General features: G+C 39.7%; 1 long non-coding RNA gene across 2 annotated transcripts; it reads right to left on the reverse strand.

The window, feature by feature from the left end:
• Nucleotides 1-10,878: 10,878 nt before the first annotated feature.
• Nucleotides 10,879-38,487, reverse strand: LOC124231441 (uncharacterized). Of its 2 annotated transcripts, none has more exons than XR_006886523.1 (5): nucleotides 38,299-38,487; nucleotides 34,309-34,429; nucleotides 34,086-34,212; nucleotides 32,824-32,986; nucleotides 10,879-12,535 (listed from the first exon to the last, which is right to left on the reverse strand). It is a non-coding gene; the product is annotated as an uncharacterized LOC124231441 (long non-coding RNA). The 2 variants fall into 2 exon arrangements; XR_006886522.1 differs by lacking the exon at nucleotides 10,879-12,535 and adding an exon at nucleotides 32,490-32,574.
• Between the last annotated feature and the right edge of the window lie 33,602 nt (nucleotides 38,488-72,089).

Consider the following 72,089-nt stretch of genomic DNA (forward strand, 5'->3'; position numbering starts at 1 on the left):
CTGTAGCATTAGGACAGCACTATCCCAGATTAGTAACTAGACTGTCAGAACTGGATCTTAAAGTCCTCTAGTCCAATACTCTCATCTGACTGATGAGAAACTAACTCCCAGAGAGGGAGCAGCTTTGCCAAGGGTATGAGACATTCTTGCGCCCTCATTCAAAATTGTCTCATCTCATTTCTTACTGCATCCTCTTTGTGCAGGCTTAAGCCAGCTTCATGGTGTGCACCCAGACACTTTCCTTCACTCCGGGGCTACTCATACTTCTTATTTCCTATCCGAGGTCTTTTCTGATGCCATGGCAAGGGAAGTTCACACTAACTTACTCTGCATTCATGTGTGTAACAACCAGAAGTGGGGCCGTGCTTGAGCAACAGAGGATGCAAACCAATGGGCAAGTGCTTCCACCTTTCATCCTCCAGGAGATAGTTCTAAACTATTTCATAAAGTTGCACAGAATCATGCATGAGTTGCTTGCAGTGGCGGCCGACTTGATAACATTTTCTTATGGCAGCTTCCCCTTCCTCTCTTTCATTCCCTTGTGCTGCATTCCCTGGAATGAAATTCCCAAATGAACTGTCTCAAGCTCTGCTTTTAGGGGAGCTCAGATTAAGACAACGGGTTTCAAACACTTTCTATTTGAAAGAGTTGAGAAAAATGGCTGGTCCTGCTAATCCTTAGTTCAGAGTCCCTAAAGGTACATACATGTGTCTATCCTTGCAATCCTAGGAAAAATCTTGAACTCAAACTGAGCATCAAACAAGTACCATTTGGATTAGAGCCATTTCTGAAATGACCAAATAAGAAACTGCAAAAATTCTTAAACACAGCTAGAAGGTAGGCAGATTTTTTAATTTCTTCCAAGTAATGTCAATCACACTCTGTTGTTTCCTTAGCATAGGCTGGTCCCTAAGAGATGACACCTCAAACACTAAAGGGTTGGAATATCTTATTGTTGTCAGTTTGATATCTCAGTTGTTTTCCAAAATGAAGGACACTTTCTTCCAAAGTGAGTTGTGTGCTGACTATGGAATGCAAGGTAATTTTAGGTAGTAAATGGACAAACACACTTTAACAGTCATGTATCTATTTTTTAATGTATTAATAAAATATGGCTAGGTTATCTACGCTATAATTTCATGGATACCATTACATAAGATGAAGGTTAAGTTTTTCTGCTTAAAAAGTAAATTAATATAAATAAAGTGTTAGTTCAATCATGACGAGCTTAATATGAAAATATAGCAAAAATTCTCATGATAAAAGTCATGACAGAAGTTTAATGAATATTTAAGTGGTTTAATGGCTTAATAAGAGGGTTTAATAGATATCTAAGAAATAAATATTTTAAGTGGTTTAATAAATATTTTTTTAATTCAACTCATCTTAATTCAGAGAATGTGACACAACACTCACACACATATGCATTTATGCTGCAAAAGCTCTGTTCCCTCTTCTGCTTATCAATTACTTTGCAACAAATCACCCCAAAATTTAGCAGCTAAAGTATTATGCCTACAGATTCTGTGGTTAGGAATTTGGACAAAGCACAGCAAGGCTAGTTTTTCTCTGCAGCGGGGTGCATGGAGATGGGAAGGAGGGGAAGCTGGGAGCTGTGACTATCTGTCTAAAAGTTCATTCACTCACGTGACTCTCAGTCAATGCTTGTTGTCAGCCAGGATACCTATGAGTGGCCTGTCATGTGACCAGGACTTCTCCAGCATAGTGGCTGGTTCCAAGAGTGACAATCCCAAAAGAGAGCATTAGGCAGAAGCTTTATAGTTTTTTATGACCTAGGTTCCAAGGTCACACAAGATCACTTTCGCCACACTCTATGTCTCAAGGCACCACAAGGTCCATGTCCGAGGGAAAGTGAAATAGATTCCACCTCTTGGTGAGGGAGTGGCAAAATTCTGGACAAGAATATGGGACTGAAAACATCATTTCGGCCATGAGGTGAAAATTTCTGCTTTTCCTAAGTTGCCGGGGTGCCAGATGGAAATCCCTGAGAGGGACTTAGTGAACGCTCAGAAAATCTGCATTTCATGGTCTATATTATCAGAAATGTTCAACGTAGACAGACAGCTCATCATCCCCCGTGAATTCCTCATGAAGGGGATTCTTCCAAGAATCAGTACCGATGTGCTGCCCTCAATAGCTTCCTGTAACTGTGCAATTTGATGAGTCTTTGGCTTGAGATGCAGCCACTTACCTGCAGGCCTACGTCCCAAATGCAACAAATCTGGCTAAAGACAGTTCTCAGTACTTTCAAGTAGCTCCAGACACTCAATAGCATATTTTTCTTTTGGTTTTGTGCCTCATTAAACACCATAAAACTCCAGGATCTATGGGGAATACGTGTATTCAGGGACTTCTACAACAGATGAAGTAGGGAGGCATATGGGAGCCCCAGAAGTTACTTGAAACTATGGGAACTCTACCAATCTAAGTCAGCTCTTTAAAGACTACACTGTCTTATATTTTAGATGGAATTGTTTTATACTCTGTTGTGGATTGTAAATTATGAAGGTGGAATTAACATTGGAAGAAAATCCAATTCTGGTAGTAATGCTGAGAAGAGTGAATTGTTCCCACCTACTAGACTGCCTTCCTTTTTCTGCCTCAAGTTTGTATTCAAAGGGTTGGCTTCCTAAGGATGTCTCTTACTGTTAAGGAATTCCCATTATTTAGGGCAAGAGTGAAACGGAGCACAAAACATCTTTTGTGTTTTAAGATAATGTGTCTTTCCCTGCAGGCAACTTAGCCACAGGCCAAGAAGGTGACAGCTCAAGGTAAAGGGTCAGTCTTCTTAGACTAATCATAGAACATTGCTCAGTCCTTGCTTTTCTGACCATGGTTATCTTTGCTATCAAACTGTGAGGTGAACCTAAAGCCAGCAATTGCTTTTGCTAAATAACAAAGGAACTTCTTGTAGGAGAAGAATCAACTGGGCCTGATACCCAATTTCATCTTTCACGTCATCCCTTAACTTCAGTATCCTTTTCCCTTCTTCATAGCAACAGAGCCACCAACTGCTCTTTCTTTGCCCAGAAACCCACTGTGAGCTCCACAGTAAAAATGACTGTGGTTCTGAAGCTTTCAGATTTAGATGTTATTCTAAAAGAGGTACAAAAAAAGCTAAAATGTTGCCCAAAAAAATGAGCATAAGAGAAAAAAATTTAAGAATAACTAGGAAGAGCTAAAGGGAGTGATTAATATGCAATATGAGGGACTATATTAAGTATTATATGTAATTTAAGAATAACAGCACTCCTGGGGCTGGCCCAGTGGTGTAGCGGTTAAGTGCACACGTTCCATTTTGGCGGCCTGGCGTTCACTGGTTCAGATCCTGGGTGTGGACATGGCATCGTGTGGCAAGCTATGCTGTGGTAGGCGTCCCACACATAAAGTAGAGGAACATGGGCATGGATGTTAGCTCAGGGCCAGTCTTCCTCCAAAAAAAAAAAAAAAAGCATAATAGCAGTTCTGAATTTAGTGCTGTCCCAGAATCTGGAGCTATAATTCAGAAGATGGGCATGGTAACAGAAATTAATAAGAATCAATCTAAAATGAAAGAGAGAAAATGATTGAAATGTGTGGATGTCTTCAGAAATAATCAATTTTTGAAGAGATGTCTTTTAAATGGTTTTTTTCAGACTAAATTTTCTTCTACATCTGAATATTCAGGCAAAATGATAATTTTCATTAGAGAGTCCAACTAATATAAATGTGTCAAGGGTAATATAATCTATGTGGAAGGGTAGAAACCTGAAGGGCCTCTGATCAGCCAAACCGATGATCTCATTGTCCAGTAGGTAAATACTTCTTTTTCAGACATTCAGACATAATGAACATACCATTCAGATCATCCAGCTCTTAAACTAGACTCTTCAAATAGGATTCTGATATTAATTTGGTTTTCCAATTGGCCTAACCTTCTAGGAAGAAAATGCACTAAGTATCCAGCACAAATAAACTAATCCAATTTCAATGTCAATTAAATTTCCACTCTAGTTTATACATCAGACTCTTGAAAGTTTGGCTAATTTGACTCAGTCCTCCAGAGCCTGCTAACCCTGGGGGAACTTACAAAACCAAAAGGCCTAGCAGGCAAAGCTGAGGAGCAGATCCCGGTCTTCTGGTGATTCTAATTAAAGTGTAGATCCCAGGTCCAATCTGGATAGCTGATCTATCTCCCTCAATGACTAAATCATGTCACCTGCAACAGATAGAGGTACACGTTTCACTCACAGACCATTTTCTAACGTTATCCAGTGAATTCCTCCTTCTCCAAGTACTTTTAGCAAATAGAATTCTTTTTTAAGTGGAATGGTTTAAGTGTAGCAGAGGTTGGACTGACTAAATGACCTTTATGCAAAGTGCCTTCCAGTTTTTTAATCATTCATTGTTGCATATCTAAATATTACACTGTATCAATTGAAATTATTTTTTGCATCTCCCATTGCATTTTCTATTGTTGCATATTTTAAGTATCTTCCTCTTTAGTTATTTACATCGTATATTAGAAGTCCCACAATCTCCCACTTACATACAAATTTAATGCTAAATTCAAAGGTCAATTTACCAAAGAAATTGTATGCCATGGTGAGCTGCCAGGAAAAAATATACCATAATTTCAGGTTCATTTAAGCGAAGACACGGTTTAAATAATTCATCAGAAACATTATTGCTCATTGCAAAACAGTTCTTTAAATGGATCTCCATTTATGTTCCTCATTTATTAACCCTTCTTAAGTTATCAAATTCAAGGAGCATGTCAAAAGTTCCACAAGTGCTTTCCAGAACTTTCCCACTGACTCACCGCCTGACCTTAGGCTGTTCATTGACACTCCCTAGGCATGTTTCATGATCATCTGTAAAACAGTGTTAATGGGATCTGCCTCCCCGGGGAGCTGCAAGACCTGAGTTATGGTTTGCAAAATGCTTTGTGATTCATACATAAAAGGCACTACAAGAAAGCAAACTGTCATTGAGCATTACAAACAGTTTTCATCCCAATTATTTTAAAGTAAGGAAAGATGAATAATCTCGGCTCCCAAAAGATATTAAAGGGGCATAATGTTCCAGAGAATTGTCAAAACTAAGGTGGGCAATTGCTGATTTCCAGTTTCGTTTCTAGGAATGGGAAGTGTCATTCACAGATAAGTGCAGGGAGAGGGAAAACAGAGAGACATAAACTCTTGGCTCTGGGATCTGGCAATAAGAGAGTTTGCCACTTTCAGATTACCCACTGGAATCCAGCCCAAGAGAACTGTAGATGAGAAAGCTTCCTAATCTTCAGCCATCCACCCAAATCTGATGTTGACCTTACACTTCCTAAAGTCGGAGCAATGATTTCCACATCTTAGGGGTAAGAAAATGAAGAGTTAATCCTTATAGGTTTATTCTTATACTGGAGGACATTAAAACTGAAAAACTAAATTCTAAATTGTACAAAGTGATGGTGAGGCATCTATGCTGTAAATTTCCTACACACATCTGAGGAGGAGGCTATGGGGAAAGACATTATACATAGCTTGTAAAGTTACAATGGTTGGCACCAACTAATAATTCCATTTAGCTGTATTGTACTTATTTTCACCTTTAAATTATGACCGCATAGGGAAGAAGTGCATTTTTTCCTATTATCATTTGGTGGATTTCCATATTAAAAAGGCTCCTGGGCACTCTTGGCACTGAAAATATCATAATAATAATTAAAATGATTAACATTCACCCTCTTCCAATTAAGAGAGAGCCTTAACTGCAGTGATCCAGTGGTGAATGTCAATGTCTTGGCTATAGTAGACACAGTGGGACTAGAAGTTAGCAACGAGCAAAGAATGAAAAAGAGAAAAAAAAATTAAAGGCAACCATTACAATGATTAAAAAGAAAAAAATTAAAGAAAGAGTGGCCAATAAACTCAGCATAACCAAGGGACTTCTGGAGATATGCTAAAAATTCCATTTTCTCAATAGCCTTGTTAGATTTCCATTACAGAAAACCCGATTTTCCAGTAATTTGTGTAATTTAGATTAAGGAAGCAAAAACCATTGCCTGCCTAAATTATCTCATAGTTTCCTGTGAAGTTACATATAAAAACTAGGCTGTATGACTTAACTAGCTGTGTGACTTGGGCAAAGTATTAACCTCCCTAACCCGCTTTCCTTATCTGTAAAAGGAAATAATAACAGGGTCTACCACATAGAGTTTGTGTGAGGGTCACATAAGGTAATTCCTGGGACATTTGGATATTCAGTAAATAATTGTTCTCCATTCCCTTTCTCTTTTATTGAAGTCAAGGCTTTGTAGGGGTCTGACTTTTCCCAAATAAAAATTTTAGTTTGTTTAAAATTATAGCAGATTCTTAATCGCATATAGCTTTTTAGTTATTTGTATATGGACAGTCATCCCTCAGTATCCACAGGGGATTGGTTCTAGGACCCTCCAGATACCAAAATCCAAGGATGCTTAGGCGTAGTATTTGCATATAACCCGTGCACATCCTCCTGTATACTTTGTCATCTTTAGATTACTTATAATACATAATACAATGTAATTGCTATGGAAATAGTTGTTATACTGTATCGTTTAGGGAATAATGACAATAAAAAAGTCCATCCATGTTCAGTACAGACTCAACCATAGCAGACCTTTCCATCTGCGGTTGGTCGAATTTGTGGATAGCCGTATGCATATAGCATGCAATTAATGAAATATAGCGCCCAACTGACTTGAAATACTTAACAGTTTCAGTTGCATACTTCTAGATAACAAATAGGGCCCAAGATTCCAACACAAATCCTCGAATTCCATACTAACTATAATTAAAACGCATTGGATCTCTTAATCTTTATAACTATGGCCAAGGACAGCTCACTAGCCTGCCACTAGTCACTATGGTGACAGGGTAAAGGTGGTCCTCCTAAGCTTTAGGAACTAAAGTTCTGAAAGAGGATTCCTGGTGTGGTGGATAATATTTGACTTGGGGATTTTCAACTTTGTCCAAAGTAATGCTAATGACAGTGGAGAACACATGTTTCTAAGAAATATTGGTAGAAACCATTAGGGGGTAGTCTAAAGCAGCCCACAGCCAATGCAAAGATTTTTTAAAGACTCATGTTTTGTCTTAATATAGTAGCAGAACCATTATCATCCTAACAGCCAGCAGCTAATTTTTCTTAAAGAACTGTCTTATTTAGAAAACTGCTTTCAGGGCCAGCCCTGTGGGGTAGTGATTAAAGTTGCATGTGCTCCACTTCAGCATCCCGGGTACGCAGGTTTGGATCCCCAGCACGGACCTGCTCAACTCATCAGCCATGCTGTGGAGGTATCCCATATCTAAAATAGAGGATGATTGGCGCAGATGTTAGCTCAGGGTGAATCTTCCTCACAAAAAAAAAAAGAAGAAGAAAACTGCTTTCATGAGCTCCTTGGGCTAGAAGATGAGATTCTCAGAGCACCCTTGTCAGCAGAAGCCAAGGCAACAGACAGCTCTGCCACCAGCGCAAGAGGAATTGCCGGGCAGGAAAGAGGGAAGGTATAGAGGAAAAGGAGAGAGAAGCCACAGAGAGCGCAGGTGGGAGAAAGAAATGAGCCCATCCAGTACTGTAAGGCTGAGCCATCACACTGAAAAAGGACGCAGAAATTTCTCCAAAGGTGGTGATGCGAAGGAAATTTCAAAATAGATCTGTTTTTGGATCTGAAATTGCCCAAGTTCTTGCTACATAAAGTCTTCTACTCCCCTCTCCTCCCCCCTGATATCTATGGATGCTTCATACTAGTGAGGGGCGTGTGTGTGTGTGTGTGTGTGTGTGTGTGTGTTGAAGGGTCTGATTTTCACATTTGTTCAACTCAGTGTTGACCTAATTAGCATGCATTAGATAGATCCCCAAAACAATTCCTGGAAATAGGAACCAAGAGTCAGGGGTGAAATGAGACTACAAATCATAGGAATACATCAAGATCTTATAGCTTTCAATTTCCACAAGGTCAAAATGAACTGATCAGAGTCTGACACCAAGCAGATGTCTGAATTTCTAATACTTGGATTACTAGAGAAGCTGACTTTGCTTATTGATGATATTCATTAATTTTTTGGTGAATTATCTGCTTGCATCTATGCCCAATTTCCTATTAAGGCATTTCTATTTCTTATTCATTCATAACAGCCCTTTACATATTAATCGCACGAGCCCTTTGACAGAGTTTTCCATTTTTTTTCCTCTTTACCTCTTATATTTTAATTTGGATCATTGTATTGCTGATACACACTTGTGAACTATTTTTTATAGTTTCCACCTTTGTTATTATGCTTAAACAGGCTTACTTCACAGCAAAGTGTTCATCCGTATTTTCTAATAGTTTTGTAGTAAATTTCTTTTTGGCATGCAACTCTATAATTTAACTTGCTATAAATTTATTTAGAATGTTAATATTATATTTGTAATTGAGATTGATTTTTTAATTTTCTTCTTTGTGCTTTCATAATTAGATTTGGGTAACACTAGTTTGTAAAATAATGTCAGCTATTTGTATGACATAACAGAGTTCAGAGAGCGTGACAGTGGGCTATGTTCTTACTGTCCCTTAACAGAGTAACACAGCTCACCAGTTCAGTGTTGTGGGCCCAAGCATTTTTGGAAAGTAATTTTTTTTTTTTTTTGAGGAAGATTAGCCTGAGGTAACTACTGCCTATCCTCCTCTTTTTGCTGAGGAAGACTGGCCCTGAGCTAACTTCCATGCCTATCTTCCTCTACTTTATACGTGGGACGCCTACCACAGCATGGCTTTTGCCAAGCCGTGCCATGTCCACTCCCAGGATCCGAACCAGGAAAGCCCGGGCTGCAGAGAAGCCAGAACGTGGGAACTTAACCACTGAGCCACCAGGTCGGCCCTGGAAAGTAAATTTTGATAAACATTTTCAATATGTAGCCTGATTATTTGTTCTCATGCTCAGACTTTTCTCTTTTTTCTTCTTATTGAATCCTTTTTTATAATTTATATTCTCTCCTATTCATTCACTTTTCTGAGATTTTAAAATTATTTAGGATAGAGTTATAAATAATATTTGCCTATAATTTCTAATCTCTCAATATCTTTCATTCCCTTTTTTATTTAGGCCTATTTCCCTATTTTATTTAGTTTTGTGTTCTCTAACTTCCTTAATTTTTACTCTTTGCATAACTTCTCCATTCTCCCTTGTAAGTTATATTTTTTATTCTTTATCTAATTTTTTAGTTATATACTAGGTATCTTTTATTTTTATTCTTTGTTATAGGAAAAACAGCTCGACATGTATCTAATAAATCATCTGAGTTCATTATATTATTCTGATACGTATTTAGCAGTTATTTACTTCCTACTTCATCTGTCAAATACTGAGAAAAAAGATATTAGAGTCTTCTATTGTATTTTTAAATTTTTCTTGAATGTCCATTTCTTTCTTATATAATTTGATTTTTTTCAATTTGGAGCATAAAATCTTACTACACACAAAAAAATTATGGCCCCTCTTTGTCTTATTTAATGATTTCTCAGTGAATCCTAATTGTTTAATATTTTACTGTAACTCCAGTTGTTTTGTTTGCTTTTTGTTTATGTAGATTTCCTACCCTTTTACTCTTAACCTTTCTGAATTATTTCCTGTTATGAGCACCCAGGATAAGAAGCTCACATTCAGATACTGTTTTGACCCAATCCACGTATTTACCTTTCAACAAAGGGTAACATATTCACATTTATTCCATGTACTTGGATTTACTGTTCTCATCTCATTTTATAGTTCCTACTTTAAGCTTCTTTCCTCTTTTCTTTTCTACCATGATTGTTATGTATAAATTGTGTTTTAATTTATTTTTTCAACCATACATCCTGTTTTCAATTCTATATGTCATAACCTTTTAAAATATTTAAAGACATACCTCTCATAAAAGCCAAAAACTGCAAAGAACCCAAAAGTTCACCAACAGTAGAAGGGAAAAATAGATTGTGTGAATAGATAATGAAATCCTATAAAGTTTAATAAAAGCAAACTGAGCTATATCGGCAACATGGATGACACAGATTATTGAACAACAAAGTAAAATACAAAATAATACTACACAGAGTTTGATTCTATTTGTATAAAGCCCAAAAGCAGGTTGTTTAAGTGGCAACACTATTTCATCTGTAGGCAAAGGAATTTAAGGGGAAGGAATGGAATTATGATCAGAGAGGAACAAAGTAGACTTGTGAGGGGCCTGAGATGAGGTTCTCCCTCCACTTGAGTGGTACTTACCCTGGTGTTCCCTTTGAATTTCCATACCAAAACCTACACATCTGTTGTGTGCATGATTCTGCATAGAATGTTATATCTCACAATACAAAGTAATCTCACACATAACAATAATTTTTAAAATTTTCTAATGTCAGAAAACATTTATCTATTCTCTTCCATGTTACTTGAAAATCTGTACAGCTTTACATATACCCCACCTGCTTTCTGCTTTTGTAAATATGACTTTGTTTCTATTTTTATCTCTTTCGATAACTATGACCTATTCAATTGATTTTACACTCCAATCACAGTAATTGTTTAGATTTCATTCTATTTCAAATTTTTTCAATATTTACCATTACTCATTTTCTATAAAAAGTCCCATTCTAAATTTGGATTTTCATCTTTTTCTGTCTTTTTAAAAATTTCTCGTGGCTTAGGATGAGTACATTATTAGTAGTATACTTTTTAGCCAATTAATATCTGAAAAGGTACTTCAATTGCATTCTCAAGTGAATGAAAACTCAGGTATAAAATTCTAAGGACGCATATTTTTTCCTCAAAATTCTGAAAGTTTTATTCGTTTCTTCTTGCAATATTTCATAAAAAGACACTGAGTTTGAGGCCATTCAAAACACCACAGTCCTTCCATCGCATCTCCAGGACGCATGAACCATATCATCTTCTCTCTCATCAGTTTCACCTCTTTGTCCTCTTCAGCTGAATTCTGGAAAAGCCTCTCAAATTTGCCTTCCACATTATGATTCCTTGCATCATGGAAAAAGCTGTTCCATTTTAATTCTTCTGATGCAAATTTCAGTCCTTCTCATGCAGATCTTAAATGGACTATTACATTTGAGTTCCTTCTCTTCTTTTCCTACCTTAACCAACTCACTGTGGACTTCTATGCTCTCTCTCTCCCAGCCAGCTTCCTTTAACCTCAGTCTCTTGTTTTATTATCTCATGCTTCTCCTCCATATTTCTAGAGTTTTATTGAAAGTACAAAGCACTTATACTAAATTTGTTCTCTTTCCTGTGGAAGCTATTTCTCTTAGAAATAAAGTCTCTTCTTCATCTTCTTCCTTTCAGGCCTCAGAACACTTGGTTTGGTACCACATTGAGTTGAGTCGTTATGGTACATCCATCTTTAATGAGAAAAGCTTATGCTCTTTGGATCTCCTTCACTGACTTTTATATTTCTCTTAAAATTTTCTTTGCAGACCTTAAGCCTTGAGGTTACTTTCTATAAATTACAAGTGTGGCTGGCTGTTTCAGAGGCTGAAGAAATCAAGAAGGAACTCTTTCTGGTGATCCACTCTACTGAGGGTCAGCTTTTGGCCTTTTCTTGGTTCATCCATAATGCCAAGTCATGGAAAATCTTGCCCAATCTGCTTTCCCAGGCTGCTTCTTACCACATCAAATAGAAAACTAAATGTGTCTAAAAGAAATTTTGCCTCACTGGCAGCTTTCTGCTTGATGTGACTCTTGCACGAACTCTGAGGTCTCCTAATACAGTGCTTCCATCTGCTATTGATCTTCCTCCATGAACAAGGCATCGAGTGAACATACTTGACCTTCTCTAAAGTCCACTGTGGCCTGTAGAGCTCACCCTCCAAATTAGTGACCAATGGAACATTTCTGAAAGTATCAGTCAGCCTGAATCCTCCTGGCCTTTCTTCATTTCAGAAAAATATGCATTAACTCTAAAAGAAATTATTCCCAGCTTTTTGACAGCTCCTTTCCATAATTTCCAGTGATGGTGTCTGTTTCCTGATGTTTTTATATTTCTTCAGTTATTTCTAAGGGGATTCAAGGTAGAAGTGGTGTATGGTAAAATTATCATAGCCATTATTATCTGAAGGTCATAATGTAAATATTTTTAAACGAACTAATGAGCTGAAAATTCCAAAATTTTCCAAGTGGGTCAGCCTTGAAGAAAGAAAAGCAGTGAGAGAGTGATGGAAAGAACACCTTGAAGAGTTTCACTCTCGGTACATCTCAGATATCACCTCTGTCATTTTGGTGAGCCATCTTATGCAGTCCACTTTTAGCTTAATTTTCAGGTGAGTCACCTCAAAACTTCAAGCTGCAAAATGGCCCAGTTGCAGCAGGGAGCAATGAAGCTTTCCAGAATCTTGTGAAATAAGACGATTTGTGAGCAGAATCACCCAAACAATACTTCTCAGGGTTATTTTAAGCTTTTACTTTTGCCGTCTCCCTGACAACTTTAGCTCAGGTGAGTACAAGATGAGCACATGGAGCTTTATAGTGCTAATCTAGGGGGAAAAAAAAAGATAGGTATTATTATTATTAAATAAGAATCCACTTATAGAAATACATTTGGACCGTGTTCCACATTACACTGTAAAAACAACAATATGGAATTAAACATCTTTCTTAAAATCAGAAATCTTAAAATATATGTGGTCAGTGGTTCCCCGTAAGTTGAACCAGTTGAAATAATCATTCAACTAGAAAGACGTGACATACACATTTCAAATGCTTCCTAGGGTAGAAATATTTCCTGGTGATTTTCTCTTCCCTTTAAGTGAGGACAGATCTGGCCAGTTGATGAAGAATAGAGGATATGAAACACAAGGAAGAACAAACACTTTCCAGCCCCTGGGCTGATGAGGAAGTCCACAGCAGAACCAAGGGAACAGCTGTCGCCAAGCTACAGCTTTGGTGGGGAGTCTCCCCATCAACTCTACACCCACGGTCCCCCAAACCCAGGACTCAGCTGCAGTTGAGAAGGTGCACCACGAATTCCTCTGCCTTATATTTCTGTACTTCCAAGTGATTAAGGTTCAAATGTGTTGAAGGTCCCTACTCAGCAGCTCTGACCATCAAATAAACAAAATGAATGAGTTTTGCTCATCATCAATTTAACCAAAAAACTAGATGTTGACAATATCACCTTCTATCCTTTATCTACAATGATGATATGTAATGAACCACCCAAACCCAGTGGCTTAAAGCAATAAGTATTTATTTTGCTTAGGAGTCTGTGTGTTGCTGAAGGCTGGGTTCAGCTGTGCAATTTGGGCCTCAGCTGGGCTTGCTCTCAAGTCTGGGGGTAGCTGGCTGTTGGCTGATCTAGGGTGGCCCCAGTTGGGATGTCTGGAACAACTAGGCTCTGCTCCATATGTCTCATCTTACAGTAGGCCAACCAGGCATCTTCTCATAGCAATCACAGAGGAGCAAGAGAATGAGCAAAAACATGCAAGCACTTATTCACACCTCTGCTTGGGGGTCACATTTGCTAACAAGCCATTCTCTAAGGCAAGTCACAGGCTGATCCCAGAGTCAAGGGGTGGGATAGAATACTCAACCCAGAGGGCACTGCAGAGTTACAAGGCAAAGGGAATGGGTACAGCGAGGGATGCAGAATGGGAGCCATTAATACAATCGATCTCCTGTACACGTTTAATGACAGCTTGTCTACAGTTGGAGACAAGGCAATCCTGACTAGGCTGGTTACTTTACAACATGCCTAATCTCTGGTTTAGGGCCCCCAAATCTAGAACTACTCATTCAAAAGAGAATATCTAGTCAACTAACCTCAAAACAGTTGAAAGTGTGTCACTGAAGATTTATGATTATAAATAGATGAAAATTAATTACTAATAGGTAAAATTAGCTCATGTTCCAGTAATTCATGAGACTGTGGTAAATCCATCTTGATGCAAAGCAAGATTATTCTCTCTTCCTGGAGAATGGTTATAGTCATGATGGTGCCTCGAGGCAGTCATATTAGATGTTAGCAACAAAACGAGGTTCCGGAAGCACAATGTACAATCAATCCTTGGAGGTACAGTGCAAAAGTCATCAGTATTCTAAATGATGATGTGCAAAAATAAACTGGGAATCAAAGACATGGTTCTTCAAAATAGTCATTAGAAATATATCACTCATTCATTTAAGATAAGTGTGTTAAGGATGCTCCTGGTGAGATCTGCACTGAGTATTTTTGAAGCAAATTCTGTCCCTACCTTCAAGATGCTTGTTGTTAGAAATGGAACACGTGGCTATAGGTGCTTAGCTGTTGCGTGCATTTGTTTGAGATCAAACTTGGTCTCTGAAAAGTTGACTATGACTCAAATATATTGGGTTAAGTGAATTTTTGTGTTACAATTTAGAGTAAATTTCCCACTTCCATCTGTTGAGATAGCAGCCCCAAATTTGTTGGGATGGTATCAATGTTTCCTTAGAAGAAAACGATGGAATAAATCAAATTCTTAATATTAATTTTCTTGTAATAAATTCAGTAATAACCTTTCTTGATCATTGGCACAAATCTTAATCTAATTACTTGATTAGGATGTTTGGTCAGATGAAATTCTGGCTGGTAGGGCCACAACTCATAGAGATAGTTAAATGAAAATGGCTTAAGTTTTGCATATTTCCTAAAGTTTTCTAACTCTATCATAAAACAATAAAGTCATTGTAAGGATAGTTACTTCCAACTAAAAAGACTTTGAAAAGAAACAATTCTTTTTATTAAGGCATCAGAATTATACCCCATTCCTGGCCCACTTCTTTTCTGGCTGGTTATCTGTGAAGTTTCTCTTCTCTTTCTTGATCCACTTTGTTTTTATCTCCAAGCTAGGGTAGAACTCTTTCTCCAAGAAACTACTGCGCTACCAACTTTAACTCTCATTTTACTTTTTTTTTTTTTTTTTTTGAGCCTTATATATGGAAGCGGATCCCACGACACAGTGCGGTAAGAGCCCTAACAGCAGTAGGCACTCTTTTATCCGATTTCTCTCGCTATCAGCACATGGGTTATTTTACACAGCTGGTTAGACTGAGGTACTTTCAGGGGCCACCCAAGTCTCATCCACAGAGAATCCTATGCAACAGTAGGAACATAAAGTCTTTTCATCAATCCTCAAAGAGAAAAGGGAAAAATTCAGCTGAGTATCTTTCTTTTGTACAGCGGAGACATCCGCTCCCTTCCTTTGATTTTCAGCTCTGGTTGTCATATGGAATGAGCAAAATTACGAAAGCAGCGCTTTCTAGGAGAAGGTCTATTTCCTCCTAAATCTATTAGTGCAATTTAAATAGGCATTCAAATAAAAGATAAGGAATCAACACCATTAGAATGTTATGGAAAAGTAGCAGGAAATAAAAAGGCAGATTTATGTCTTCCTACTCTTGAACCACAAAAGTTTTAACAGCTAAAACGTACCACAGTAATAAAAATAGCAATTTTTTCTTCTATCCTTTGCATCCACTGCCAAACATTAGTGAGAGTGATCTGTTACCTGTTGTTTCTACGTCCTGCCCAGCCTCCTCCTGCATTAACCTGTCTCCCTCTTATTGATGTGAAGATCGCCAATGGCTGCTTTACATTTTTTCCTTATGTTATTGTAAAGTTTAACACACAAATAGAGAATTACATAAAGCAAAGACAAACATCGCTAATTTTATCACAAAGAGAAAAACCCGTGTACCACCTTCCAGGCCAGGAAACAGAACACTGTTAACATCCCAAAAGCATTCTCTATGCCTCCTCTCAATCTCTAAGCCCCTCCCTTCTCCCCAAAGATGATCTCTATTTTCATGCCTAACACCAGAATCTGGTTTTCTCTGTTTTTCAGCTTTTTATGCATGGACTCATGTGTCTGCCGTATTATGGAGTTGTGTCTGCCTTATATCACTCAACATTCTGATGGGTGGATTCGCCTATGCCATTGCATACAGCAGTAGTTCATTTATTTCGTTGTACAGGTATTTGCATTTTATGACTGAGTACTCCACAATTTTATTTACCCGTATTACTATTGATGTATGTTTAGGTTATTTATTATAGTTAAAACTGGAAACAATGTTGCTGTGAAGATTATTATACAGTCTCAATGCACGTGTACACATATCTGTTGGACAGCTAGGAGTAAAATTTCAAGACCATGGAGTATACATTGGTTAACACTAATAAATAATTAGCAATTGTACTAATTTCTGCTTCCACCAGCAGGATACGAAAGTTCCTGTTGTTTCAAGGACTCTGCGACATTTGATATTGTCAGTCATTGTAGCTTTAGCCATTTGGTGTGCACATTGTACCTGATTGTGTCTGTAATTTCCAATTTCTTGATAAATAATAAAGCAAAGCACTTTTCTATATGTTTATTGGTCATTGGATATCTTCTTTTGAAAAATATCTGTCCAACCTTTTTGACTATTTTTCTATTAAATTATCATTTCTTTATTGATTTGTGGTGGTTTTTTATATTATCTGGATACAAGCTGTTTGTCAGTTACTTGTTATGCAGATGTCTTCTGCCACTCTTGGTTTTTTAGTTTCTTAATAGAATATCTTAATTTTGATATCACTTACAGTCTTGCCTTGCCTAGAGTTTCAAGTAAATGAAATAAAAGATTATATTGTCGGTTATGTTTGACTTCTTTCACTTAACATAATGTTTTTGAGATCTATCCATGTTGCATCCATTAATATTTTACTACTTTTCATTTCTGAATAATATTTCACAGTATAGAAATACCACAATTTATTATTTGTTTCTTCATTCACCACTTGATGGTCTTTTGGGTTGTTTCTACTTTTTGGCATCTAATAATAATGCCACATGCATTCTTGTACATAATATGTGCACATATGTTCCATTTCTCTTGAAGAAATAGCTAGTAATGGAATTGCTGGGTCATATGTTAAGTATATGTTTTACTTCATAAGATATTGCCATGTTATTTTCCAAAGTGGTTGTACCAATTTTGCATTCCCACTAACAACATTGTCTCACATCCTCACCAACCCTTAGTATTGTCAATCTTTATAACTTCATTCTAATAATGTGTGATAATATCTCATTTGGCTTTTCATTTTGCATTTCGCTGTTAACTAAGGATATCAAACATTTTTTTCATGTGTTTATTGGCTGTTTTCATTTGTGAAGTATCTGTTCAAACTCCTTTTTTTTGTTTTTGAGGAAGATTATCCCTGAGCTAACATCCGTGCCCATCTTCCATCTTCCTCTACTTTTTTATATATGGGACGCCTGCCATAGCATGGCTTGCTAAGCAGTGCGTAGGTCCACGCCTGGGGTCTGAACCAGTGAATCCCAGGCTGCCAAAGCAAAGCAAATGAACTTAACCGCTATGCCACCAGGCCAGCCCCTGTTCAAATCTTTTTTACTTTTCTTTCTCTCTTTTTTTTTTTGGTGAGGAAGATCGGCCCTGAGCTAACATCTATTGCCAATCTTCCTCTTTTCACTTGAGGAAGATTGTTTCTGAGCTAACATCTGTACCAATCTTCCTCTATTTTGTATGTGGGACGTGGCCACAGGGTGGCTTGATGAGCGATCTGTAGGTCTATGCCCAGGATCCAAACCCACAAACCCCGGGCCACCAAAGCGGACCATGTGAACTTAACTACTACACCACCAGGCCAGCCCCAAAATCTTTTTTACAATTTTAAATTAGTTTTTTTTCTAGTTATTGGGTTGTAAGAATTAATTATACATTCTATATATGAGCCTTTTGTCAGATACATGTTTTGGAAATACTTACCTATGTTATTAACTTTTAAACTTTCTTTTTATCTAATATGTGCATTTAAGGCTCTAAATTATCCTTTAAATACAGCTTTAATTGCATACCACAAATTTTGGTAAGTAGTATTTTTACTATCATTCATTTCAAAATATTTACTATTTTCTCTTATGACATCTTCTTTCACCCATAGGTCATTTGGAGTGTATTCATTTCCAAAAGTGGAGATTTTCTAGTTAATTTTTTGTTCTCTGTATTCAGTGACATTTTCCATATGATTTTGATCCTTTGAAATTTGTTGAAACTTGCTTTATGGGCTTGAATATGATCAATTTATGTAAATGTTCCACGTATGCTTGAAAATAATAAATATTTTGTAGTTGTTGGTTACAGTTTCTATATCTCTAATTAGGGAGTAGTTACTCTTTTTTTTTTTTTTTTTTTTTTGCTGAGGAAGATTTGCCCTGAGCTAGCATCCACTGCCAATTTTCCTCTTTTTGTTTATGAGCCACTGCCACAGCACGGCCACTGACAGACAAGCACTATAGGTCCGCACCTAGGAACTCAACCTGGGCTGCCAAAGTGGGCCGCACCAAACTTAACCACTAGGCCACTGGGGCTGGCCTTATTCATGTTTTTCATATCTATTTCCTTACTGGTTTTTTTGTCTGCTTGCTCAAACATTTTTTTAGAGAGGCATTTAAAAATTCTCTGTTATGATTGCAAATTTTTTCACTTCTGCTAATTTTTGCTTTAAAAGTCTATGTTATTAGCTATACACAAAAAATAGAATTTTTATTTCCTCTTGGTGAATTGAATATTTTATTATTTTGAACACTCTATCTTTATTTGTTTTTGCCCTAAAGTATATATTGACTGGCGTGTAAATACATACATAAGCTTTCTTTTTGTTAGAATTTTCATAGTATACTTTCCGTCATCTTTTTTTACTTTTAATCTAATATTCTGGATACCTCTTTTGTAAGCTGTGTACAGTTAACTTTTTATCACCTTTGACAAACTCTGTGTTCTAACTGGAGAATTGGTTCATTTACAGTTAACATAATTAGTGACATATTTAGGATTACATCTACTGTCATACTCAGTCCCTTCTATTTGTCTAATCTATTCTTCACTTTTTTCTCTCTTTTCTCTTTTAAAATAAAGTATTTTCATTATTCCATTTTTTCCCACTACTATTTTGGTAGTAATATCTTCCCTTTCAATTCTTCTGGTGGTTTCCCTAAAGATGACAATACTCATCCTTGAGTTATCAAAGTTCTAATGTCATTTGGTACTTTTTCTCTCTTCCAGACCAATGAGAAGAACTTGGAAGATTTTAATTTCATTCATTCCCCTTCCACTTATATGACATTGTCATATTTTCTCATAAGGTTCTACTATTATTTTTAATATAGCCATTATTCATTTAAATCTGTTTACCTGTTTCTCATTTTCATTGTACTGTGTTCCTTCCTAGAGCTCAAATTTTGAGCCTGAATAATGTTCCTTCTGCCTCTGGTGTAGATTACAGGTGATAAATTCTCCCAGTTTTTACTTATCTGAAAATGTTGCTTACCTATTTTTGGAAGGTATTTTCACTGGGTACAGAATTCTCAGCAGTAGTTATTTACTATGAATGTTTTAAAGATAACATTTCATTACCTCTGGATTTCATTGTTTCTATTCTGAAGTCAGCTTGTCAGTCTAATAGTGGGTCCCTTGAAAGCAGTTTGGTTTTTCTAGCCTCTGGATGCTTTTATTATTTTTTCTTTGTTTTTGGTTTTCAGATGTTCTGTTATGATGAGCCTAGTGTGGTTTGTTTGTTTGTAATTCTCTTGCTTGCACTCTGTAAAGATGATTGAATACGTGACCATATTTTTTGCTAACTTTAGAAAATTCTCAGATTTGATCCTTTAACATATTTCTTCTGGCCCCTTCTCTCTCCTCAATGCTCCAGGGGCTCCATCTCATTCTTTCCAGTGCTGTTTACACTCTCCTCTCTGTTCCCTCATTCTAATTCTCGGTACTTCACTTTGTTTTGCAGCTGTAGACTTTCCATGTGGCTCATTTCCATATAGAGTTGTCTTTAATTCAATTGAGGAATTGAGATAATCCATGACTTCAGTCCCTCCAAGGACTGGTCGACTTCCAATTCAACCTACTCCCAGGGTGTAATCATTGGCGTTCTTAACCCATAATGAGGAATTTTATCATGTGCTATGAAAAGATCCTGGGTTTTAATTTTCTTGTCCCTAGCCACAAATGGTTTTCATAATTTCTACCCCATATCTCAGCTTCAATTCTCTGTTCCAGATTTAGCAGATGCCTCTAACTAAAACACAGCCCTAACTGTCAGGCTCACCTTTCTAAGCGAGTCAACCCAGGTGCTTCTCTAATGACTTTAAACAGATAAGCCATTTTTTTAACATTTTGTCCAGATTTTCCAGTTGTTCTTAATACGAGGCTTACTCCAAATTACTTTGTTCATCACTGCTGGAGAACAAAAACTTACTAGTTTTAAAATCCAATATTCTTTGCTGAATCATCATTTTCCTCTAATTCTCTGAAGCATTCAACTCTGTTGCTTAATTTCTTACTTAAGATTTTCCTTTTACTTTCATCAAACTGTGCGTTTCTAGTTTATTTGCTCTCTTTCCTATGGCTCTATAGAATCCTTATATTCCTGTACATATTCTATAGTCCTTCCTCAAGTATCTTCCAGGACTTATTTGCCTTTTCGACACATTTTTTGTATAGTGCAGTCAGGACAAATGTCCCCTTCGAACACACGCCTGCAGTAAATTCGTCTACTCCTACAGCTGCAGCCACGTGGGGGATTTCCACACCTTCATCTCTGGTCCTGAAATATCATTTATGCTTACATTTCATATTTTTTACAACTTAGAGGACATCTCCAGTTAGATGTCCAATCTTCTTGTCTCACGAAATACATCTGTCACCTCCCTTCCAAACAAACTTCTCATCCCAAAGAAGCTATGTTGATGTGTTCTCGGACACTGGAAGAGGAAAGAAAGAGCAGAAAGAGATATGTGTGCCAAGGTGCCACATTAAACTATTTGGCGACTTCATGGATTCAGAAAGTAAATATTAGAGAAGTAAAGATGATTCCAAGTTTTCTTGCCTAGATGATGTAAAAATACTTCTGTTTTGTAGAAATTCATTGACTGGGAAAAAACCTGTTTTGGGGAGATTGGTGCCATGCTTATCTTTTTGTTATCTATCTCCCTACCCCCACACCAAACCCTCACCTCCATCTCCATTAGAAGTATATTCTGAATAATGCTTTCATAGTCTTCTTTCTAAAACACATTTCTCACATCACTCCAGATATTAAGAATCTTCTATATCAACTCCAAACAACTGTGCCTAATTTTCAAGGCTATTTATAATCTGTTATCATTCCACCTAGCCATTGTTTCCCATGATGCAATCTGCTCTAATCAATAATCTTCTTCACAATACTTCATCTTCTTTCCCATTTCCCAGCTGTTCCCCATGCTGATCTCAAGCCTGAATGGTTCTATGTCTTTTCCCATAGGCTTATTAGTCTTAACTATTCTTTAAGCTTCATTTCGAGCCCCACCTCTGCCGTGAAGCCCTCTGTGACCACATAAGTTCATGTAGCTTCCAGCATTCTCTCATAAACTTGTTGCAGGAGAGTGACATCAGCAAAATGGTGGCATAGGAATTTCTAGCACTAATCTCTCACCCCACCCCAGAAATCAACCAATTTGAACAACTATCCATGTACCAAAATGCCTTCACAAGAGCCAAGGATTTCAGGTGAGGGATTATAGAAACTGGATGAAGCACAGAATTAAGAAAGGACTCATTGAGAAAGGTGGCAAAGATAGATTCATACTACCCCCATCAACCCTCCCCCAAGCCCTGGCAGCCCCGTGCAGAGAGAGACACACACACCACCCCCATGGGAGAAAGAGAGTATAGCAAGTCCCAGACCTCAAGGACCTCACCTTGGACCCCAGAGCCTGCCTGCCCTGGCACTAGACCTGCTCCCACAGCCCTAGGTGACTCCCTGCAGACTCCTGAAAAACCAGGCCCCCCCTGCTTACTGGCTCCCACAGTCCCAGGCAGCTCCAGAGGCAATAGGCTCATAATTAGCCCCCTTGAACCCAGGCTCCACGTGGGCACCCACAAACCCAGGCTCCCAGCTGGGCCCAGCACCAAGCCAACTACTGTGGACCCAGGCTTTTGACCTAGTCCAGCACCAGACCAGTCCCTGTGGCCCCACAGGTTGGGCTGGCTCTTAGGCCTCAGGTTATAAGCCGACTCCCATGGCCCCCGAATCCAAGCTCACCCTAGCACCAGGCTGGCCCTTGTGGCCCATCTCCAGGCCCTTTCATGTGAGACTAGGCTCCTGGCCAAATTGAATTTATCCCCTGCCCAGATGCCAGGCTCACTCTAGTGGTCCCCAGCACCTGATTGGCTCCTGTGGACCCAGGATCCAGACCCACCCATGCAAACCTAGGTCTCAGGCCCATCACCACAGTCTCAAGTGCCAGGCTTGACCCAGTGAACCCAGGCTCCAGGCCTGCCCCACAAACCCAAGTACCAGATTGGTCACTGTGTATCCAGACACCAGGCTTATCCACCTGCTGACCCAGGCACCAGAGCTGCCCACTCAAGGACTTCAGCAGTAAGCCCACAGACACCACCAGATGGCCCACCCAGGATCTCTGGATGGGCTGAGTGGTGGGGAACTTTGTCTGCTGAAGCCAGTCTCTAAAGACTGGAAGAGGCACCTACTTCCTTAAATGGGCAGACAGCAATGCAAGGCCACAAGGATGATGAATAATCAAGGAAATAAGACACCACCAAAGGAAACTAATAAAACTCCAATGACTGACCCTAAAGAAATGGAGATGTATGAACTGTCTGACAAAGAATTAAGAATAATCCTCTAAAAGAAATTCAGTGAACTATAAGAAAACATGGGATAGTCTCTTCAATAAATGGAGCTGGAAAAACTGGATGTCCATATGCAAAAGAATTAAATTGGACCCCCATCTTACACCATGCATGAAAATTAACTCTAAATGCATTAAAGACTTAACTGTAAAACAATAAACTATAAAACTATTAGAAGAAAACACAAGGAGAAACCTCCTTGACATTGGCCTTGGCAACGATTTTTTGGATATGACACCAAAAGCACAAGCAACAAAAGCAAAAATCAACAAATGGGACTACATCAAAGTAAAAATCTTCCACACAGCAAAGGAAACATCAGCAAGATGAAAAGGCAACCTATGGGATGGGAGAAAATATTTGCAATCTATCTATCTGATAAGGGGTTAGTCTCCAAAATATACAGGAATTCATGCAATTCAACAGCAAAAAAAACAAACAGCAAGATTTAAAAGTGGGCAAAGGACTTCAATAGACATTTTTCCAAAGAAGACATACCAATGACCAACAGGTATTTGAAAAGATGCTCAACATCATTAACCATTAGGAAAATGAAAATCAAAGTCACAATGAGATATCATATGTTAGAATGGCTATTTCCAAAAAGACAAGAGACAGCCAGTGTTGACAAGACTGTGAAGAAAAGGGAACTCTTGTACATTGTTGGTGGGAATGTAAGTTGGTGCAGCCACTATGGGAAACAGTATGGGCGTTCTTCAGAAAATTAAAAATAGAACTATCATATGATCCAGCAATTCTACTTCTCAGTATATATCTGGAGGAAATGAAATCACTATCTCAAAGAGATATCTACACCCCTGGGTTCATTGCAGCCTTATTCACCACAGCCAAGACATGGAAACAACCTAAGTATCCGTTGACTAAAGAATGGATAAAGAAGATGTGGTATACATGCAGAATAGAATATTTTACAGCCATAAAAAATAAAGAAATCCTGCCATTTGCGACAATATGGATGGACCTTGAGGGCATTAAAGTGAAACCATTCAGAGAAAGACAAATACTGTATGCTCTCAGTTATATGTGGAATCTAAAAAGGCCAAACTCACAGAAACAAAGAGTAGAATAGTGGTTGTAAGGAGTGGGAGAGGTGGGTGGGGGGGATGGGAACATGCTGATCAAAGGATACAAACTTTCAGCTGTAAGATGAATAAGTTCTGGGCTCTATTGTCCATCATGGTGACTATAATTAACAGTACTGTATCGTATACTTGAAAATTAAGAGAGTAGATCTTACATGTTACCACCACAAAAAAATAGTAGTTACGTGAGAGAATGCAGATGTTAACTAACCTTATTGTGGTAATCATTTCATAATATATATGTGTATCAAGTCACTACAGTGTACACCTTAAACTTACTTTTGTTATATGTTATAGTAACTCAATAAAGCTGGGGGGAAAAATCTATTGCATAAAATTCCGGTTAAGCATAAAAGTTGACAAACAAACTTTGCTCCCACTATAATGATGAGAAAATGCCAGATAAACTGAAAAATCATAGTAGTCTTTAAAGCAATCAGAGAACAGCAAAGTCTAAATGAATTAAATTCCAAAAGGGATTCCCTTTCTGAGTTACCAAAGATCAGCGGCCTCTCCAAACCCTAAGAGTGGGAGCATAGCAGTCAAAGGAATGCTTCTGCAACAGGAAGAAGAGTTCCAGAGGACAGAAAAAAATCACATTAACTTTTAACAACCACATGTGGGCTGGCATGCAGATTTGAATCTGGAGGACTCCCAAATCTAGAGTTGGTCTTTCTCACCTGCCAATTCTTTCTCTTCCATATAAATTTGGCTGAGTAAGTGACAGCACCAGGAATCTAGGGACAGCATTGGAAAGGAGACGGAAAGAGAGGTCTTCAGTCTTGGGTGCTTAGATAGAAAATTCCTACTTAAAAATATTTAAACCAGAAGCAATTGAAACTAACTAAAGCATCAACCAATCCATTATTGAGCCCAATTCCTGATTTGATTGAATACATCGGGCTCCTCACCCTAGCTGCCTAAAAAATGAAAGGGCAAGTCTTTTCTGGGTTTGTAAATATCTATGTCAATTTCCACTGCCCCTTTATGTACAATGTTTAGTATACAATAAAATATTATGAGATAGGTAAAAAAGCAAGAAAATGTGACTCATAATTAAGACAAAAATGATTTAATAAGATAAAGCTACAGTAACCAATACAGTATGGTATGGCCAAAAAAAAAAATAGACAGATCAATGGAATGGAATAGAGAGCCCAAAAAATAAACCCACATACATATAGTCAAGTGATCTTTGACAAAGGAACAAAGGGAATACAATGCAACAAAGATAGTCTTCTCAACAAATGGTGCTGGAATAATTGGATAGACACATGCAGAAACAACAAATCTAGACACAGACTTTACACCCTTCACAAAAATTAACTCAAAATGGATCACAGACTTAAATGTAAAACACAAAATTATAAAACTCCTAGAAGATGAGATAGGAGAAAATCTAGATGATCTTGGCTACAGCAATGACTTTTCAGACACAGCACCATAGGCGTAATACATAAAAGGGAAAACAATTAATAAACTGGACTTTATTAAAATTAAAAACTTTTGCTCTGTGAATGACAATGTTAAGAAAATGAGAAAAGTGGAGACTTCCAAAGACTAGGAGAAAATATTTGCAAAAGACACATCTGATAAAGGACTGTTATCCAAAATATACAAAGAACACTTAAAGCTCAACAATAAGAAAATGAACAACCCAATTAAAAAATGGGCAAAAGTCCTGAATAGACACCTCACCAAAGAAGATATAGAGATGGCAAATAAGCATATGAAAAGGTGTTCAACGTTATATGTCATTAGGGAAATGCAAATTAAAACAACAATGAGATACCACCATACACCTATTAGAATGGCCAAAATCCAGGACACCAACAACATCAAATGCTGGTGAGGATGTGGAGCAACAGGAAGTCTCTTTAGTTGCTGTTGGGAATGAAAAGTGATCCTGCCACTTTGGAAGATAGTGTGGCAGTCTTACAAAACTAAACATACTCTTACCATACAATTCAGCAATTGTGCTCCTTGGCATTTACCCAGATAAACTGAAAACGTATGTCCACACAAAAACCTGCACACACATATTTATAGCAACTTTATTCATAATTGCCAAAACTTGGAGGCAACCAAGATATCTTTCAGTAGGTAAATAGATAAATAAACTGTAGTACATAGAAACAATGGAATTATTCAGTGCTAGAAAGAAATGAGCTATCAAGCCATAAAAAGACATGGAGGATTTAAATGCATATTACTAAGTAAGAGAAGTCAAACTAAAATAGCTACATACTGTATGATTCCAATTGTATGACATTCTGGGAAAGACAAAAGTATGGAGACAATAAAAAGGTCAGTGGTTGCCAGGGGTTGGGGGTGAAGAAAGGATGAATACATGGAGCACAGGGAAATTTTAGGACTGCTAATTCTGTGTGTGATACTACAATTGTAGATATATGTCATTATACATTTGCCAAAACCTATAGAATGTGAAATATCAAGAGTAAACCCTAATATAAACTGTGAACTTTGAGTGATAATGATATGTCAGTGTAGGTTCAACAATTATAACAAATGTAGCACTGTAGTATGAGATGTTGACAGTGGGAGAGGTTGTGGTGTATGAGGCCAAAGAGTATATGGAAACTTCCTCTACTTTCTATTCAATTTTGCTGTGAATCCATAACTTCTCTAAAACATAAAGTCTATTAAAAATGTTAACAACAAAGAAAATAGTCAATATAAGCAGACCCAAAGATGGCATAGATGACTGAATAACTTTAAAAACACTATGCAGTCATGCATCACTTAACAATGGGGATACATTCTGAGAAATGTGTCATCAGGTGATTTCATCATTGTGAAAATGTTATAAAGTGTACTAGAGGGAAATAAAATTTGCCAAGCCAAAATATGTCTCTTTAAGATGATTATTTTAGGCTGACTATTTTGATGATACAAAAGACTCAGAAAGTTTTTCTCATTACCTCCCCTTTAACTGCCTAAAAGAATTCACATTAAAAAATCTGTCCCAGGAAGTGAACTACCACCTTAGCCTAACATGAACTAGGTGGTAGACAGGGAGGAACCTAGAAAAGCCTGTTCATTGGGCTGCCTTATGTGTTCTTCTGTTTCTCTGTGGCCAAAAAAACACTTGTTTTCCAAATGCTTTCTCCTTTTCACCTACCTGAGAATTGCCTCCTTTCCCTTTGAAGTCGCTGACTCTCCCCACCCCCAACATCTTATTTTGTCTTTAGCTGAGGATGGTATTTAAGGTGAGGGCTTCAGCCATTTTGATGAGTTACTCGGTTTTTCTGGGTTTCTCCTGTGTGTAAATGTTATTAAAATTTTGTTTCTTTTTCTCCTGTTAATCTGTCTCATGTCACTTTAATTTTTAGACCAGCCAGAAGAACCTAGAAGGGTAGAGGAAAATTTCTTCCTCTCTTATAGTACTTGCACAAACCTAGATGGCATAGCCTACTATACGCCTAGGTTATATGGCACTAATCTTATGGGACCACCATCGTAGATGCAGTCCATTGTTGACTGAAACATTGTTATGTGGTGCATGACTGTATTAAAAAATTACATTAAATTTTAAATATATTAAAGGAACAATGGAGACTTTAAGCATTAAAAAGAACCAAATGAAAATTCATTAGCTGGGCTTATTAGAAGACTGGATGGAGCAAAAATAAGGGTCAGTGAACTCAAAAACAAATCAGTGGAAATTTTCAAAATGAAACAAAAGAGGATAAAAAATGAAAGCAAAAAGCATACAAACAAAAAGAACATCTCAGACCTAAGGCAAAAATATTACACAATCTAACATACATGTAATTGGTGTTATAGAAGGAAAGGAAAGAGAAAATGAGATGCAAGACTATTTCAAAGACATAATGCCAAGAATTTCCAAAGTTAATGAAAGTCACCAACTCACAGATCCAAGAATGTGGCAAACCTCAGAGAATTTTAAAATCAAAAACAAAAAAGAGACACTCACGCTATTGTCAAACTGCTCAGTGCCAAAAACAAAGAGGAAATCTTAAAAGCAGCCAACAACAAAAGCCTCTGTCTATTCAAGGAAACTTCAATAAGAATGATTGACACTTCCCATCAGAAATTATGGAAAACAGAAAACCATGGAATAATCTTTAATGTGTTGAACTAACTCTATAAACAGCAAAGTTCTTTTTCAAAAATGAAGATGAAATAAAGACACTTTCAGACCAATAAAATCTCAGAAAATTCATTGGCATAGAAATAGCAAAAGAAGTTCTTCACGCTAAAGGAAGGAATGAAGACCATGGGCAAAGGTCAACCACAGTACAGAGGATCTCATGACTTTGCTGTTTCCTCTGACCCCGATCCTTCATCATGACACAGTCCAACTATGGGGCGGAGAGCAGGAAGGGGTGCTTTATCTGAAAGAGCAACATCTGCAGGTGAAAATGGAAAATGGAACAAGGGCAAAGCATGCACTTGGAATCTGTTTGTCTTTAAAGAATGACAGCAGAAGAGAAGCTACAGGAACTGTTGGAGAAATCATAGAGCAGAAACCCCATAGGAGCCTCAGTTCTCATCAATATGGCAAGCTTAACCCAATCATTGGGCTAATTTTAAAGCAGAGGGTCACCCCTCTTAAAAAGAAATTAGTTACTGCCCAATTTTAGGGAAATTTGAACCCAGTTGAGTGGCTTCAACAGTATAGAAGGGAAATTACAACATTTTTGTGATCTTGGAGGTAAAATTATTGTTATTTTCAGAAGAAATTATTCTTTTCCTGGAAAACCAAGGGATTGTATTGGAAAATTATTAGAAATACAATACTGTAGTGAAAAGATTGTTTGCAAGTAAAAACACAAAAATCAAGTGTTTTCTCATAAACCAAAAATAAGCGATTAGAAAACATCCATAAAAAGCACATTAATACATTTAATGTGAAATATAAGAGGTCTATATAACTTATAATGCTCTGCTTAGAGTTATTCACTTTACACCTTGAATTTTAAAAAAATCAATAAGGATATTAATTCTCTCCCAATTGATTTGTAAGTATAATGCAATCCTAACCAAATTCCAACTTAAATCAAAACAGCAAGAGTAATGAAAGCAGTATGACGTAAAAATATAAAGTCAAACAATAGAATATAATAGAATCCAGTTACAGATGCCATAATATATATTAATTTAAGAAATGATTAAAGGGGCAAATCAAATAGTAGAAAAAGGATCGACTACTCAAAAGAAAAAATAGTTTCAGCTTAACTGACGAGCAATTTGGAACAAGAAGACAGTTTTCTTATCTCATTTTCTTCATATCTAAATAATCCAGATAGCTCAAAATTGGAATGTTTATGGGAAAAAAAAAAAAACCTAATTGCACTATAGTATGGATGAAGCTTAACATTCAGTCCTAGAAGTCCTGGCAATGGAAGCCTCTTAAATGATTACTGAGTGACTGATCAAAAATAGAACTGTATTGGGGGCTGGCCCCGTGGCCGAGTGGTTAAGTTCGCACACCCCGCTGCAGGTGGCCCAGTGTTTCGTTAGTTCGAATCCTGGGCGCGGACATGGCACTGCTCATCAGACCACGCTGAGGCAGCGTCCCACATGCCACAACTGGAAGGACCCACAACGAAGAATACACAACTTAGTACCGGGGGGGCTTTGGGAAGAAAAAGGAAAAAATAAAATCTTTAAAAAAAAAAATAGAACTGTATTGGGGCGGTTTTATATCCCTACGAAAGCTAGAAAAAGAGTGCTTAATGAGGAAATAATGCTTACATTCTAGTTTGGAACACTTGAGTATAAAGTGAGTATTTTACTCTCATTCATTTCCTCTATAGCACCTAATACAGTGTTGAAATCTACATATTAAATTTTCAGAAAATATAGTATTGACTGATTCATCAGAAATACTATGTTTCTTCCTAGAAGACAAGGAAATACACTTGCGAGTTTTCTATTTAAAAGAATTATGTTATTCATCAAAATTTTCACGCTGCCATCTGCTCCCAGCATTGTTTTATTCTGAAGTAGGTTCAGCACAGCAAAGCATATGAATTTCACATTAGAAAACATACGAAGGACATAAACATTTGTTCTCTGTATTCCACAGTAAGTGCCTGTTGTGAAACACTCAGGGGCACATGGGCAGTTAGGATTTGTCGTTACTTACACTATTTCCTACAGAGGTGAGGATCACTAAGATTTGGAGTATCACTTACATTGCACAACACGTTTTATAAGTACTCAAAATGCATTTCTCACTTTAAAAAAAAGTGAAAGTAAGTAAATTACTAGATCACAATATATGTATCTCAGAAGTCCTGACTCCCCAGCTTTCCCTCTGGGTGGTTTCAGGCTTACAATCCAGAAGACTAGAAAATGGGTGATTAAATCTAGTAATGCTGTTTTTTGATTCTAAAAAATTGCTATAAGAGGAGTTTTTCGCCTCCTAGATTTAGGGTACCATTTTCCTGCCTCTTGTGAAGTAGAGTAACAGAGTGTCGAGAAATGGCCAAGGAGATCTGGAAGGATTATTTAAAATATCTCCTATATGCATGTCAGTAACTAGAGACTTGAGTTAAAAATCTCCATTATAAAATGAATCTGTATCATAGGAGCGACAGTCACATCAGTTAGTGACTTAACAATCCAATAACCAAGATCTGCAAAGGAAGGAGTGAAGTTTCCTATTGGAGGGAGGCCAGAGATGAAAGTAAAGAGGACCATTTAGGGGCATAGAATGCTTTCAGAGAAGACTGGTCTGGATGGGGGAGGGAGTGGCGAGAAGGTGATAGTCCAACGAGAAACTATCAAGAGGAGGACCCTGTGGATCCAGGGTCCAGGGATCGGGACAGAAAAGTTGCTGGGAAGCAGGAGATGGTAGGAGAAAAACAGCTGGAAAAGTTACAGAGGAGAAACTATGACTGCCCACAGTCCGTTCCAAGCCTCTCTGTTCTGTAGCCGCAAAGTTCTTTGGGGGATTGAAATCAGCTTGAAAGGTGGATTCTAATTATTTTAAACCAACTGTTCTCAAAACATGGGCCAAGGCCAGCAGTATTAGCATCACCTGAAAGTGGTTATTAATGCAAATTATTATCTGGCCCCAGCTCAGACTTACTGAATCAGAGCCCCTAGGAGTGGAGTCCAGCAGACTGTTTCAAGCAGCTCTCCAGGTGATTGTGACACTCTCTCAAACTTGAGAAACATGGGTTTAAACCAATGATGGCAATCCAAAGCTTTAAGGTGTGAAACAGACCAATCGAGCAGCACACTGCATTCTCCCAGCAATAATTTTCGGTTCAGGAGTAGGTGCCTAGTTTGAGCTGACCTCACTCAACTGCAGAGTTTTCTCTCTGCGCATCCCCAGAAGAAATGAACAATTTAGCATTTAGGCACAATTGCCTCAGCAAGAGAGGGAATAAAGCTTAGAAGGATGCCAATTTGTTAAATGGCAGCAAGGACACAGAGAGAAGCCCATGTTCAGTGACATTGTTGAACATAGAATCATCTAACCCAAAGCCTGCCCTGCCTGTGAACTTCTCATAACCAAGTAAACTTCCTTATTGTTTAAGCCCATGTAAGTCAAGTTTTCTGGAACGTTCCCTAATGGATAGCTTGCAAACTACTCTGCAAGCATCACTACTTCTGCCAAGAATTCTGGTTATTGGCAACCTTCAGCCAAATGCTCGGGTATTCAGGCGAAAAGTCAATAGCACTGCGGGCAAAACGGAATGCCAAATAAAATAACAGGTGTGGAAATGAAAGAGACCCTCCCAACCACCTAACAACCAATAGGAGTGAGTATAATTTATAGTCACGCTTCCATATTTCAAACCACAAGGCTGGAAATAGATTGTGTGAAAAATATAGAGTGGTATTTCCCTCATAGGGTAGACAACCCAGGATAATTGCATGGGAGAAACACTGTAAAGGCAACTTTTGGCATCACTTCCCCAGTTATCTCTGTAAAATGAAAACAAGCAGAATGGCCTCTCTCTGAGAGGGTGGCCGACTGTCCTGGCTCACTCAGGACTGTGGGGTTTCCAGATGTGTCACTTTCAGGGCTAAACCAACTGCAGGCACACTGGGATGGTTGGTACTTTACTCCTGGGACACATCTTGGGCCAGAATCTAAGTCAAATAGATTTGAAACTTTACTCTTGCCTATGATTCAGGAGAGCAAGGGGATTACTTTCCTTTAAGAACGATATCATATGCCCTTGATAGTCAGTTACATCTTTCTTCACATTAAGTGTTGACATCACTTGCATGGCTGTGTCTATATCAGCTTTCTTGGAAGACAACACCAGGTGTAGCCTCTCAGGTTGCTCTCAGCTGGAAAGTAGAGGATGCTTCCAACTTCCTTCCACCCATCTTTTTGTAATCATTTGAAATTCCCATTCACCTCTTGGGTATTAAATACCATTTTTATGAGAGTTCTTGGAAAAGGCTTTTACTAAAAGCCTACTCACCAGTAGCTTGCCCCCAAAGACTGTGAAATTGACAACTGAAACTCATTTCTGAAAAAATTTAAAAATCCACGCAAAAGGATAACAGACTGGATATATGTCCTATTTCCATCCCCAGCTGTTCTCCCTCTTGATAACACATGTGATGTACAGAATCACTAAATGAAATTTGCATGTTCTCCTTAGGTAAAATAATGATGCACAAAATAGCATAAGAATTTATTCCTCACACAAATGTTATCAGTAAACCAGAGGCAGTATTGGAAAAGACATGTATTTCCTCAAATTTCCGAGCTATCTTCACTCTCCCTGTGCCGGAAGCAAAAGGAGAAGATTAACAAGAATGTTATATAAAAACAAACTACAGAACACTAGATTCATTGTATATGTCTGGAAATGAAGGTAAACACAAAGGAAACATATCATTTAATTTTATCAGCATTAATAAAACAACTTTGTTTTAAAACACTAGCATGAAAAAAAGAGGATTGTTGTGTTATTTGTACACAGAAAGCCAAATATTTACTTTCCTGGTTCTTAGTCCTTTAACCTTCTCACCTGGTAGTGGATACATAACGACCTGAAATTTGCTTTTGGTGTTGCTAGAGAACATCCGTTGTATAGAATTGTAAACACTACTGCTGGTTTTGACATTTAAGGAGCAGGTGGTCTGATTTGAAATTCTCCAGCATTCTAAAACCTGGCAGCTTAGGTCCCATACCTGCACAAAGAGGAGAAAGAGCAGGTTAAATTTTCTGACCTCTGAAGTTTTCCAAAGGACAAACTTAACTAACTGCATCCCCAGTTGGTGATTGGGAGGCGGGAGGAAAGAAGGGGAACTGAGAAGCTCTACGGAGGATTAAGGAGGCGATGCCATTGACACGGCTGTCCACAGGGCATCGCACTGGCAGAAAGCAGGATGGAGAGTCATTGCTCCAGAAAGTTACGTGGTTAGCAATGCTTCCAGAACTTGACTGAGAAATAACCATTCAGCAATCTTAGAAATAATCACTTAAATTTGCCAACTCACTTTCCTCCTTTGGGAGAATCCAGGTTATAAAAACAAAGCAATGTGTGTGATTAATGCAATAAGCTTCTTTTCAAATGCTTTTTGCGACTCAGAACAAGAATTTTTAAATATACCAAACCAAGCTTCCCTACGAAAGCACAAAATGACATAATTTAGCTTAAAAACTTGAGGTGTGAACCCTAAGGGCATTATCATACATCACAAGATTGTATATTATTACAGAACTAATGACCATTCTTCCCAGGACCAATGCATATATGTCATTGTCCCTTGCAATTTATTATTAGCTAATATTTGTTAGCTTACTACGTGCCAGGCACTGTTTTCATTCATTTAAGGCTCAGAACAACCGAATGAGGTGTAGGTACTATAATTGTTATCACCTAACAGGTAAGAAATCAAAGGTAACACAGATATTAGATAAGTTGTCCAAAGTTACCCCTCTAATAGGTGGCAGGACTAGATTCAGATCTGATCAGTCTATGCTCTACATGCCTAGACCTCTATAACATACTGTTCTCCTGGTGACAGATAATTCAGTCTTGCTCAAAGCTGGTCACAAATACACTCAGCTTTCTGAAAATGGTGCAGAATTTTCCTGACTCTTCCCAACTGAATGCCTGCCAATCAGAGCCAAGGTCACCTTGGACGGGCACCAGGAAGCCCCTGTCCCCTGGTCAAGTTTTCTTCTTTTTCTACTCCGCTGCTTCCCTGGGGCCACCCTTCCACTGCCTTTGTGGCTGAGACTCAGGAGGGTGCTGCATCTCATTGCAAGTCCAGGGGCACTTACACGCTGGGGGCGTGGAGAGGAGCCTTCCCTTCCTCAGAGTGCAGCAAGTCTATTTTCTTTCTGTTACTGGACACTCGTGGCATGATTTTTCAGTGTCATCAGGCGAAACCACACTTCCCACCAGATGCTGGTGAAGAGGAAGGAAATGGAAACAGTGAAATAAAGAACCTGCATTAATGAAGGTTCTCCAAAGAAACAGAACCAATAGGGTCGATAAGGATACCTGGAGATTTATTATGAGGATTAGCTCACACAATTACAGAGGCTGAGGAGTCACGCAATCTGCCGTCTTCAGACTGGAGAATCAGGAAAGCTGGTGGTGTAATTCAGTAGAGTCTAAAGGCCTGAGAATGGAGGGCTGATGGTATAAGTCCTTGTCTGGGTCCAAAGGCCCAAGAACCAGGAGCAATGACATCTGAGGGCAGGAGAAGATGGATGTACCACTCAAACGGAAAGAACTCACCCTTTCTCTGTCTTTTTGTTCTATTCAGACTCTCAATGGATTGGCTGACGCCCACACATATTGGTGAGGGGGACCTTTACTCAGTCTATTGATTCAAATGCTAATCTCTTCTGGAAACAGCCTCACAGACAAGCTCAGAAATAATGTTTTACCAGTGGTCTGGGCATCCTTTAGCCCAATCAGGTTAACACATAAAATTAACCATCATAGAACCCCAAAAGGCAAAACACACAACACTGTGCATACAACTTGAGCAGGCTCCTAAACTCCCGTCTACAGCGGGGTATGAACCCCGGGCTCCAGGGCCATCATAAGTACCTAGTTGCTATAATCTAGGGCAATCCTTTTGTTTTTGCTTTTTTTAAATGAAAGAATACGTTTGCTTATTCTTGAGAAGAAATCACCTGTTCAGTGACAGCTGGGAGGAAAACTTGTTCAACGGTATTTCGGAAGCATCTCTCAAGTGAAGACATGTGGATCTCAGACCTGTCTAGGAGGCTTTGAGCGTGTTCTCCTGTATGGGCCTTAGCTTGTAAAGAAGTTAAATAGATCCTGTAAGAAACCACCTGCATGGGCTGAATCAGCCTAGCTTGGGAGAGAGAACATCGGCCTAAGTGTCTAAATGCAGCTGCCAGCTCCTCTTTCTCCAGCATGTCACTTTGGGCCTTTGATTAGTTCCCTTCTGTAGCTCTCAGTTTTCTCCGCTGTAAATGAGGGCTTCAACTTGATGATGCTGAAGATCTCTTAAAGCTCTACGATCACTTACTGCTGGATCTGATTTTGGGAACCAGTGAAATGAACTTGGAAGACTCCTTGGTGCTGGTCCTAAGACTGGGTACTCCCTAGACTAGACCTCGCCTTGCAGGAGAAACAAACCCCAGGCAACAGCAAACTCAACAAAAACAAGCACCAGCCTTTGTTTGTACTCCCTTAAAAACACCAGGCAAGATAGCAAGGGTGCTGTTAGGACAGAGCACAAAGAAAAGCCAAGGGACTATTCCCATCTGTCCCCAAACCCTCACTTAACCTGACCACGATCAACAGCTGGCTAAGTTTTGTTTGGCTTTAGGTCCCAAGAAGAACCAGGAATTAAGCAGACACATCAGGCCCTGGCATATCACTGAGGGTGCTCACCTTCCAGGGACACAGCGTCCCTGCCACTCTCCTGGACTCAACCAGATCCAGGCGACATCGCCTTCCTTATCGCAAAAATAAACGAGAAGCCCTGAGAGTGAGAGCCTCCTTAAACCCTGTGCCCGGAGCCCCTAACTCTCCGGATCACGCAAGCATGGAGTCAGCACTTGGCCAACCTTTTATGCTTAAAATTGGGGCCCTAGACATCTGCTTCTCTCATCCTGGTCCAGGCCCTGGCACCGTAGGGTGCGAACTAGTCCATTGACTTCTAAGCACACCAAGGTTTGTTTCTATATGCAGATAAGGAAGGCAACTCTGTGTACATCTGCTTGAGTCTAGGGGGGTGGCAGGGACACCGTGTCCCTGGAAGCTGAGCCCCTCAGTGTCGTGCCAGGACCTGGCATCTGCTTAATTCCAGGTTCTTCTTGGAACCAAAGGCCAAACAAAACTCACCTAGTCCCAGCCCTGCATTTTACACTTGATAGATATTTATGGACTTGAATTTCCTCACTCCTCTTCACCTTTTTATTCCTGTTGATGATCATTTTAATCAGCTGGTCAAATGAATTTACAAAACAAATGGACTCAACTCAAGTTCATTTTTCCAAACTCTAAAATGGTGATTCTTTCACTTAGTGTGCATAAAAATCACTTGCAGAACATCTTAAAAATGCATATTCCACCTGTATTCGTTGGCTAGGGCCGCCATAACAAAGTACCACAGACTGGGGGCTTAAACAAGAGAGACTTATTTTCCTGCAGTTCTGGAGGCTGGAAGTCTGAGATCAAGGTGCTGGAAAGTTGTTTCTCCCGGGGCCTCTCTCCTTGGCTTGCAGATGGCCCCCTCTCCCTATGTACACACATGGTCTTTTCTCCGTGCTCAAATACCCCTGGCGTCTCTGCTCGTCCAAACTCCTCTTCGTATCAGGACACCAGGCAGATTGGATTAGGGTCCACCCTAATTGCGGCCTCATTTTAGCTTAATCACCTCTTTAAAGATCCTGTCTCCAAATAAGGTCAGATTCTGAGGTCCTGGAGGTCAGGGCTTCAACACATGACATTTGGGAGACACAATTCAGTCCATAATAATGCCCTACCCACCTCTCATCCCCCCATGTTTTATCCGGTAACCTGAGATGGGGCCAAAGGCCTTTTATGGGGTTTTTTTTGTTTTGTTTTTTTTTAAACAAGCACCCCTGTGATTCCCATTCCATAAAAGATAGTTTGGAAGGGACACTACTTTAGGCTCATTCCTCCTGAGTTCCTCTGGAGAACTCCCCCTGCTTCCCTTCCTACTTCTTTTCACGGGTCTCCCATGCTGTTTCTCCACAATCTCTAAATCCGCGGCTTTTTGTCCTCTTCTCTAGAGTTTCCACCTACATCCAATGTCTTTAACTACTCTTTCAAAGCACACAGGAGTTAAAGAAACCAAATTTCATCAAAAGGGAAAACCTAATTTGTCTTTGAGTCTGCCTCTCCATGGCTGAGAGGCAGAATCAGAGTGAGAAAAACCTCAAGAAATGGGAAGTTCCCAACCCATCCTCAGAGCCAGGCTCCCCCCTCCCAATATAGGAGATGCTAAGGATCCTTCAAAGAAAAGTTGCCAGTAAGGGTTCTAAGAGAATACAAATCTCTGTGGGATTATGCACAGTCTCTGCCTCGGTGGCCCCCAGCCAGTGCCAGTGCCAACCCCCCAGGGTCCCACATGAACACCTAAGGAGCACATAGGCCTGGGCTCCAGGCTAACCAGGCACTGCCCGGAATGAAAAACACCAGTTCCAGCCAGACCTACTTGTCCGTGTCTCAGCTTCCATGCACAGCAACTACTGGGAATTTCAAGAGAACACTTTCCCAGGATGTTCCACGGATCCTGTGCTTCCAGTTTGGCTGCAAACTGCCAGAGCAGCGTTTTCTCCAGCTGGCGCTAACCCAAACTAGGAAGGAAAACACTCAAACCAAAGACGCATTTCCCCCTTGAAATTTTTGAACAGAAGCCTATGAATTAATCAGACTCTTAAAGGTACAGTCCAGTTTGTCTTTTAATAAAATGATAGAGTCTAGAGACCTTATATTTCCTTCCCTCTCAATCAGATTTATCTCCTCTGGCCACAGCATTCCGCCTACAACACAGTTTTCTCAAATGAAAGCATTTTATATGAAATTCCAAAAATATAAAAACAAGAATCAGTTATGATTTGAGACTGTGTCTGTTTTTGATCAGATTAAAAGAAAAATGTTTACCGTGTTTCGATAAGGAAAATCAGACGCAAAACCCAAAACAAGCCAAAGACTATTTCTGATTAAAAAACATGAGATATTAAGATGTGTCATATGATAAAATTTAGTATATGTATCAAGAGGTTTTATTTTCCTAATTCAATCAATGTCTGTTCAAGATAAGGACAGAAACAGAATTTCAAGGATGTTCTCAAGGCTACATTAAAAAGATTCAAAGACAGCCACTTATGGGAAGCCCTTGAAAGGGTCAGCTCAGTAAGAGAAGTAATCTACTTCAAGGATATCAATAGTTTATAAATCCAAGACAATAGCAGGAGACACAAATGTGGCTTCAGTAGAAGCAACATGACCATAGATCAACTAATAACCCAGAGTTACCCTTTCTGCCGAGGAAAGCTTGTCCAACGTGTGACAATTTGCCAGTTCCAGGATGGTCTCATCAGTCATCTCCAATTACACATGTATCCAGGGAACTAGTCTGAAAAATATTATGAGCTCTTCTCCTTTCCCTGCCCCCTTCCTACCTTTGAAGGCTGTGTGGGGATGTGATGACCAGCACAGCAGCAGGGTGTTGTAACCATCACAGGATATGCATGAAACAAAAAGCTACCACATTAAGCCTGGTGGATTCAAACACTGAAACAACTTGGGTCTCTGATGTATGGCTGAGCTGATAAACCAACTCTGAGAACCACTTGCCTCCAGACTTCTTGTGAATTACACGTTGAATGTCTTGCGATTTAAGCCAGTGTTTATGAAAGTCAGACCAGCATCGGCATCCCCTGGGAACCTACTAGAAATGTGGATCCTTGGGCACCACCCAGACCTACTGAATGAAAGTCTCCGAGGGCAAGGCCCAGCAATCTGCGCTTTAGCAAGTCTTCCGGGTGATTCTGAGGCAAGTAAATGTTGCAATCACCAACTTAAGCCATTGTTAGTGTGTTTCATGTTATTTTCAGCTGAAAGCATTCCTGATTAGTGAAAACAATTATGTCAAATCTCAATAGAAAGTGTTACTTCTCTTATTTATTACATGGAAATTTTTCTTTTTTTAACAGTACCTATCATGCTGTTACAGGGTCACAATTTACTCACACTGCACATAAAACTTCAAAGAAAATGCATTATCTGTATGTCTTTGCTAAAAGCTACGTGTTCCTTACCAGCCCCTATGTTGCTAAATAGTGTTTGTGTATGCCTGGGCACAAGTCAGAACAGCCCATCAACACTGTGTTTTTTTCTGGTTGAAATAGTCTCTTTTTCGTTTAGTCTGTTCAAGGTCAGATCCCTATCAAAGGTGGCTTAAATAGCGTCTTTTTGGATTCCTCAGCCCCTTTACTCTAGTGCTTACCCTCTGAGTGTTTCTCTCCTGAAGGTGGGTGGCTCGTGTGACTTGGCAATGGGGTGAAAGAGTCTTCTGGCTCCTATGGTCTCTGGGCCAATGTCTTTTGTCCACCTGGTCATGCTCCTCCTGGTGGCATTTGCGGCTGAATTTGGTGGCTGGTGTGACCCAAAGTCTTATTCCTCTTGCTTTGGCCAGTGCCTTGTGGTGCTTTCAATCTGCCTGACTTCCTGAGATTTTGGAGTCTCCCCCAGGCCATCCATACAGTGTCTGGCCTCAGTTGTAGTGTGACATCACCCCACCCGACCAGGCTGACTGGCCTCCATCGCCTGTGGGGGCATACAAGAGGTTCTGACTCCTGTTCGTGCCATGAATCCTTCAGGAAAGCTAAATTCCATCTACATCTTGTCCTGAGCCATGGGATTCACTTTGCTAGTCTATCCCTGGGTTAGTGAAGGGGAAACATTGGAGACAATCTCATTTTAGAGTTCTTAGAGTCTTTCACTTATCTAACTGGTCAAAGACCCTGCATCAGTGCCTCCCAACCTACGATGATTTTGTTTCCCAGGGAACGTTTGGCAATGTCTGGAAACATTTTTGGTTGTCACAACTTGGGGAGGGGGAAGGGTTGCTGTTGACGTCTACAGGGTAGGGCTGGGGATATTGCTAAACATTCTATAATGCTATGGGAGGCAGCATCCAAGATTCCCATCCGCCCTTTGTTACCCCTCCCCTTGAATATGGGGAGAACCTGTGAATACGATAGGATATTGCTCCTGTGATTATGTTACTTTATGTGACAAAGGAATTTTGCAGCTGTAATTAAGCTCCCTAATCAATTGACTTTGAATTAAGCAAAAGGGAGAATGTCCTGTGGGACTTCATCTAACCAAGTAGGCCTTAAAAAAGTCAAGAAGCAGTGGCAGATGTGCTCCTACTGGCCTTGAGGAAGCAAACAGCCATGTTGAGAACTAAGTATGGCGGGTGCCACGTGGCGGGAACTGACACAGCTCCTCTGCTGAGAACAACCCCATCCAACAGCTAGGAAGAAAATGGAGGCCTCTGTCCTACAACCGTGAGGAAGAGGACGCTGAACCTCAGGTGAGAATTATCCCAAGCAACACCTTGATTTCAGCCTTGTGAGACCCTGAGCAGAGAACCAAGCCATGCCGCACGTGAACTTCTGACCCATGTGACTTCTGTGAGATAATGAACGTATGTGGTTTTCAGCCACCAAGTTTGTGGGAATTTGTTATGCAGTAACAGAAAATGAATACAAATACCCAGGACAGCCCTCACAAGACAAAAATTATCCAGTCGAAAATGGCAACAGTGCCACTGCCAAGAAACCAAGCTCTACAGGAGAAAGATTCTCCTTGCCTCTCTTTTCCCCTGAATTCCTAAGGAATAGAAGGAAACCTTCCAGGCATTTCACTTTCTCAGGTTGTAGCTCCCATTTTATTTTATTCCAGGCCAGCAAACCATAGACCGATGCACATGGAGCATGAGGAGGAGAACAGGTCGCAGATATCCGAAAGGCTTTGTGAAAGACTGGCATCTCCTGGAGGAGCGATGCTCAAGGAGATGAGGCAGCTGTGAGATTCGGAGGAGGTCGGAGAGGTGAGATGGGAGTTAGCATTAAGTTTTGCTGCGTGGGGTGCAATGAAAGCATGTCTCCTCAACCCCTGTGACATTGTCAGCAAAGTCTTTCCTCCTTGCTGATGCTGTGTGACTTTAGATTTGCTTTGGCTGTGCAACAAAGTACTGACAATGACAGCGTCCTGCTTTGCGGTGAGAACGAGAACAGAGACTTCCCTGGCCACATCTCATGGAAATCTCCAAAAACCTGTTGGAGTAGGCATTAGGATGCCAATTATCATCATTTTATGGATGAGGAAATTGAGGTTAACAGATGTTGGGCAATTTCCCAAAGTAACTCAGCTAATAATCAGCCGAATAGTGATTTGGACTGCAGGATGCTTACGCTGCCTCCTTCTGTATTTTGGAGATCTCAGGATCCCCAATGCCCTGTTACCATGTCCTCATTACTCCCATGAGGATTCCCCTATATAGGAAGGGCGCTGAACTCTGGTTACATTAGAATGACCCAGGGACCATGTAACAAAATGCTGATGCCCCATTCCTCCTCCTGCTCCTCCATCCCCACCTCCCTGACTCCAGAGAGTGTAGTTTCCTTGCACTGGAATGTGGCCGCAGGACTGGCACTTTGTAAGAGCTCCTAGACGATGCTAACACGCACTCAGATGTAATGTAATTCTCTTCGTTCCATACACGAGCAGAACATGTCCAAGCTCATTTGTTCCTTTGGAATTTTTTCATACGGATTCTCTTTCTGACTGAGATATCAGTGATTGCATATTCATATTTCTCATTCTAAGGGCCAGGCTGGTTTGTCTGGTAGTTTCACGGAAAAAAGATACAGCAGCACAGCAGCTAGCAAAGGCTGAGAAGAGCAGGACCAGTGTGAAGAGAAGCGTTACAGCACTTCACTGACAGGCCGACCCTCTCAAAATACCACTCTTGGCATTTACTGACTCTTAAACTGTTTAATCTCGGTCACAAGGTCCTGAACAAAGAGCAAACAATGAAAAGCAAGTCTTCAACCCACCAGTTGTGACTGGAATCTACTGAGGCTCTGTCTTATCTCACATCCCTTATTTATCTAAATATTAAGAACGATCACAAGGATTTATTCTTAAAGCGTATTTAATATCCTCTTCCTACCAGGACTTTGTTTTATTTTTCCTTTATTTCAAGGGGCCTTGGGGGAGGATTGATGGAGATAAAAATGCTCTGGTAAGACTAAAATCAACCAATCCCCAATCATGCTCACAGGGAATGTGAGGCGCCTGGTTTTTTTCATTAATCATAATTATCTAATTTAACCACATGAACAGATTATAGCATCCTTTGTCATCTCACAGATCAAAAGCAAAGCAGAAATGTTTTTCTCCCAAAAAAACCAACCACGGACATTATTTTTCTTGGAATCGTACTTACAAAGCTGAGCCAACTGGCTGTCCGAAGGAAAATGTCCAAAGCTGTGGCCCACGCTGCAAGGAATGTGGGATCTTGATGGCACCTCTGCCATCATGCAGTGTGTAGGCACCACAAACCCATGAAGAATCTGCCCATCCCAGACCATGGGGATCAAAACCCATAACATACTACCCTCCCTTGTTACATAGGTCCCAACCCTGACTTCTCACTTACGGATAAGTTTCTATATGGTGTTATATGCATCCAGAATTTTGATGAGATATGAGGCAAGGGAGGTAAGCAAGATCATTAACACTGATAATAGCGAATGTTCGTGAAACCCTAACAGTGTGCCAGACTCTGCACTCAGCTGTTCACGCATCTGTCTTTTAATCTTTGCCAACAGCCCTGTGAAGTGCATGATGAGGAAACTGAGGCCAGGAGAGGAGAATAATCTTCCCAGGGCGACAGAGTTTGTAAGAAGCAGAGCTAGGATTTCAAGCCAGGTTATCTGGTTCTAGATCCTTCCTGTCATATTCCTTCCCATGGGTAAAAGAAGACTGTGCATAAAGTATAGAAACTTGCAACAGCTCAGTCAGTACTTCCCACAAGTATATTTCAGGCAAATTAGATCTGACTTCACATTATATCTGGGAAAAAAATGCCCATGAAAAATTTTTCCATTTTTACAAAAAGGCATTGAGCTAATTGATGGAAACACACGCTGTGGGCAGGTCTAATAATAATCAGGACTGTGTTGCATGGTAGAAGAGGAGCAGTGGTTACCCACTACCTGGCTTTCAGCTCCCAGGCTAGCCCCATTCTTCCTCGTTTCTCATTTTCTCCTGTGTTTCCAGACCTAGTCTCCCCATCACCTCCCGCTAATCTACTCCTCATCTTGTTGCTGGAGTCATCTTTTTGATATGCGAATCTGGTCATCACCCTCTTTAGAATATGTCTGTGGCTTCCCATCACCCTTAGGACAGAGGTTCCCAAATTTCTCAGCTCACAGTGACTTTGTGTCACAGTAATTTTTTTCCCAGTGCCCCGGGGCAAAAAGAATACCTAGTTGTTCCATTTATTAAGTAATTAGGTGCGAATAACTTAACAGCAGCAGTTCACGTGATGCCCAATAGATGTTGCTGTTCCCTCTAATTTAAAGCATCTTGTGACATCCCTGAGTTCACCGCAGCTCCCCAGGCCACCTCAGCATGTAGTCTGGAAAACTCAGCCCATTAGAATTCACACTACAGGAATTAAAATGGCCATCTATGTCCCTCAAATTCTCCCTTACCCGCCTGCCTGGCCTCATGCTTTGCAGCCCCTGTCACCTCCCCCTTGCAGCCATTTTTCTAGGCTCCTCATACATACTACCTTCTACCCAAATGACTCAACGCATCCCACCCAGCCAAGCTTTTTGACTGAGGCTTGCTTAACCCTGAGTCCTCAGCTCCACCAACAATTTCGTGGGGAACACCTGTCTGACCTCCCTGACTAGGTCAGTCGCTCCCATCACATGCTTTCCTGGCACCTTAAGTTGTGTGCGTTTCTTCAATGATTCTCTGACTCACATCTGTCTGCAAGTTCCAAGAGATCAGGAGCCCCATCCCGATCATTTCAACTAAGCATCTTATACAGCCTGCTTTTATACAGCCTTCTGTTCTCAAAGAAATTAGGAACTTTCTAGAACAAAGGATGGCTACTTCAAAGCCCCACACCTAGTAGGGGTGCAGTTAATACCTGTTGGCCCATAACTCCTGTTCTTTTTCTTAAGGAAGAAGGAGAAACGTGGATTAATGTATCTTCACTTCTCTATGTGAGTGAAAATACCGATCTTCCCTCATTCTCCTCCACGCCTCTGGGCTGACTCCCAACCTCTCTCCATTTTCTTCAGCAGTCTCCACTGGAACCCAGGGCTGGAAAGCTCAAAGAGTCCATACTGAAAGCTGACTAAGCTCTTTAACATCATCACATTCAAGCCTTACAACAAAACTGTGAAGTTCCCAAAGCAGTTACTACTATCACAATTTTACGAAAGAGGGAATATAGGCTCAAAAAGAAAAAAGGATGAACCTGGAAGATAGTAGACATTTGTGCTAAGTGAGATTATTGTTCAGCAATATTTATCCCCTCCCGTACCTCACTTTATTTCCTGACCCTTGGCTACAGGTCAAATCTTGTGATTCTTTGGCCAAGACGGAAGTGATGCTCTGCCAGTTCTAAGTGTTAAAAGGCTGCGATTATGTCTACTTGCTCTCTGGTGCCTCTACCATCTGCATGAGGATAAAATGTCCACGTCAGTCCATTGGGCCAGGCAAGAGGACAAGGGATGCATATTACAGATCCTCGTTAGCTGGACCCTGCATACAGTGCCAACCCTGAGCCAACAGCAGACACGTGAGCAAACCTAGCAGAAATCAAGAGTCACCCAGTCAAACTCAGCTTTAATTGGTCAACATAGATGCATAAGCCAAAATAAATGCTTTTTGTGATCTACCACTGAGATTTTTGTGGTTGTTCATCATGCAGCAATAGCTAGCCAATAAATATATTTCTTAAAAGAATGAATGATTCGATGAATGAACGACTTGCCTAAGATCGGATAGCTAATATACTCACAAATGGAAGGTTTTCTGAACCCTTATCTCTTGTTTGTGCCATTCCTCATATTTCTCTCCAGCTGGAAAAGAATGAGAAGGCTTGCAAGAAAATATTAAAGAATTTAAAAGTTAGAAAATAGAGATTATGTGCAAAAAGTATAGCAAAGGAAACAAAACTAGTTAGCTAGACAAAAGAAAGAATGAAGCCTGCCAAGCTCCAATGTGCAAATGATGCCTGAATAGCATCAGTTGTTTCAGTTCCTCTAACAAAATGGGTTTAATATGAACAGGAAGGACTTGGGTTAGATCTGAAAGAGCATCTTCAAAGTGGAGTTTGAAATCATGCCACCAAAGCTATCTGAGGAATCTATAACACTGTTTCTTACAGATTTCTCAAAATAATGTATATACTCATCTTCCCAGAAAGTTTTAGGTCGATGGCTCCCAAATGTAGACCTGCGGACAGGGGCTAGGCTAGCTCTTCAGCTTCCCAAAAAATGCAGATTTCTAGACCCAACCACTCAAAATTCAAACTCAGTGGATAGGGACAAGGGCTAAGAATCCATATTTTTTAAAGTTCCCCCAGGTTTCAGCTGTGCAGCCAGATTTGGGAACCTCTGGTTTATTGGGATGGACTCGATCATGTGCATTTCGGTGGTAACTTCGGTGCTGTTTCTAATTTGTTTCAAGGTATCATGTGAAGACTAGTGTCATTAAGCAGCCTATGGGGGATAAAAGGAAGATTTCAGAGGAAAAAGACGATCAAACAATTTTGTTCAAAAATGTTTCACAAATTTGAAAGGTATATTCTGTTATGACTTCTACAGACATCCCATTAATTTCTTAATAGTCCTTACTTTCTCAAAGATTGCGTGTGTACTGCAAAAACGAGGTTGGTCACTTTGCCTCAGATTAGATTTAGTTAACAGGATGGAGTTTATCTCAGCTATGGGGTTCCTATCCTTATGTTTTACTTTTGGGGAAATTTTAACTTTTACTGTTACTATTAGATTGCATTATTCCCCCAATTAATGAACATGAATCATTGACTCAAAGGAGGGTCCTTTAAGTATAAAAGCAGATATTTTAAAACTAGTATGAATGTAGAATTCAGAACAACATAAATATAAATGATGAACAGGACCTTAATATCAATATGGATTGTAAATTTGTATGTACTAAGTGAATCTATGAATTTGATTATTTCATACAAGAGCAAAAACGAAAAAGATGAATATAAGGTCAATAATAAATATCTGATCACTGGAGTTGGTTGGACTGGCAATCTATCACCCTAGTGAGTAATCCAGTATGAAATTTTGTCAAATAATAGACTGAAGAAATCAAAGCTTTTGCATAATTTTTAAAGCAAGTTTAATAACGTCTCTTTGTTATAACAAATTAACCTACACACTAGTCAATACACAACTTCTAATCTATTATGAACTAAACTGTTACAGATTATCTGTCCTAATTTACATCATAGATGAGACAAAAAAGTTAAATGACTCAGGATAAAAGAACGAATGATTGCTATAGCCAGGACTAAAATTCACATCTCCTGGTTTGGTGTGTCTGTGTCTTTGACACGTAGAAAAATATTCCCAAGTCCATCATCTCATATTTTGTAGCATTTTCTCTTATCACTTCCACTCAACGATATTATCATATATCTTACATTCCCACCCAAATCAACTTATGAGCATCTTCTGATAAAAATAGCAGCTGGAAAACACATGACCTATTGAGGACAAGAGACAGTCTCCCTATGAACTCTTTGGCCATCCCAGCCTGCCTTCCACCCCTCTTCTAAAAGATGGGTCCTGGTTTCACAGGGAAAAGCTTTCTGTGTGCCCTTAGCCATTTGAGAGGCCCCTGGCATCCTATCTTCAAATTTACATTTGGCAATTCTGTGCCCTGTACTCAGCCAAATCTACTTCAAAAATACCACCCTAGGGTTTCTGCAAGCAAGTTCAAAGTCGTGCATAATGATTTGGACATTTGTACTTTCCCTTGTGAACTGCTGGGATAACCACCTAGGAAGTGGAAGCTAGCTCAGAAGCTTTGATATTCAGCAGTTAGTATTAGCAACCATGACTGATAATATATTTCAAATAGAACAGGTAGAGGCCTTTGCATCATGGCACAAATGTCATGGAGCACTAGATGAAATGACTATTCAACATCGCGTTAAATCAAGCGGCAGTTTATATGTCTAGGGAGTGAACTGTGCTGGAGTGCAACCAAGCAGACCGTTCCATTTCCTCAAATCCATAAATTCTAATGCTTCCCTTCTTCCTAAACGCTCCTGAACTCACACTACTTCACCCAGTCATAAAAATATTTCCCCTCGCTCACAAACCTCAATGGACTTTTTTTTGTTACCGGGGGCATGCCTCAACTGAAACCGTCTCTTATTATTTTCAGATTTATTTTCAGTTTAGTGGAGTAACAAGAACGTCATGCAAGAAATCTAAAGCCTCGTTTAAAAAGCTATCTGATCTAAGTGAATAATTTTATTTAATGAAACTTGGGTACTTCTCTTCTACAAGGTACTGTCTAGGCACCTACTTTTCTTCATATACAAGTGCATATATCACACTCGGTTACCTGGTTTCCTATTTTACAGCTCATTAGAGGCATAAAAAGATGGAGCTGGGGGATGGTAAAAGTTGAACAAAGCAGGAAGATTGAAGCAACTAACAATCTGACATCAAGGGAGAAGAGAAAAAATTAAAACGAGAGTATGAGAATCAAAAACACAACTCACTGTACCTTTTAGTGTGATGCCAAATAACACAATATTCTTCAGTGGCCCTGAAGGCACCATATTTTATGTAACACCGAATAATTTATGTGCTTAATAATAGCCTGTATAAAGGTGCTCATCACAGCAGCATTCATAAAAGACGGAAAAAAGTTGAAATAGCCTTATCCAACAATGGAAAGCCATTAAGTAAATTATAAATTTCCATGCAATTGAGTATTTTATGATCCTTTAAGTAGTACGAAAAAAAGAAGTTTTTAAAAGACAATCATAAAAGCATTCTGAAAAAAGGTAAAACCGTGTCCTGTATATTTTGTTCAACAAGGCTAAGAAGTTTAATAGATTTCAGAAAGATACTGCTCAAGATGATTAAAATGAAAAGGCATGATACTTAAAGAAATAACATTTGGTTCTTGAGAAAATTCAATTACATGTAATAGTCCCGTTTTTCAAGATGCGAGATAGATAATGCTGTCCTAGGAAGTGGACCAGTCACAAAGTGCTTTGGGATCATTTTCTTAAATTCATTCTAATAAAATAATTAATATCTTAATCCTAAATAAAATAATGAGAGAGAGCATCAGCAATCACGGCAAAGATGACTTTTCCTTTGGAAATACTTAAGAAATACTTAAAATAAAGCAAAAAGGCTAACAGGTAAGAACCAAAAGTACACTGCTTCACACAGTATGGAAACATTCAGAAGTCATGAGCTGGCATTTATAACCACAACCCTATATTATCCATCTGAGATGGAGGGGTTGTATGACCTCAAGTGTCCCCTCCAACTCTTACATTCTATGATTCTAAGCGTCCTACGTGAGGCCAATCCTACTTGAAGCAGCTAATCAACATATAAAACATGGATGAACTCTGCTACCCCAGTACATCTACTCTTTACCAATTTACCGTCTTACGTTTATTTCTTTGATGTTCTAGAAGATTCAATTTTCTAGTCCTTTTTTATTTTTCCCATTAACAAGGGTCCATATTCTAAATGTCCCTTATTGCCCCAGTTTCCAGCTATAGCTTTTCCCACAGACAACTATCAATGGTCAAATATTTTTTGCATGATCTCATTTTGTCCAGTAGAAAATTCATAATGTTTAGTTTCTCACATCACATATTTTAGAAATAGAAATTCTACTACACTTCTGTTATTCTAATTATCCTACATTTACTTCTACTACTTACCTGAGAGTTATATTCAAAATATTTAATATTGGTACAGCTCAGGCATCAACCAATCAGAATGGAAGTAAATTCAATTCCAGTGGCTGTAGACTGTGAACAACTGATACACCTGTCCAGTGCATGCCAGCTGAGTGTGAGCTCCACATTAATTCCCAAGTACTCCATAACACAACAGTTACACTTTTCTCTCTATCTCTTTTGGATAAGTTAATTCTGGTGGGTTCCCTTTTATTTTTCCCCAATTCATAACTATTTTGCTCATGTGTTTTACTATGACACCTTAAGCAACTTTTCATAACTGTCTATGTCAATAAAACACCAATCACAATAATATGCCAACTAATAAGATGACCTAGATGAAAATGACAAGTTCTCAGACAGACACAAACTACCAAGACTAACTCAAAAAAAAAAAGAAAAGAAAATTGAATAGACACATAAAAAGCAAAAACATTGAATTAGTAATCAAAAAAATTTCCACAAAGAAAAGCCCAGACCTAGATGGCCTGACTAGTGACTTCTACCAAATGTTTAAAAAGAATTAGCACTAATAGTTTACAAATTCTTACAAAGAATAAAAGAAGAGGGAACACTTCCTAACTCATTGTACAATGCCAATATTACCCCAATATCAAAACCACATTACAAGAAAACCACAGATCAATATCCCTAACGAATACAGATGCAAAAAATCCTCAACAAAATACCAGCAAAATTAATCCAGCAATATCATAAAAGAATTATATACCATAGCCAAGTGGGATTTATCCCAGGAAATGCAAGGTTGGTTCAATATGCAAAAATCAAGCAGTGAAATGTGTTATGTCAGCAGAATAAAGGACAAAAACCACATGATCACCTCAATAGATACAGATAAGCATTTGAAAAATCTAACACCCTTTCATGATAAAAAATAATAATAATAATAACACTCAAAAAACTAGGAATAGAAGGAAATCTTCTCACTTGATAAAGGGCTCCTACAAAATAGCCACAACTACGACATCATACTTAATAGGTAAAGATTGAAAGTTTTATTCTTAAGATCAGGAAGAAGACAAGGATGTCTGCTCTTGCCATTCTATCTAACATTGTACTGGAGATTTTAGCCAGGGCAGTTAGATAAGAAAAAAAGTAAAAGACATCCAGACTGCAAAGGAAGAAGTAGAAGAAATCTCTATTTGCAGGTTGTATGATGTTGTATATAGAAAATCTTTTAAAAATCCACAAAAAAAAATTAGAGCTAATAAATGAATTCAGCAAAGTTGCAGGACACAAAGTCAATATGCAAAACTCAATTTAATTTCTACACACCAGCAATAAAAAATTAAGAAAATTGTTACTAAGAAAATGAAATTAAGAAAACTCCATTTACAATAGCATCAAAAGGAATAAAATACTTAGGAATGAATTTAACAAAAGAAGTGCAAAACTTGTATACTGGGAACTCCAAAACTTTGTTGAAGGAGATTAAAGCCCTAAATATATGGAAAGACACCCCACAATAATGAATCAAAAGAGTTAATATTGGGGCCAGCCTGGTGGTGTAGTGGTTAAGCTTGCACGCTTCGATTCAGTGACCCAAGGTTCATTGGTTCAGATCTTGGGCGTGGACTCCACACCGCTCATCAAGCCATGCTGTGGCAGCATCTCACATACAAAACAGAGGAAGACTGGCACAGATGTTAGCTCAGGGACAACCTTCCTCAAGCAAAAAGAGGAAGATTGGCAACAGATGTTAGCTCAGGGCTGATCTACCTCACCAAAATAAAAGAGTTAATTTTGTTGAGATGACAATACTTCTCGTGTTAATCTACATACTCAATGCAATTTCTATCAAATTCTCAGCTGCCTTCATTGCAGAAGGTGACAAGTCTATCCTGAAATGCTTGCAGAAATGCAGAAGACCAGAATAGTAAAAAAAAAAAAAAAAAAAAAAAAAAAGTCTTGGAAAAAAAACAAAGCTGGACGACTCATACTCTTGATTTCAAAATTTACTAAAAACCTACTATAATCAGGACTATGCGGTTCTAGCAAAAGGATAGACATAAAGATTAATTTGGTAAAATTTAAAGTCCATAAATAAATTCTTACATTTACAGTCAATTAATTTTTGACAAAGACATCAAGAAAATTCAATGGGGAAAGAATAGCCTTTTCAACAAATGATGCTGTGATAAGTGGATATCCACAAGCAAAAAAAATAGTTGGACCCCTACAATATACAATTAGTATAAAATTAACTCAAAATGTGTCAAAGATCTAAATGTAAGAGCTAAAACTATAAAACTCTTGGAAGAAGACATAGGCATAGTTCTTTTATTTTGATCTGGGGCTTTTTCCTGTATTTGTGAATTAGCCCCTTGTCTGACAAATGAGTTATAGACAATTCTCCAGGAAAATCATATCTTTCTACTCTGCTCATGGTGATTTTGCCAAACATTTTTTTATATTTATGGGACTAAATTTAGTCAGTTCCTTTTAGAGCCTAAGAGTTTTGTAGCATACCTAAAAGAGCCTTCCACACTCTGAAATTATTAAAATATTAAAGAATATTGTGGAGAAGACTGCTTAGATGTCCACGAAAATCCATTTTACTCTACTCATGTAGTGAAAGAGTTGAAGTCGCAGACTTCATTTGTAAATTTGTAAAATTTGTGAAATTTTGTTTTTGTAAACATTTCTAAAATTCAAGCCCCAAAACTATGTGAGGCTGACACCTACAGTTTTGAATTCTCACCAAAAGCTCAGCAAGAAAAAGCAAAATACCTTGTGTTCTCTCTGTTATGGTAGGCAATTATGTTGCAATCCACGGATGGATGTCACCCTGCAAGTGTCCAGCTTAAGGCAGACGTGTAAATTCCAAGACCGACCTCTCACGGGAACAAGACTTAGCCCTTTTCACCTCGTAAGTGTTAAAATCCAAGCCCAAACATCCAAAGTGACAGCCCCAGCTCAGTCAGCCACATCAACTCACAGGCTTTCTGCTTGGGTTTTCAATTCTTGCTTAGGTTCCAAAACATGGGATTTTTTCTTTCTCTTCTTCTTTTCCTAGCTGTGAAGGCAAGCTATACATTTACAATAATGGGTATTAGATGTTACCCCACATTTCTGAGTATTGTAGTGGCAGACTTTTAGTCATCTACTTTGTCACATTTCCTGAACCAGAAACCCATTCTTCAATTTTTTTAAGGGTTTCCCTGGCAGTCACTATGGGAAAATAAACAGAGATTACCAAAATAAAACAGATGGGGAATCACAAAGATTCTAGAAATCTCACAAAATTGTTAATGCCACAAACTCCAGAACAGTAGTTCTGACACCTTTTTTAAAAGGGGCTCAGAAGCCAAATTGTCAACTGTTCTTTCCTAAAAGAAGAGGCCATATAATCCTTCTTAAGTATCAAATCTTCCACTTTATAAAAGGCAGGTCAGCTCTTTCCTCCATAATAGCACCTCTGTAGCATAGACGGTTTATTCCATGAGTGAGAACAACGGAAAGCCCTCTGGTTTACAATGGGTAATTACAGCTAAGAACTCCTTGAGAGCTAATCCCCACACTAAGCGAAAGTCAGTTTTCAAATAGGAGAAATGAGTTTCTGGTACAATTTCAGAGCAGCTTCTCCCAGAAAGAACTCTGTGGATTATAAGAATGTTACAGGAAATCAAAGACCCAATATCTAATGTGGGTTTCATGCAATACGTGGAACTACTTATACTAAAAAGTTATTTATTATTTATCTGAAATTCAAATTTAACTGGGTGTCCTAAATTTTTATTTGCTAAAGCTGGCAATCCTCCTCTACAGCAGCGCAGAGTTGCCCCTTTTAGTGGCTCATGGTCCACTGAGTTCCTAGGACAACTTCAGAGAAAACAAAAGACTGGTTTGGATAGTGGAATCCTGCTAGATTTAAGTAAAATCCTAGTGCCTACAACTTCACAGGAGTTCAAATATGACTATATTCCAGTGGATTGTTTCAACAAAGTTTTTGAAACAGAAAAAAACAAAAATCTTCTTGCCAGTAATTTCACAATTTCTCCTAGGTACTCCTAGGGTACTTAAGCACACATCATTGAGGGTAACAAGTGGTGGAGTGAGCTGGTTGCAGTGAATACATCAGATTGCCCCCGTAGATTTCCTTTAGTCCAAAGACTGTTTTCGTAGGAGGTCCATTTCTAGGTTTTCCTTATGAACTCCCAGCGTCTCCTAACACTGCTTAAATCCATGAAGGATTTAGAGCTGAGTGCATCCTTTGGTCCTTGGTTCCTCTCTGCATGGCTAACATCAGCAGAGCAGTCAGATACCCAGAATTGTGAAACCCTGAATACTGCCTGGGGAAACGGTATACCATTCTGAGATGAAAGCAGTTTGTGACTCTACCAAATGACTCTGGTTGTTACATATATCCCAAAGTAGGTAGAGGGTGATAATGTGAGCTTTGCTCTGTGGGAAGCCAGCTACAGCCATGCTGCCATGTGCCAATCTGCTGACTCCAGTGTAGTTTTAAGATTTCCTATCACTCAGCTTTTATCTCTAGACTAAAATTTAATCACAGTGTTCAAAGTAGGCCTCTCAATTCTGATGGAAGCCCCCCAACCAATGCTCCTGGCCTCGAAAAGTTTACAAATCAATAATTTCAGAATATTCTTCCTTAAAACAATGTTAAGCCGATAGAGGAGACAAAACATGAGCAGCCTATGGGCCAAATCCTGGCACAGGTGTGCTGTTAGGTATGGAATGGAGAGACAGAGCTTAATTTTCATTTCCACTGAGTGCCTTTAGATGCGGCAGATGCTCTTCAGAACCCCCCAGCTCCTGAGGCTTAGGTAGACCCATTACCTTACAGATACCCATCCCATAGTTTACAGTTGCTGTCTGCCCCAGGAATGAGTTCATACAATATAGATCTTCTTTGACTTACAACAGGGTTACATCCTGATACACTCATTGTAAACTGAAAATATTGTGAGTCAGAAATGCATTCAGTATTCCTAACCTATCGAACATCATAGCTTAGCCTAGCCTAGCTTAAATATGCTCAGAACACTTCCATTAGGCTACAGATGGGCAAAATCATCTAACACACAGCCTATTTCATAACAAAGTGTTGAATATCTCATGTGATTGATTGAATACTGTACTGAAAGTGAAAACAGAATGGTTGGATGGGTACAGAATGGTTGTAAGCTCATCGGTTGTTTACCCTCCTGATCACGTGGCTGACTGGCAGCTGCAGCTCGCTGCCACTGCCCAGCATCTCAAGAGAGTATTGTAGCACATATTGCTGGCCCACGAGAAGATCAAAATTCAAAGTACAGTTTCCGCTGAATGCATATCACTTTCACACCATCATAAAGTTGAAAAATCGTAGATGGAACCATCGTTAAGTCAGGGACCATCTGTACATTCAAGGAACAGCCCACATGCCAATCTGCTGGTTCCAAATGCAGTGTTAAGGCTTCCTTTCACTCAACCCTTTTCTCTAGACGTCAAATTACAGAAACAATAAAAACGATGTATTTGCATAAATTTCGTGTAAATTTCTCATTTCCTTGTTCTTTTCTTTCTATGGCCTGAACACAGCTTCTTGTATGCCCATATGCCTTTGCATACTATTTTCACTTTTCCCATGATGACTTCCTCCAACCTTATTCCCACCGGAAGCTGCCTGCCACATTCTACTCATTTTCAAGTCACAGCTCCAACACTGCTTCCCTGTGGAAAGCTTCTTGCTGCCCCCACCACAGCCTAAAATGCTTCCTCCACCATGGTTAATACATACCTCCACATCAACCTCTCTTACTGTTTGTGTTTAGAGACTTAATCTTTTTATATCTAGTTCTCTTATAACTAGCACAGTACCTGGCACAGAGTAGGTCCTCAATATTTGTTCAATGAATTAGTGAATAAATGAAGGGATGTAATTTCATTGAATCATATCCTGAGACTAAAGTCACAATTTCAACATTCATATGGACAAATATGTTTCATTTTCCTTAACAGCAGCATCTTCACCCTTGACCAGTCCAAGGCCCTCATAACTATTATGAGACAGGTCAGATTTCATATGGAATGACTCTGTGTCATTCTTTCACCACTACTCAGAAAAGGCACTGCTCCGAGGGACTGATAGTGGCATTATCTCTGAGTTTAAATGACAATATATTTTCTCGGAGTTGAAACATCCATTCTCCTAGGCTTGCTATGGCTGTCTAAACATTTACACTCCATTGCTGGTGTGTGCTCACCCATTTCCTATTGCATTCTATGGCATGGAAGAAAAACAACGTCACTTTTTAAAACTCTTTCTCCTTTCGGGAGGTGAGAAGTTTGTCTCTGTCGCAAACGTAAGATGGTGTGAAATCAAAATGAGACTTTTCAGATTTTCATTCTATGAGTCAAATAGCATTTCCACAGTATTTTACCTTAGAGAACTCAATCTCAAACTTTCTACAAATGACTTTTTTTTTCGGGATGGTAATTGGTTCAAAGTTTGGTGGTCTGACCCAAAAGTCACCCTGATGGAGGGAAGTCAAGTTGTATTCATTTGTAGCCTCCAATGCCTGGAATTGTGGTCTGTGGACCGGCATCAGTGGTGTCTCCGGGGACCGTACAAGAAATGCAGAATTTGGGGTCCCAGCCCAGAACTCCTCAGTCAGATCTGCAATTTAACAAAATCCCCAGGTGGTTGGAATACATATTAAATTTTGGAAAACACTGCTCTGTAATCTGCATCCTAAAGCACAAGCTTCCTCCTCGACTCTTGATAAGTGTCCATTAAGTTCAAATACTGAGTATTGCCATATTCCTTCTCACCCAGATCAGGGGGCAGAATTGGTTTGTTTGTTTTTTTAAGGCTCTGTATCCATTAAGAAGCTTTTGTCTGCAAGTACACACAAACAAGGACACGAGCATGTGCACACACATATAAGCTCACGGCATCTTAAGAGGACTTAGTATCTCATGTAAGGAGAGGTCCTGCAATGAGAAGGCTGCAGGGTTCATCAATTAGGCAGCATCAGGAGGTCACCAAGGACCCAGGGTTCCTTCCACCTTTCCTTTCAGCCACCCTTAGTGTGGTCTCCTCAGGTCAATTTCCTTTATTATCCCAAGAGGACTGCCGCAGTTCCAAGTATCACGTGCAAAAACAAAACATCAGCAGCAGAAAATAACTGCTTCTTCATGAGCATCTATTTCTGAGAATGAAGAAAACATTTCTTCAGAATCCCCTCCAGAGACTTGCCCTTGTATCGCATTGGCCAGAATTCTACGATATGACCTTGCCTGGGCCAATCATTGGCAAGGAGCACAGATACTCCTTGATGGGCTGGAACCAATCATTATTCCTCCCATGTGGTTGGCTCTTGCTCTCCCGAAGCATATAAAGAGCACAAACTTGTGCAAAACACTGTTTGGTTAGCAAGGGAGAAAGTAAGCAGGAGCTGGGGCGGGGGGTGATTTGACGTGGACAGAGTAGCAGGATTTCTAAAACAAAAAGTAATCATCCCAAACATAAATCACATAAACACAAGGAAATTTCTCTTTTTTGACTAAAAGGACACAGCTTACAAGAGGTGTACATAGGAATCAAAGTTGGATCTCAGTCCCTAAATAACCAGCAGGGTCTCCCTGAGATTCCCTCTTAAGTGTCCCTACTGCTCAGGCATCAAGATCCAACCTCTACCCTCTATGGGGGGCCCACCCCAGAAAGGAGTTCTGCCAGTGTGCTGCTGCAGGGACCTCTAGAGCCTAACCCCACACACCCCAGCAGTCTTAGGTCAGACTCCAGCCATTCAGTATAGCCGCTCCTCCTATCACTAGTAAGCAAGAAGGAGGTAGAGATGTCACAGGCTGGACTCCCACAGCAAAACAATCTGCGATTGATTGCTGCCATAGCAACACTGGTTGGTGTTTCCAATGGACATAGTGGATAATAGGGAATTAAAGGGAGGTGGAAGGAATACGCATATCCACCAAACAGCAAGACAGTCAAGGACAGTGATGCTCAAATATTAGTGTGCTTAATATCATCTGCTTCAGAGGTCTTGGATGAGAAAGAAAAATCCCAGACCTCTGGGATGCTTAAATGTTTAAACATCTCAGATGACTCCAGTACAAGTGGTTTTTTGAATCATTCTTGAGGAGCACAGACGGGGAGGAACTAATATTCCTTTCTTTATCCTTTGATGCAATGTTACTTCAATATCTTTTTGGATTAAGAACAAGAATTATTTCCCTGTTGCAACGTGCTATCCTTACTAAGGCAAGCCATACTTTCCAATCCAGGCATTTAAACAACAAATGCAAAAGGGGGGCATGTGTGTGTGTGTGTGTCCCACAAGCGCTAAGCCTGTGAAATAGGCTTTGTCAACTACCACGGTGGTGCAGTGTGATGGAAAGAGCACTGGGTGCTGGCCCTGTTTCTGTCACTTATGAACTGCCTTAACCATGTCACAGCCTCTCTACACTTCAGTTTTCTCATCTATAAAATGGAGAAAACAATACCTTCCTTGTCTCACAGAACGGTTTGAAGACTCAGATGAAAATATATATATATAGATATATAAATATTTTATATCATATCTATATATATATATGAAAGAAAGTTGTAAACTGGGCAACACGATATAAACATATTCTTTTCCAGTGTTAATTTATACAATTATTTTCCCATGGTATTGAAGCATTTTTTCATTTTATTTTCTTGCTGTGTGCAACATCTTCTTGAACTTGGTAATTTTACAAGGCTGTCCATTCCGCTCCACTGGCCTTCTCTCCACATGGCATCACACAGGGCCTTATCTTCGCCCACTCACTCTGGGGCTACAGGAGAGCAAAGTTTGTGGTATTAATTTGCAATGTCTCATCTGGAGTCTTTGATTTCCACTTTGAAAGACCCTGAAAACCCAAAAGTAATGCCTTTTAACCAGTGTAACCAAGGAAACACTGAAAACAGGAGCTATTTCCATTTCTGCCTTATTAACCTCCCCACAAAGAAAAAATACTGCCGGCAATACTATTTTAAAAATTCAAAGAAGACTTCCACCTGAGAGATGAACAAAATTATTTCCATAAGGGATGAAGATTGAGGACTCAGAGAAGAGACAGCAACTTTTCACTAAATCAAAAATTGATCAAAATGAGAAATATTTCACTTGCTCCTACTTACCAATAATTGTTCTATTCTCTTTGACAACACTTTATCTTTTCATACTAATACATTTAGCAAAATTGCTTTTTCTTCTTATTTTGATTTGCACTACAGATTCCAACTGGGACTGAAATAAATGGAATGTGTACCAGGATCTCCCCAGCAATCTCACACCAACTCGTATTGCTCTGTTGATGAATGCAATTATAATTCTGAATGAATACACTTCCTGCTCACTTATAAGGAAACTGAACTCAGAAAAGATTTTTACCCTTTTTTTTAAATGTACATACCAGCTAGCTCCCCAATGAGTCTAATAGAAACGTCCTCACCCTGCTTTCGAAAGAAATAATAATAGCACCAAGAGCCATAAAATAAAAACAGGGCCACACACCTGTTGTTGCCCAAAGATGTAAGGCAAGCACAATAAGTCAATAAGAAACACCTGCCCAGGCTGGATACAGCAGGATTTTTCTACTAGATTGCATTACAATAATGTCCATAAGTCCTTGCACTGCCTAAATCCTCATTTTCTAGGCACAGAAACCTCCTCGAGGACTAATTTTTTTATTTTTTTTTTTGAGGAAGATTAGCCCTGAGCTAACATCTGCTGCCAGTCCTCCTCTTTTTGCTGAGGAAGACTGGCCCTAAGCTAACATCCATGCCCATTTTCCTCTACTTTATATGTGGGACGCCTACCACAGCATGGCTTGACAAGCGGTGCCATGTCCGCACTCTGTATCTGAACTGGTGAACCCTGGACTGCCAACAATCGGAAGGTGTGCACTTAACCACTGTGCCACTGGGCCAGCCCCTCAAGGAATAATTTTTATGATCTGGATTCTAGTAGGCTGAATAATGGCCACCCAAAGATGCCAGATTCCAATCCTTGCAGCCTATAAATCTTACCTTATAAGGAAAAAGGATCTTTGCAGATGTGATTAAGTTAAGGGTCTTGACATGGGGAGATTATCCTGGATTATCCAGATGGGCTCTAAATCCAATCACAAGTGTCCTTATAAGAGAGAGTCAGCAGCAGATTAGACACAGAGAGGAGAAGGCCATGTGAAGACAGAGGCAGAGATTACAGTGATGTGGCCACAAGCCGAGGCATTCTGGCAGCCACCGAAAGCTGGAAGAGACAACGGACAGATTCTCTCCCAGGCTCTCCAGAGGGAGGCGCCCTGGTGGCCGCTTGATTTCAGCCCAGTGAGCTGAGACCGGACTTCTGGCCTCCAGGACTGTGAGAGAAGAAACTTCTATTGTTTTAAACCACCCACGTTGTGATAATTTGCTACATAAGCCACAGGAAACTAATATATGGACACAAATCGTCTTCTTTTTTCTACTCCTCTCCAGTCCCCTGAAGCCAAAATGAATTCCCAGTCCCTATTATACACACCCACTTCTATGCCTCTGCACCTCCTTACCTAGAACATTCCACTTCATTTCTCTAAAATAAACCCTATGCAGGCCTCAAGGAATAATTCAAATGTCACATTCTCCATAGTTTGGGTTTGAATTTCAATGTACAAATGATGGGTTTTCTTTCTAATTTTCCTCATAATAAATAGATTTACGCAACCACCAAGAACAAAGATAGATTCAACGCAACTTTTATGTCATTAACTTTTAATTACATGTGTAGTATATCCACTACCCTCCCAGTTCCTGGGGAAATTTCCAGTTGATCCAGCTCAGTTCCACCATGGTCAAGAGGAGACTCTCCTTTCAGACCCACATCCCCACACAAATTGACCAAGTCCTTCTCTCTCTGTTTCCTGCAGCCTTCGAGGGTCCAAGCTGTTGGACAATGACCCTCAATAACAGGTCACTCAGAGGTCTACACTCTGGGGTGACTTGGTGCCAAATCATGTCTACACCTCTTTCTGATGTTAGGATTGATAGTCCTTCCTCCCCGTCCGCTTTGAGGACTGTCCAATCCTTCTGCTCCATTTTGAGACACACTTCCGATGCCTTCTCCCCTTTCTCCCAGCGCAGGTCTTCGTCTAAAGTTGGGGAGCACACACACATCTCACACTGAGGCCAGTCACATTTTTTTATTTTGTTTCTTGATTTTTTATGCTTTTCTAAAAAATTAATCTTTCATTATAAAAGCAAATCATGTACACTATAAGAAAGAAATTTAAACCCAAAGGCAGAAAATGAAATGTAAAATTTTCCATTTCATCTCTCCCAATCTCTCCTTCCTCTCCCTAAGAGAGTTAACAATGTCTCTTAAATCCTTCCAAACATTTTCTATAACTAAATGACCATATATATGACCTGTATGTTTTAAAGGGTTCTTTTTTATATTTTATTTTATCTTTTATTATGAAATATAAATAAGGAATATAGGAAAACATATATGTACAATTTAAAGACTACTCAAGCCTGTAAACTCACCAACCATGCCAAGAAAAAGAGCACTAATGTACCTCAGGAGCCCTCCTACGTCCCTCCCAAATTGCATTTGCCTTCTAGCTTCTCAAAAGTATCCTGACTTTTATGTAAATCATCCCTTTGTGTCATTAGATTTGTTCATAATTATTCTAGCTCTCTCCTTCTGGCCACTTGGTAGAACAGCACTTGACCACACACTTGAAGTGTGGCCATGTCGTCTTTTGACCATAAAATGTGATCAGAAGTGACTGGTAAGGGGCCAGACCTGTGGTGTAGTGGTTAAGTTCACACACTCCACTTTGGCAGCCCAGGGTTTGCAGTTTCGGATCCTGGGCGCAGACCCACACACTGCTCATCAAGCCATATTGTGGCAGTGTCCCTCCTACAAAGTAGCGAAAGACTGGCACAGATGTTAGCTCAGGGACAATCTTCCTCAAGCAAAAAAAAAAAAGAAGAAGAAGATTGGCAACAGATGTTAGCTCAGGGCCAGTCTTCTTTACCAAAACAACAAAAAGAAGTGACTGGTAGAAGCTTTAAAAGTCGGCCTATGCTTTCCACATTCTCTTTTCCTGTCTGCCTCTGACAATGTTCTGGATGGTGGCTGCTCCATCAGCCTTGATCCTAAAATGAAGAAAATAACAATGTGAAAGTGGAGAGATAAAACTTTGTTATTTCAAGCCACTGGAGTTTTGGGCTCGTTGGTGACTGCAGCAGAACATAGGCCACCCTAACTGATAGAATCCCTGTGCTTCTAAATGTAGCTTCATCAGCAATGAGTACAACGGCAGATAAAACATAGTTCTGTTTGCCTGTCTGTTATCTTTACACAAATGCACGCATGGTGAATATACTCTACTGTGACTTTCCAATATTACATTTTCACAGTCAATCATGTTGTACGTAACGTTCATAACTACATAGCATTCCATTGCATGAATATACTGTGATTTACCCATTCCACCACTGGCGGACATTTAGGCAGTCTCCGTTTGGGAACATCCACAGACATGTCTCTTTTCTAGGAGTAAGAGTTTCTCTAGATGCAAACTTAGTCACAGAATTTCACCTGAATTCCAAGCTAACTCAATAGCTCACTTCACTTTTACCCACTCTTAACTATACATATAGGAAGTAATTTAAGGCCAGGATACTTGACCTACATGATGCTTTCACTTCAAATTTCCTGCACCTGGGGCAGCTCCATGTCAATCAATATAGTCAGTGACGAACAGATCATCATGGTTAAGAGGCAGCATCTCTGCGCCCTTAAATGCCATTTCACCTAAACTATTTTTTAATTTTTCAAAAGGAAAAGCAAGTCACCTTCAATTATTTCTGGATTGTTTAACCCTCTGTTGGTATGCTTTGGAGGCATTTACTTTTCTCGACAAGTATAATATATTAAATCTAATTTAATGCAGCACTATTTATTTAGCAACTCGTGTGAATACAGAACGCACCTGGTGTTGTGAAGGATGTCAGATCACACAAAGCAGAGTCCCGGCTGTTATGAAGCAACCATGCTCCTCAATGAGAATATATTTAAGCCCTCCATCCATTCGAAGCCATATAAAATGTTATCATTCCACCTCACCCCTCCAAAATCCAGACACCTGACATCTTTACCTGTGTAGGACTTAGCCAAGAAGAAAACTCTTTGTGAAACAGATGCCACGAAATGCATGCACTACACGTAGGAGATCCCCTTGATCCTTACTCATCGCCTAGGAATGCTTTTATGTGCCCACAATTTTATTAAGCTAAGCATCTGGCTTACAAACCTACTGCAAGTCAGGACTAGCAAGTAAAAAGAGGCAATTAGGGGTAGCAAGGACAAATGATAGCAAACTTCTGATGCAAGAGAGAAGATCAAAGAGCATAAAAAGCAGATAAGCGCACTGACTCCTTAAGCGATGTACACAGGACAACCTGGCCTTCGTGAATCCACAGGTCATGAGGCATCTCGGCATTTCATGAGAGCCCAGGCACAGCTGCACCTATTAGTGGCCTTGGTACGTGGAGATAGATAAAGTAGACTCTGTCTAGTCTACGTAAAGAGGAAAGTTGAATGAGCGATAAATTTTGAAGGACTTCTTTCTGAAGGATTACACTTTCAAAAAGCTCTGATACTTAAATCAACATTTGTTCTGGGTGAAAAACTCAGTACCTCATAACTATCACTTCCTGAGCTCTGTTCTATGTCATGAGCTGTATACATATTCCTCTACCTCCAAGAGAAAGACCATTATTCTTACTAAATTGAGATTCAGAAAAGTTAAGACATTTTCTGAAAGTCACACATCTGGTGCCCGATTGATCCAAGACACAAACTCTTGACTTTCTGATTCCAAAATCCGTGTTGTGTCTTTATGCCACACGGCTTTATTTATCCAAGAGTCAACTTTCTAAGGGTTACTAAAATAAGGAAGCTTTTCTTTATGTGTATTTCAGAAAATTAATAGAAAAGGGTTTAAGTATATAACCCAGAGTTATCAGCATCTTGATTTACATATTTGCCTCAGAGAATAATTAGATATCCATGTTGCTACTGTGTTTAATTTGTACCTACCATATGCCCTGGTGCCCTGTGGAGGGATGCACGAAGAAGTCTTTCAGCTGACTGCTGAGTTCCCCAGATTCAAACACTGCTGGGAGACTGGGGCAGGCTCACAACACAACTTCTGGAGGTCAGCCTGGCAGTGAATGAGGGAGAATATCCTGTCTGATCTCAACACAAAAATGGAGGTTGCATCACATGGACATATTTACTTGACAAATGAAAAGACCCCAGAGTTTAGTTCCAGAAAAGCAGTTTCTAGAAAGAGCTGGTATAGAAAGAAAGCTCTGAGTAAAGCCAGCAGCATCCTCTGGAGGAGTGAGCAAGGCCAGATCCCTGGAGGCCACACATACATTCATCAACGTATGCCCAGACATACATTTATAAAGAGCAGGGCTAGAACTAAGAGGGAGCCAAAAACTCAGAAATCAAGATAAATAACATTTTAATGCAATACTATAAAAAACAAAAGTTGAAGCAAGAAAGTTCATGATAAACAAAATATCATAAGTTTAAATAAAACAGGATTAGTGTTACTGTTTTTTCCTTTTGCTTCAGGATCCCATACGGCTTGGCACGACACCATCAGAGAGTTAACATAAATGTTTAAAAAAGAAAAGGGAGAATGAGTACATGGTTGTAGAAAGATAGTGATTTGGGAGATCATTTTAAGTTACAAGTTTCACTAGATGGAGGAAACAAGAATTACCCTCCTGGAGTCTTGTTAAGTCTGGGAGGGAACTGAGCATGAGAGAGTAACTCTCAACTTTAGCTCTGCTCAAAATATCCCCAGTGAGAGGCGTGGCCAAGGAAAGTAACTAAAAAGTACTATTAAATTGCAGAGCCCATCAATGCTGGGCTTGGCCATGTGACTTACTTTGACCAGTGGAACAAGGGCAGGATGAAAGTGTGTGCTGAGCCGAGACCGTAAGAGACATCACATATCCACTCACTTTCCTTGTAATTCTGTCATTCCCATGAAGAGAACATTGCCATGAAGAGACCAGTGGCCTGCTGGCCCCAAAAGAATGAGAGTCACATGAACCCAACATAAACTAAACCCATGGCTTGAAGCCAAGCTCAGCCAACCATGCTGGGATCCTCAGGGATGCCCAGCCATCGTCAGAGATGCATGAGAAGACAATGCTTATTGTTGTGGGATTTTTGTGATTGTTTGTTACACAGCAATAGCTGACTGGTACATTGTCAATAACTCAAAACATTCAGCAGCTTCTTAAATTTTTGCATAGATCAGTGATTCTCAGTGCTGCATGCACAAGAGAATTGCCTTGATAGTTTTTTAAAAATATGGGTGCCCAGGCCCCCACCTTAGGCTGCTTGTTTCGGAATCTGTAGTGGTAGTTCTTGGGCATCAGATATTTTTTCAAACTCCCTCAGGTAATTTTAGATGTGCAGCCAGGATGATAACATTGTAGATAAAGATACAAAAACGTTTTCATCAACATGAAGAAATACGTCTGCATCTCCTTTTCTCTGGCTGAGCTAACCTTCTCCTCTATTGGAGAAAAGCAGGCCTGGTGGGAATCAAACACTACCAAGGATGGCCATGAAGTGAGGTGACTAATATGCCTGGTGAGGTGTTAGAACCGGAAGGTTATACTAGAATTTATATGCTATGAAAATATTGTGGGGATAGCAAGTCTAAACAGGTTCATCAATAAAACAGAATACAGAATGGAAGTTAAAGTGAACAATCAAACTAAGGAGGAGAAAAAGGTGGTTGATGAAACAGAGAAATCAAGAACGAGGGGTAGAAAAGCAAAAATTGGTTAGAAGTTTGCTACGGGTTCCAATAGCATTGGAATCACATAGAAAATGTAGAATTCCAGGCCCCATCCCAGATCTCCTTAATCAGAACCTGCATTTTAATGAGCTCTCCAGGCGATCTGTATGTATATTCAGGTTAGAGATGCACTAGCTTAGAAGATTCCAGAAAATGAAGTGCATGCACCTCTAGATGATATTAATATTCTTCCACTGTGTGATTGTATGGCCAGCCCAGGTACACTTACAGGACCTGAGACAGGACATAAAATGGCAGGTGTGCATACATTCAATTAACCCACTAGCTTTTCCTAGTATGTAAATTTCACATTTAAAAAGATCAGAGTTAAGACACCAGAGATTCCATTTTAGTGTGGGGTAAGGTCCAAACATATGTATTTTCTTAAAAGCTACCGGAATGATTCTAATGAGCAGCCAAAGTTGAGAATCACTCCTTTCTGCCGTTTAAAATTGAAATTTGATCTGCTAAAAGACTGTCTTTATCAACTACGATTCTAGAAGTAGCATTAATATATACACTTTTAAAACCTCTATGCTGAAGGCTTGCTTCACACGTGATTTCTACTTTTTTAGTCAAAAGCTAATGAGAAAATGAAAACAAAGATTGATACAAAATATTTTACTTCGGCATCGTCTATTGTCTAAGAAAAAAACAAAACGAAGTATAATTATATCACCTAGTGTTTTGGTCCAGAAAACAGAAACTCCTCTAGGTATTCCAAGGAGGAAATGATTTTTTTTTTCTGCTTTTATTTCCCAAACCCCGCCCTGTACATAGTTGTATATCTTAGTTGCAGGTCCTTCTAGTTGTGGCATGTGGGACGCCGCCTCAACGTGGCCTGATGAGCAGTGCCATGTCCGCTCCCAGGATCCGAACCATGGGCCGCCACAGCGGAGCGTGCAAACTTAACCACTCGGCCATGGAGCCAGCCCCAGGAAATGATTTAATACAGGGAATTAAGTGGTTATAAAACCAGTGAAAGAGGTGGAAGCGTGAAGCTCAGCAAAAGCTGTTGCTAGCTCTCAGGTTTGCTTTCTGATAAATCAAGAAAAGGCTTCCACTTTCTGGGCCAGAAATGCAAAGAACTGTGCTGATGGTGGCTCATGTGTGGATCCCCAGGGTGGTGATCTTCAGGGGAATACCTACAGGTTCCTCAAGGGTTGGTGTCTTAGTCAGTTCAGGCTACAACTAATTAGCATAGGCCGGGGGGCTTTAACAACAAACATTTATTTCTCAGGGTTCTGAAGACTGGAAGCCTGAGACCAGGGTGCCAGCATAGTCGGGTTCTTGGTGAAGGCTCTCTTCCTGGATATGTCCTCACATGGCCTGTCCTTGGTGTGTATAAAGCTGCTAATCTCATCATGAGCTAATCACCTCCCAAACGCCCCATCTCCAAATACCACCACATCGGGGATTACGGTTTCAACATGTGAGTTCTAGGGGGACGCAAACATTCAGCCCATAGCAGTGGGCTGTCCATCTATGGAGGAACGACGGCTCCTGCTTCCCTCCCACCTTCCAGATAAAATGCTCCCCATGAACAGAATCTTAACCAGAACCCAGCTAGCCAGGTAGTCTTAAAATCTCACTTCCCAAGTTCCCAGGTACCACAATAGAAGGGAGAGCAATTCAGCAAAATAGCTATTGGCCAGCAACAAAGCGTTAATTTGAAAGACCTAAAGCAGTTTGAATGGTAACCACTTCACTGGATTGTGATAGAGAGTAAATAAGTTGCGTACATGAAATACTGAAGAAAAACATCTGGCATAGAGTTAGCACTCCATAAACATAAGCAAAAATGATGTAGATAAGGCAATTTGGCAATGAGAAGAAATATTTTTTTATGAATTGAGTGTTGTGGGCTCAACGTCTGTGTGTTTGTGTGTCCCCTCCCCCACCACGCAAAATTCCTGCATTGAAGCCCCAACCCTCACTGTGATGGCATTTAGAGGTGGGGCCTTTGGGAGGTAATTAGGTTTAGATGAGGCCAGGAGGGCAGGACTTTCATGCTCGGATTAGTGCCCTTAGAAGCAGAGGAAGACAGAGATCTCTCTCTCTCCATGCACGTGCATTGAGGAAAGCCTGTGGGAGCACAGTGAGAAGGCAGCCATCTTCAAACCAGGAAAAGAGCCCTCACCAGACACCACATCTGCCAGCACCTTGACCTTGAACTTCCAGCCTCTAGAATTATGAGAAATGAATGCCTGTTGTTTAAGCCACATGGTTGATGGTATTTTGTTATAGCAGCCTGAACTGAGTAAGACATTGAGTAAAATGCATTGGTAAATAGTCTGAGAGGATTATGCCAGGAGGCTTATAAATTAGGATAAATCAGTTGGCAAGAATTGAGACCCACTGCTGGAGAGGATCTAAATAAACTCTTTTCATGGCAAGAGATATTCTCCTGAGGTCCATAGATTGATCTGAAGTTTAAGATGGACCAGACACTGCCACTGCGGAGGAGAAATCTAGGATCTCTGAAAGGGAAAGAAGCGGGATCTGGTATCAGAGGTTCTCAGGTCCCATCCCAACTCTGTGACTTGCTTGGTCAGAGCTGCTTCCTCCAGATGTTGCTTTACCTCTAACCCTTCTGAGCCTCACTGTTCATCTATCAAAAAGAGATGGTGAGAAAGCTGTATATAGATCAAATAAAATAAGATGGTGTGTGAGAAAAACATTCTGAAAGTATCCTGTGAATATTCACAGTATTATTCGTGAGGAAACCTTTTCCGCAACATCTGGAGCACATGCTGAACCTTCTTTAGATTTCAGAAAGTTACTAAAGAAATTGAAGATCTTGGGCCCAGCTCAACCTCTCTGTTCTTGTAATTTCCAGACTTCTGTTAGACATCTGGTCAGACTGCATAATAGCGAGTTTGAAGGGGAAGTAATCATTTTCAATGAAGACTTAATTATCTACCACAGACGTAAGTAAATAAGGACTTGTTATTTAAATAAGCAATAAATCTAAATCTTGACCAGAGATGTGCATGCATTTTTTTCCCAGCCATGTTCCTCACGTTTCTGATCAAAATTTATCTTTATCGGGGCTGGCCCTGTGGCCGAGTGGTTAAGTTCGCGCGCTCCGCTGCAGGCGGCCCAGTGTTTCGTTGGTTCGAATCCTGGGCATGGACATGGCACTGCTCGTCAGACCACGCTGAGGCAGCGTCCCACCTGCCACAACTAGAAGAACCCACAATGAAGAATACACAACTATGTACCGGGGGGCTTTGGGGAGAAAAAGGGAAAAAATAAAATCTTTAAAAAAAAAAAAATTTATCTTTATCAAGGTTGCCACACATGGTTGTGCAGGCTGGGCACTGCATACAGGGGGTGACATCACACAGCTTGATGCCCTCTAGAGCTATGCCAAGCAGACCTACACAGCTCTACGTAGCAGCCTGGTTTGACCAAATACTTTCCTCTCTTACGCAGGAGATATCTTCTGAGAAATGGCCCATGGATAAATAGTCTCCACTTTCCAGATTCCTTACTAATCAAAACTTGGAAATGCTAATCACAGCCTTCATGTCTCCTATAATCATTGCCAGTTAATCGATGCTTAGGAGCTGGCCCCGTGGCTGAGTGGTTAAATTTGCATGCTCCTCTTTGGCAGCCTGGGGTCCCCTAGTTCGGATCGTGGGCACGGACCTACACACCACTCATCAGGCCATGCTGTGGTGGTAGCCCACATAGAAGAACTGGAAGAAGGACTTAACAACTAGAATATACAACTAGGTACTGGGGCTTTGGGGAGAAAAAACGAAGAAGATTAGCAACAGATGTTAGCTCAGGGCCAATCTTCATCACCAAAAAGCATATCTTTAAAAATATAGAGAGATGCTTAGCAGGGCTGGTTTCACAGGCTTACAAACTGTACAGTCTCACTAGGCCCCATACTTGGTTTATGCTCTGCTGTCCCCATCATAATAATTGTTAAACAATATGTTTTAATAATAATAAATATTAATAATAAATTATTTTATAATGTTAATTATTAAAATAACTTTGATAATATATTATTTTAACATTAGTTTATAATAAATAAATTATTGTTATTATTACTAAATATTGTTTTACTAATAAAACAACAATTTTTTAAACTATATGTTCATTTTGCAGTGGGCCACACAAATTATGTAGCCAGTCCTCACGCTTAGAGTAAATAAAATTCAGAAGCTCAGCAAACTGTGTCCAGATATTGGAAGGTTTATAAACAGATTGCGAACAGAGACTGATCGATGTTAAGAGAGTGACCTGCATATACTTCCACAGGAGCCCGACTTCAGAATCATTTGGGGAGTTTGTAAGTATGCAGATTCCTGGGCCCCACATGCTGGAGCTTTTGATTCAGTAAGTTTGGGTCTCAGGTGTATTCTTTTATTTTAATGTCACAAGTCATTCTGATATGCAGTCAGGTTGGGAAATTATTGCTTTGGAACGTGTTAGGCTGGTCTTATGAAGGGGAATCAAGAGGAGCAGATTTGAGTTAAACCTCACAAGCTCCCCTTTAACTGTTCACTGAGATGAGGGTAACTATCTCCTCTGAGCCTCCACTGAAATTCCTTTTCCAAGAGCCTAAGAAAAGGACTTTAAAGCTCGAACATGGGAGAAATAGTTTGAAAAGTAAGGAGTCTTAATCAGATGATGCTAAGAGCTAAGATTAAAAGGTAGAAGATTTTTGCACTTTTTTCCCTCCTCCTGTTATTAGAGGATTTTTAGTGACTGGAGACTGTATTCCAAAACATCCCTGAAGAATGGCAACTTCAGAAGAGAGAAAACATGGAGGGAAAAGGAGGTGAGATATGTTGGCTCATGAATGCAAGTCTGGAAAATTCCATGGAAGGAAGAATGTTCCAGGTGGGCATTTCAAGCAATGACTGAGCATAGGGTCAGATTGTGAGGTGTAATAAACCATCCTTAGCTAAGGTTTCAAATGAAGACCTGGCCCTCATATATTTGTCAGTCGTTCTGCATGGTTCCCAGCTCCCCCAAGATGGCGGCTGGCCCTCCTCCATGAGCTCAGCAAGAGTTCCTCCTCTGCTGTAACCAAGCTGACACACCGCTTCACAGGAGACCAGAGCTCTGCGTGGTCACAGTATATCACATGGGGTCTGTTTTCAAGTCTCTCTGTTTTTGTGTGTTGGTTTGGTTTGGTTTGGTTTGGTTGGTTGGTTTGTGACAGGTTTCTATGTGTCATCTAGATAAACAAACTAGTAGGTAAACCACCACTTTATCCTAATAATCCATTTGGAGAGAATCCTTGTCAATTTCTCTCCTGCTGGAAAGAAAGATCTCCTACATGTTAGGAAACTTTTTGAAAATCTTTCTGAACAGAAAGTAAATTCATTCAGTCAAGTTTATTCAAGGTCGACTGTATCAGGAGAATTGTGATAGAACATCTGCAAATGATTATAGGGGGTTATTTAGAAGTGAGGCTGGAGGAACAGGCACAGACACCTCTCTCTGGCCAGTTCAGATCCCCTCCCATGACTACAACCATCCACTCTAGAACTGCTGAGCCCTCAGGCCTCCTTCCCCAGAGCCCCACAGAAATGTTGCAGACTCCCTGTCTATTTTTGAGGTTAAACTGGTGAAAGGATGACCCAAGGAGTCTGCTCCTGGTGTGATTTCCTCCCACTTCTCAGTGCATTACCTGGGTTAAATGGAGACTGGTCCAAGGTTAGAACTGATGCAAAGAAACTCCAAAGCTTTCACGGCACCGACTTCCTATGCAGAGCCACATTCCCTTCACTGGCAATGCTCTGAAGAGTCACGTTGCTATCTTAAGGGAACACTCCAGCTTTTAATTTAACAGTTGCCAAGAGCAGCAACCTTAGAAGTGTGGTTGTCAACTCTCCAAGGAGGCTTCTTCAAAGATCAAAAGGACCCTGAGGAACTGACTCTCCGAAGTGTTAAAAGGGGCCGTGCTGGGCTCACAAATCAAAGGGAAAAAAGCCATCCAAGCTGCCCTCTGGGAGGCTATCATCTAGGCCGTCTAGCCACACTTTGTTACCCATTAAAAAAATTAAAATGTGAACAAATAAAATAAAATATTAGTGAAAGGAAACAAAATTCAGTAAAGGGTAGTGACACATTCTGATAGAGTTTTAAAGGCACTGAGCCCGTGAAGATGTGGTTGGAGAAGAGGGGCTCTTTGGAATCCAGGAGTATGCAGATCTGCGTGCAGAGTGAACAGGAGTGAGAAATGGGCTGAAAACCTGGGCCTTCACTAACGGTCTTTACTCAGAACAACAGTACTCATTGGCACCCATACCGTTTCCACTCTCTTCAGCTCAAGGCTGGAAACATTGGACCCAGAAAGAAGGCAATGTAATCTAGCCCTTTCATGGCTCAGGAATAACCCATCCTCACAGCCAGGTAAACTCCAGCTACTGGTTTTCAACTTTCTGCATCAACTTCCAGACAACCACAGAGCACTTGATGATGTTTCCAGAACCACGTAAGTATTAAAGATTCTGGCAATAGTGAAAGGAAAGAGGGGAAGAAGGAGAGGAAGTCAGGGACGTTAAGACAGGGAATATAGAGAGAGGGGAGGTGTGACAAAATTTACGGAGTGAAAAAAAATGAAGTACTACACTATTATTTAAGGTCGCAATGATGACCAGTAGAAGTAAAGTAATAACAATACAAAAAAAACTATGAGAGGAGGAGAAGGGATCACATGGTGTGAGTGAGCTAAACCTTTATCATATTTTGGGAATCAATAAATAGCACCTAATTGTTTTTCAATCAAGTGATAATCTTGAGTTGTGGAGTTAAGGAACAGAACTAAAAAAAAAATGATTAAAAGGGCTTTTCTCTGGGGAATAGAACCCCCAGTTAGAGAGAGGTGGTGGGGAGACTATTGCCTTTTATAAAATCTTTAGTATCACCTAATTATTTCCATGTATATGCATGAGGTGATAAGGTACATGAACTCTGGAGGTCTTACCATCCGAATCATTTTAGGCAACTTCATCTAACTTCTCCATGACTCCATGTCTTCATTTATAAGGCAGGATTAATAATAATGCTCGCCCTATATTGTTGGAAAAATTAAATAGGATGATATAATTAAAGCAGTTAGCATAATGACTGACCAAGAGTAACTTCTCAATAAAGATTGGCTATAATAATAATTATTATTATTATTATTAAATATTATTATCACTTAGCAACTTGCTTCTATTCACTTAATACATCATGAACAGCTTTACAAATTAAGACACCTAGATCTAACTCACTCTTTAATAGCTGCATTATAGTCCATAGTATGGACTGCCATGATCATTCGGTCTTTTAACTGCTAAGGTCCAAACATGCCCTTATCGAAACAAGGGTTTCT

The sequence above is a fragment of the Equus quagga genome, chromosome 21 (assembly GCF_021613505.1).
Source record: "Equus quagga isolate Etosha38 chromosome 21, UCLA_HA_Equagga_1.0, whole genome shotgun sequence".
NCBI lineage: Eukaryota > Metazoa > Chordata > Mammalia > Perissodactyla > Equidae > Equus > Equus quagga.